Source organism: Lycium barbarum, chromosome 6 (genome assembly GCF_019175385.1).
Source record: "Lycium barbarum isolate Lr01 chromosome 6, ASM1917538v2, whole genome shotgun sequence".
NCBI lineage: Eukaryota > Viridiplantae > Streptophyta > Magnoliopsida > Solanales > Solanaceae > Lycium > Lycium barbarum.
Window position 1 is genome coordinate 68,921,390 of NC_083342.1, and position 72,089 is coordinate 68,993,478.

Sequence of the window (72,089 nt, forward strand, 5' to 3'; positions counted from 1 at the left end):
TGTTGTTGAATTGATAGAAATGCCAGTTATAAGAGCGACATTGATACGGTAAAGAGAAATGCTAGAGTAAATTTAGGAGATTGGCAGCACTAAAGCATGACATAGAAGAGAAAGGGTAACTCCAATAGAGTGTGATACAGAAGTATTGATTGGATGGATAAGTACAAGTAAAATACGACAAGTTTATTGGCAAAATAGAGTAACAACTTGACTGAGGAAGGGGTACGACGAATGTAAATCCATTGGTAAAACAACTTATATGGTAGAGTGTAAGAGGGCTGATTAGAAAGAGTAACGGGTTGAGTGTGCTTACTTCGTAAGGTTTATTTTATTTTATGATCAGGCTTGCGAACGAGGTAAAGAAGTATCACTCTATAGCGTTTATTATGATCAAGAAATAATGATAGCGTGGCAAGAACTGTAATACAAAGTATAGCGAGGAAATGACTAAAGACGTGACATGTTCTATATGAATAAAGACGTGACATGTTCTATATGAATAAAGAGTGAATGCAAGTGTGAAACCAACAAGCGAGCCATGGGGCAGTAAATGAGAAAGCTTATAAGACCTTGTTAGGGGAAAGTCCAGCATAGGGGTTCCTCAATGACAGAAATGCTAGCAAGCGAAAGGGGAAAAATCAATTTGAAAAAGAAATCAGAGAAAAGTGATATGGCAAAGTAGTAGTAGTCGTGATTGGTAGAGTCAAGGGTACGAGTGATATCTTTAGCTGGATGTAAAAGACCAAGACTACAGAAAGATGAATAACGAAATAGGACGATTGTTAGAAAAGGATCAACACAATAAGGATGAGAGGGGATGATCAGAATGAACAGGATAAGTTTTGATACGAAGAATGGATTGTACAAAGGTAGTATATTCTAAAGGACAAAGCGGTGCTAAGTTGAGAATAAGGTTCCTCATGCGAAGAATCAAGGATTGATTATAAAACGGGAGAAAACAAGATAAATTAAGGAGGAAGGTATATAAAGGAATAAGAATGAGAATAGAGAGAAAAGGAAATGTATGAAATACGCGTGCTTAAGAAGTAGTTGTGTTATGGTTAAAGGAAGATGCATCTCCTACAAATATCCTATACTAAGTTTGATCGAGTAGAGCATATTAAGTAATAAGTTGAAAGGAAAAGATGATCATGAGTTATGAGTTTGCCGTACGACGACAAAACGATAGAGTAAAGCTACCATCAACGACAAATACAATGCGATTATGATTGGTTTTGAAATCAATGTTGAGTGCAACACAAGAGTAAAAGAGCATAAGGCATAAAGGGTATTAGTCGCGCATGAGCACCAAAGATGACGTTACAAGTGAACTTTGAGCACCAAAGAAGAGGGCAAGTGACATTATATGGAAGGTGTGGGTAACTATACCTACTACTCTTGTGGGCATCCCTATGGGGCAAAAAGTTGTGAATTGGAGCGGATTTACACATTGACTTATAACTATCAAATGAGTTAAGTAAAATACATTCTTGTTCGGATTGCTATGCCGGTTGTATTACTTGATTACAAAACTGCAAGATGAGCATGTTAAGACCTCCCACATGAATTATCGTAGTTATAAATGATGGGAAACAGCATAAATGAGATGTAGTATAGTAAGGGATATATGAATTCAAGATTTGAAGTTGAGGCAACAGATTTGAGAATGGTACAAGTAAAACCCTTAAAGGGGGGAAGCGAGTAAAGAGAATATGAGTGTAGAGATTGAAATGATGGACTCTAAGATGCGACAGATATAGACTATAAAACAAAGAATGAGAGTTATGCAGAAATAAGTCTAATGCCTGGTAAATAAACGAATACGAATTGAGCAGGCATCCGAGGTGTTATATCCCGTGTCTTCGCACACTTGGAAAATTCGAAATAATCTTGACTTTTAAGAAGTAAGGCCATAATTGATTCTAATTAACACATGAGTTGTTTATGAAAGAATATTAATGTGGAAGTGTCGAGGAAGGCCAAGGGCAAAAATTAGAATTTCGGAAATTAGTTTCGGGAATTACAAAATAAATTTATAGCCAATTGGGCTCACAAAAATGGAAAGAAAAATGAGGCCCAAGAAGTTGAGGGTGGCCGGCCATGGACTTGGTCTTGGCCCAAGTCCATATAGTTGATCATGTGACTAAGCATGTGATCAACTAATATAAAGAGAGCCAATGTTCATGAAAATTCAAGAAGCAAAAAGAAAAATTGAAGAACACCCCAAAAGGAGGCTCTCGGCCGAAACCCTTAGGAAAGAAAAAAAATAAAAATTCTAAGTCCTTCAATCTTCTTCTTAAAAATCTTGTTCTTCTTGTATTGGTAGCAAGTTCAAGACGCTCTCCGACGTGATATAATTGGTTTAGCGAGAGGGCGACGTTTGCGGCAAGATTGAAGTTTGAAGAAGAGGTAAGAAATCTACTCTTTTATGTTATGAAGTCTTGTTTGTGTTGTAGTATGTGGGAATGAGTTGATTGTATGGAAAAATGGAAGATTTCAAAGTGGGTTTGGAATATAGTGTATAGCCGTGTGAGGGTATATATGTTGTGTACCTATAATGTGTTGAATTATGTTATATTCTAGTTGTGGTTGTGGTGAAATGCATGTTGGAAATGAAAATTGAATGAATTTGATAGAAGTTGGTAGTGGGGTGTTTGGCCGTGTGGTATGGAGTGTGTGGAATGGAAATGGATTAAGTTTGTTTAGTGTGTTAGTTGTGTTATTGTGATTTTTGCAATGTAATGAAAGTAAAATGAAGTTATTTGGTTGTTAATTATGATGATCATTGACGAATTTGGGAGTTGGAAACATGTTATGATTATGTATGCCAAAGATTAGAAGTTTTGAGTGAATTATGACTTTGGCGGAAAGTTTGTATATTGTGTATATCGTGTGTATAACTTTAGGAAACGATATGAAATGCTTCTAAACTATGTTGTGGTGATCTAGATTGATAATGAATGTGAAATCATTGAGATTAGTTTGAAAGTTAAGGTTAAAGTGAAGGTTATGTCATTTTGTTAAAATGATGGCTAGTCGAATTATATTGTGTTCCTAATGTTTGTTGTTGATGTTGATGTTGTTGTTTGGGTTGTTGTTGATGATTTTGAGCCGAGTTGAATTCTCGGGGATGCTATATGTATAGGGGAACTGCTGCCGAAATTTCGGTAGACAAATATGAGTTGAATCGAATTCGTAGCATCTATAACTTACAATTGGTAAATGTGACCATTTGCAGATTTTCGACGAAACGGAGAGTGAGCTTAGATAGGCTTAAAAAGCTCAAAAGGTATGTGAAGCTACCCCGATCCTTCTTTTGGCATGCCTAAGTGTATTAGAATCGGATTCGGGCCTCGAAAGACTTTCTGCCCATCGGAATCCGCAATTGAAAATCTCGCTTTTTCCTTCAGTAAGATTGAGCTCTTTTGGTTTGTATTCTTGATAATCATGCAAACTTTCCCTAAACTACTTGGAAAGCAATAGAACGTCCATAGAACCTCTGTAGGTGACCCCGTAAGCTTAACATATGTAATTTGAGCCCACCGCCTTGCTTGTTCCGAGGTGGGCCCTCTATTCCCGGTTTTACCCTTATTGTACTTAAGTCTTAATTTCGAGCGGTTTTTGAAAGAAATGTTTAGACTACCATTTTAACTACCTAACAAACATTGTTTCAAATATTCCATTAAGTCTGATAACCTGTCTTGACACTCGGAACGATTTCAGAAAGGTTGTACTTTTGTAATTATTATGATCCCGCTCGACTTCATTGGATCGGTTTGTCTTTGATATGCCTCATCGAGTCTACGGAAACCTTTATGATATTTTAATTGCATTAGTCTCTCACTACTCCATTCGTGGATGCCCCAATGTTTCCCACACTGAGCCCGGGCCAGGATATGTTGTCAAGCGTGATCCTTTGCATTGTTCGCCGTGCCTCGATGTGAGGGGGCAGGTATACGCGTACATGGGTTTGTGGAGTATGTTGTGCCATGTACGCTTGTTCTGATATGATTTGTTATGGCCATCTGATATGACATATTATGTTACGGGGTTATGCCCCTATTCTGATTCTTCTGTGTTGTGGCACCAGCGTCGGGAGGGTGACCACGTTCTGTTTGCCGAGTCCCTTGGCAGGGGCCGGATTTGATATGACATATGTTTCTATACACACTCTGCATGTTTTAAAAATACGTATCTGATACTTTGGATTTTCTGTTTACTTTCTGTATGTTCTGTACCAGTTATGATTTTGTCTCTGTAATTCAGGCTTTACATATTCAGTACATATTTCGTACTGACCCCCTTTCCTCGGGGACTGCGTTTTCATGCCGCGCAAGTACCGACGACAGGTTTGCCGATCCGTCTGTCTACGATATCTTTTCTGCCATTTGGAGCGCTCTTTTCTTCAGAGCCCATCTTTTGGTACAGTCTGTCATCACTGTATATGTATATTCTCGTTCATGGGTACGGCGGGGCCCTGTCCCGTCATATGATTCTGTCGGTCTGTTTAGAGGTCTGTGGACATGTTTGTGGGTTGGGGTTTTTCTGTACAGATGTGTGCTTATGTTGTGTTTGGAAGATCCCATTCGCCGCGGCGGCCAGTCCGCATATATTTAGATGTTGCTTTGTTGGCCCTGTGTGGCCTTTGTTGGTATTTTCTGCGTGCAGGGTATATGGGATAGTCCGTAAAACAAAGGAAACTCTGCCGAAATTTTTCTGGAAATTATCTAAATTGGAAATAAAGCCTTGTCGGCTTCCGCCATATACTAGAATGCGTTTGAGTGCCCAGATCGGGCACTAGTCACGGCCTACGGGGTTGGGTCGTGACAAAAGTGCTATCAGAGCGGTTCGTCCTCGGAATGTCTACAGACCGTGTCTAGTAGAGTCTTGTTTATCGATGTGTTGTGCACCACACCTATAAACAGGAGGCTACAGGGCATTTAGGATATTACCCTTCTTTCTGTCTTAGATCGTGCGATAGAGCTGTGTTATCAGGATGATTCCTCCCTAACGAATTGTTACATTTGCAGTTATGCCTCCAAAAAAGGCGACAGCGGCCCAAAAGGCCAAGGCAGCAGCTGTGGGAGAGACTAGCCGGGCCCAGATGGTTACCAGGGCCCATGCACATATTGCTCCTGATATTTTGCCCCCGGCAGAGGGCTCTTCCACACCGCCACATGTAGAGGAGATTGGAGCAGCAGCAGCTGCAGGTCGAGGGGCGGCTCCACCGCCAGCTCTCGAGATTCCAGTACCTGAGCCTCCAGCTCCACGGCCAGGGACTGAGGATCAGACTATGAGAGAGGCAGTCCAGCTATTGACCAGACTTGTGGCGGGACAGGTTCAGGGGCACGGATTGGGAGGTGACCGAGCATATAGGCGTGACAGTTCGAGAGCTCGTGAGTTCTTGACTTGTGGCCCTCCAGAGTTCTTCGGGACAAAGCCCGAGGAGGATCCTGAGGATTTTATCAGGAAGATGCGGCGCACCTTACATTTGATTAATGCTTCCGCGACAGAGTCAATCACATTGGCTTCGTACCGGTTGTATGATGTAGCGGCAAATTGGTACGAGTCATGGGAGTTATCCAGAGGCGACGGCGCTCCCCCAGCAGTTTGGGATGATTTTTCTAAGGCTTTTCTTAGCCATTTTCTGCCACCGGAGTTACGGCGGGCCAAGGCTGACAGATTCTTATTGCTGAGACAGAGGGGCCGCAGTGTTCGAGAGTACAGTATGGAGTTCGACTCATTGGCCCGATATGCACCTGTTGTGGTAGCTACTATGGCTGACAGGATGCACAGATATATTATGAAAGGTCCATTTCACGGTTCCTTATACGGACCGTATAAATTTATACGGCTCGTATAATGGACCGTATAATGTCCCGGACGTATCAGATTTTGAGTTATTAAAAAGGGGACCAAGTTCATTATTTCATTTCCACCTTTCACCCCTTCTCTCTAAAACATCTCTCTATATTTGTTTCACACAAATTCAAGAGATATTAGTGATCATCTACATCAAGCTAAGTGAATCAAGTGTAAGGAACCCATTAAAGTTCATCCAAAGTAAGAAATCCAAGTGAAGGTGAAACTAGGGTTTTTCTCAAGTGAAGTGTTTGCACCCAAGGTTCATTCCTACACCATCTAAGGTAATTTTTATGACATTTCCTTGTTGTTTAAGATATTTTAAAGTTGAAACACTTGGATTATATGAGAAAGAGGAAATGGGTCATGAATGTGTGAATAGTGTCACTTTTGAGTAAATGTTTGGATTGAGTTATGACTCTTGATACATTATGATTTTAATCATGTTATAAATGACGTTGAGAACGTGGAATAGACTTTGTATATGAATGAACGAAATTGTGTGATATGACCATGAATATGGATGAATTGGGGTGAAATGAGAAGTAAGGATAATGTAGGTGAATAAAGGCTACTGTGATGATATTGTGAATAATATTATTAATGTTTGGGAGTTGATATACGCTATGGAGAAATGTCATATAAATACGGGAGACGCTGTCCGATTCTCTCTAGTTTTAGTCATGCATGCTAGCTATCGACTTCTAATGATAGTATGACTTTAATGAAGGTAGAAACGCGAGCGTTGAAGGAGAACGTGCAAGTGGTAAATAGTTGAACGGAAAGGTATGTAAGGCTAACCCCTCTTTCATAAGGCATGGTTCTTTGGCCAAACATCTAAATCTTCTATAAGTCTATGATGTCTTTCAAATGATTCGATCTTCCGAGCTAGTAAGCTCACGATTCTTGATATGCTACGATTGTACTAAGTTTCTCATATGCCGAGTAAACCTATAAAGATAGATGTAATGAATGACGATAATAGCGATAAGGATATTGATGACGACTATAATGGTAATAGCGATGACGCCAACGATGATGATGATGATGATGATAGTGACGTTAATAATAAAGATGCTTATTAGCTATTATGTATATGTATCTATGTATGACTATGATGGAACCCCGAGCTTATAAGGCCGGGTAGAGTATGTACATAATTATGTAACGCGCGCACACCTCTGCAGAGGGTACGGGTAACCCTGAAGCCTTGGTAAGGCCAGGTAGATATAACCCTGAAGCCTTGGTAAGGCCAGGTATGTGCAACCTTGAGCCTTGGCTGGCCAAGTATGTATGAAAGACCGATGCTTCATGGTCGGGTATGCTATGCAAATGTTATGTATATGATATGATTATGTGTATGATATAGATATGAGTATGAATACGAATATGATATGAATATGAATAAGATTATGTATATGAATACGGCGATGAACGCAATGTAAATGAGTATGGATATGAGAACGGATACGGATACGGATGTATGTATACGATTACGCACTAGAAATGGAAAGTCCCTATGAAAGGCAAGTAAGTGCTTATGACGATGATATTACTATCTCCCATCCTATGCTATTTCTTATGTTGTATATTATGCTTCTATGTCGATATTGATCATGCTTTACATACTCGGTACATTCTTCGTACTGACGTCCTTTTATTTGTGGACGTTGCGTCATGCCCTCAGGTGCACAGGGAGATAGACTTGATCCATAGCTACATTCTCTGGGACTACATAGCGGAGCTCTATTTCATTCGGAGCTAAAGCTTTTGGGTACTTATTCTTTTGTGTACATAATTATGGGCACAGCGGGGTCCTGTCTCGCCTATATGATATGTTATACTCTCCTTAGAGGCTCGTAGACATGTGTATATGGTTAGATGTGTTTGTCCTTGTCGGCCTATATTTTGTATATCATTTTGTTTAGCCTTGTCGGCTTATATACGTTGATATAGCATGGATGCCTATGATGATATAAAGATGTTGTTGTCCAACGGGACTAGCATTATGGACGAATAGAAATATATGTTTTATTATGTGGCTCACCTAGATGTAAGTGTAAGTGTAAGCCAAGGGGTGCCCGGGTGGGCTAGCACCGGGTGCCCGTCGCGGCCCCCAGTCGGGTCGTGACACGTTGTTAACGATATTGCTATTTATAAGTGACAATGAAGAAAGAGACCTAAAGTTTTCTATAGTAGAACATAAGATATGATAATCAAGGGAAAGATAAGGGAAGGAAGAGAGCATGACGAGATAAGTTACTACAGATAGACCAAAGAGTTTTGGTATGTATGATAACCGAGCCTAGCCATGGTCGGGTACGTGAAACACCGAACCTTCGTGGTCGAATATGCTATGAAAATGATATGTATATGAAAATGGACATGAATATGGACACGAATATGTATATGACCATGGATACGATATGTAAAAGAGTACGATTATGAATACGGAGACGAATGTGGATACTTGTATATGTATAGATATGTATGTACACGAATCACGCAAGAACAATTATGTAACTTGCAAGTATTTATGCGTCGCCAATGAAACCAAGTGGGTACTTGAAAAGAGGAGTAAGAGGTAAGAAAGAATATTGTGATCATGATACTCCGGGTCAGTTGAAGGAAAATATATGGCGAAATTTTTATAGAATCCCGGATAGTTTAACATTCGAGGATGAATGTTCCCAAGGGGGGAAGAATGTTACACCTCGAAAAAATTTCCGTTCATGCACAGTGAATAGACTGAGAAAGGGCGCGACGTATACGATGTTTTGATAAGTAAGAAATAACATTTGACGATTCTAAATGAGATTTCAAAGACATTCGAAGTAAGAGAAGAAAGTTTCCAAGATGAGGCAAGACATACGAGATGTATCGGAAAGGATTTATGAGTAAGGAGTTAATGACAATTCAATGATGCTTTGGAGAAGAGTTATATCGTCCCTTAGATTGTTAATGAAGTGATAAACAAGTGTCAAGAAGGTTCCATAAGGATTGGAGATCAAACGAGTCGACGAAAATGATTTTCGGAAAAGCTGGGATTGTACCGTCCATTATACGGACCGTAAAAAAGATACGGACCGTAGGTATGGCCGTATATTTAGCCAAAATGGGCAGTGTTCACTGGAACCATTATACGGTCACACATACGGACCGTATAAATTGTACGGACCGTATGTATGTCCATATAAATGGGTCGGGACAGAATTGTATGTATTTAATAAGGGACCAAGTTCATTTCATTTCATTTTCCCTTCACACCCCTTCTCTCTAAAAAATCTCTTTACACTTCTCCAACAAGAATTCAAGGGGTGTTTGTGATCAATTACATCAAACCAAGGAAATCAAGTGTAAGAAATTCATTAAGGTTCATCCAAGACAAGGAATCCAAGTGAAGGTGAAACTAGGGTTTTGCTCAAGTGAAGTGTTTGCACTCAAGGTTCATTCCTACACTATCTAAGGTAAGTTTTATGGTATTTACATGTTGTTTAAGGTATTTGGAAGTTGAAACACTTGGATTGTAGAAGGACATAGGAAATGGGTCATAAACATGAGAATAATGAGATTTTTAGTAGTAGTTTGGAATGAGTTATGAATTTTGATATGTTGTGATTATAAGTATGTTATAAATGATATTGAGGACACGAGATAGGTATTATATGCAAGAAAACGCACTAGTATACTATGAACATGATTATGGATGAATTGAAGTGGAATTGTGAAACGAGGGTAATGTAGATGAATGAAGATTGTTGGTTACGATATTGTGAACGTTATTATGAATGTTTGGGAGTTGATATACAATATGGAAAAGGTTGTATAAACAAAGGAAATACTGCCCAATTTTCCCTAGCTTTAGTAAGCACGTTCATGTAATCGATTAGCTAATGTGAATGCGAATTCTCTTGAAGGTAGAAACGTGAGCATTAAAGGAGAACAACCAAGCGATGGAAATTGTTAAACGAAAGAGGTATGTAAGGTAGTCCTTTCTTTCTAAGGCATGAATCTTATGGTATGAATCCTCCTATCTCTCTATGATTTTCCTACACATTGGGAACTACGAATCTACGAGTATAAAGAACTTCATATGAGATAAAGAAAAGAGATACGTTACGAACATGACGATACCGATGATGAATCTAAGTCTAGAAGTCATAAAGCTCATGATATGATATTCCTAAGAAGCTGATGATCCTTATATGATTCCTATGATAGTATTTTCCTTACCTCTCCATGACTTTCCTACCTTCCGGAAAACTAAGAGCCTATGTTTATGAATAGCCATATGGGATAAGATAAGAGGTATGTTACGAATACGATAATGATGATGATGAGTCTAAGTCTAAAGATTCTAAGGCCTATAATATTATGGTTCTACAAGGCTAATGATCCATATTACAATCCATTGATGTTGTTCATTGACTACACTCACCTTATATGCTAATTCCTTCAAGGTGAGGCATAATGCTTATGAATGCTCCATAATGGAATCGGGGGCTCTCGACCTTATGTCACCCCGATATTGTTATAGGTTGCCTATAAGCTCTAATACGTGTCCTATGACCAATGTTCCGAAAAGTTACGAGTCTATGTTCATAAGGGGTTCCATATAAGATTAAGGAAAGAGATAAGTCATAGATGAGATGATAGTAATGATGAGCCTAAGTTAGAGATTATAAATTTTATTATGCGACATTATTACGAAGTTCATGCTACGAATACGATGTGATTCTCATAGATTGTCTTTAAATCCAAATGTATGCTCCGTGAAAGGTTATGAGACATATGTGATGATAATGATGACAATGTTGATAGTGATGATGATAATGATGACGATGTTGATAGTGATGAAGATAATGATGACGACGTTGATAGTGATGATGATAATGATGACGATGATAATAGTGATGACGCTAAAGATATTTATGGGCTTTTATGTATATATATATGTGCTTATGTATGACTATTATGAAACCCCTAGCTTATAAGACCGGGTAGAATATGTATATATTTATGTAACGCGCACACACCTCTGCAGTTGGGTACGGATAACACTGAGCCTTGGTAGGGCCAGGTAGACATAACATTGAGCCTTGGTAGGGCCAGGTAGACATAACATTGAGCCTTGGTAGGGCCAGGTAGACATAACACTGAGCCTTGGTAGGGCCAGGTTGACATAACCTTGAAGCCTTGGTTGGCCAGGTAGTATATGATATAAATACGTATATGCTATGATTATATATATATGATGTATGTATGAAAAGCCCGGAAAATATGTAGGTGAGATTGTCGGGCCACTACGTGGCGAATGCAGATAACGTTAATGTGTATGAGCGGATGTGGTGTTATGATATATATATATATATATGTGTGTGTGTGTGTGTGTGTGTGTTACACTCCATAATAATCCGTGCTACTTGAAGTAAAACAAGAAAAAAAATGAGTTATGAAGGTTCAAGGAAAGTTAGTCGAGTTAGTAAGAATATCCTTATATATATGGTTGCCTTAAGTATCCCGAGGTGACATGGTAACCTAAAGGATTTGAAATCATGTTATTAGTATGTATATGAGTGTGTATATGTATGTATAAGAGGTTACATGAGGTTGGAAGAGGATTAGAAGTTAAACGAAATGAATCGGAACAACTTCAGTAAACATTTCGGACCCGATTTTAGCCTATATTGTAGGAGGCATATCTCCTAGCATATGAGGAGTTTTAAGGTGTTTCAAAATCCTAAAATTAAGTTCATCGAGTCTAGTTTCCAACGCAACAAACCGCTCATCAAAATGATATCGGGATAAGGAGATATGGACGATGCAATTTGGGCTGGTAGGGCAGCAAGTTTGGACCCGACCCAAACACTCATATTTCGGCCCATGAGGCCCATTAAACTTAATATATAAGCCACCACTTTTCCCTATATCACTTCACACGACTTAAACAGATCCAAGAACCCTTATTTTCTCTCCCAAACCCCCTTTCTAATTGAGCCATCATATAAGCTAAATCCTAGACCCTTGACATGATATTAGTTAAAGAGAAGTTGTAGCCTAAGTTTTCCTTGTGTTGTAAGCAAGAAGCTGGAAAGAGGAACAAGATTCTTGAAGATTCTGATTGTTAAAGGTAATTTCAACCTCTTACTCATGTTATTAATTTGGATTAAAGGTTTAATATGGTGTATACATGGAGGAAACGTTGATATACAAGCGATATATGGACTTAGATGTTATCGTAAGTTAGGGACTGTTGTTGTTGAAGTTGAAGTGGGCTGTGTGCTATAAACTTAGGTGAAATGATGCTTAATATTCTTGTACATGTATTGGAAATGGATTGAATGTGTTGTAGTATGGATAAATGAATGAAAATCATGAAGTTGTTGTAGTTGTGTTGAAGCCGTGTGAGGGGGCTGTTTTAGAGGAATTTGTGGACTGTTTTGTGTCACATTTTGATTGTTGTTGTTATGGACATTGTGGTGTATTGTGTGCATGTTGAATATGTGAATTGAGGTGTTAAAGAAATGAATTATGTTGAAGCATATAAGCAGTCCAAAACAGTGGACTGTTTTAGTGCTAGAGGTGAATTTGTATGTGTTGAGTGTTGATTCTTGTTGTGAACGTTTAGTGAAAGTGAAGTGCAATGATTCAGGTCGAAATTGGAATGAATTGTGGGCTGTTATAAGAATGTAAATGATGCTAAAACAGTTCCAAGGATCATGAAAGTAATGTCATTAAACATGTTGTTGTCGTTGTAAGGTTTTAGTGTCGACAATGTAGCTATTTGCGTACGAATTTGGTGATATATTTATCTTGTGACTGCTGGTCGTATTTTACTGAAATTATATGAAATGAAGACATGAAATAATGTGTAAGAATCATATGTGGTTTGCTTGGTATGTTCGTAAACGTTTGCAAGAATTCCGGGCACCTTTATGTTGTTGGTTAGGGACTGTTTTGGGCGTGTTGATTGGTTAGGGATTGTTTTGGGCGTGTTGTTGTTAGGAACTGTTTTGGACATGCTGTCTTCTATAAATTGGAAATACTAATGATAGTTAAGAATCTATATTGTATTTACGTTGTTTGGGTTGTTGTAAAGTTGTTACACGAAAACGTTAAGGCTACGGATTATTAGGAGTAACTTGAGAGTGTAGTAGCCGTATGTGAATCGTTATGGAATGTTGTGAATGTGGGATATTTGGAATGTTATGTGGGCTGTCCGGGTTGGTATTGAACATATGATTATTGATGTTGGATTGGTTGTATGTAGTTGGTTTGAATGCGAACGAAACGTGGTCTAAATGTTTGAAAGAGATTGTTAACGTTAAGATACATATTGAATTCCCTTGTAGACTAATTGTAGCTCTTGATATCTTGATATAGGATAAGTGTATTTGGGCAGCAAGTACAAGTTAGAATACAACTAAACGCTAAAGGTATGTAAAGCTTATTCCTTCTTTTCTTGGCATGTCCTAGACGTAAGTATGAAATGATATGAACCTTGGGGTAAATTCTATTCTCTAGTTCCATGCATGACTTATGATTCTATATTTCCTTAATGCTATTGTCACGAGCCTACTACATGATTGACTAATGAATGATGTATAGAAGTTCCTACTCTTAAAAGAATGGCATGAATAGAAGTATACTTGATTTTCAAAAGCTACATCATGAAAATTGATACATGTACATGAAAGCTGAAACGTTCCTTGCTATGGCTTATAATGAGAGTTGAAAAGAATTGAATATGATTATTATCCCAATACTTTAGAGCTGGTTAGTTGCTTATCTATTGAGTCTCAAAAGATGCATTTCATATATGTGGTTGCTTATTATTCTGCTCGTGCTTATCGCTATATCCTTCACTGAGTCCCGGGCCAGGACACGTTCTCGTGCGCACATCTACTATATTATTACCGAGTCCCTCATTAAAGGGCCGGGACACGTATATGTTTATGTTTATGATGCTATGACTATATTCACCGAGTCCCTCACTAGAGGGCCAGGACACGTTATATATATATGATGATATGATGATGTGATGATATGATGATATGGAGATGGTGGCCAGGAGGGCATATATATTCCTTATTACCGAGTCCCTTACGAAAGGGCCGGGACACGTCTATGTGCATGTTTATGATACTATGATTTTAATTACCGAGCCCCTCACTAGAGGGCCGGGACACGTATACATGTTATATACAGAATGATTATGCAACTTTGATTACAAAACACTATATTGACATTGATATGAGAATGATACAGATGAAATATGTTCAAAGGCAAGTCTTTATGAAATTCTGTTAGTTGCATTGAGTCCTATACATCTTATCTCAGTATGAGTCTATCACTATGTTTCATGCTTTACATGCTCAGTACATATTCCGTACTGACCCCCTTTCTTTGGGGGGCTGCGTTCATGCCCGCAGGTACAGACGTTCATTTCGGAGATCCGCCAGCTTAGGACACTTATTCAGCTATTTTGACTGCTCCTTTGTTCCGGAGCCTAGCTTGTGGTATAACTCCCTTATGTTGAATTCATATGAGTTTATTTGGGTATGGCGGGGCCCTGTCCCGCCATATGATACGGTCGTTACTCTTAGAGGTCTGTGGACATTTGTGTGGGTCTGTTTATGGTTGTTGACGCGTTTTATGATTATGACATATGTTTGGGGCGTACCCATTCGTAATGGCAGCCTTGTCGGCTTGCATATATATGTATGTTTGGTATGTTGCATATCGTGGCAGCCTTGTCGGCTTGCGTAGGAATATATATATGTTGTTGTTTAAAAAATTTAATTATTCAGGAGACAGGTGCCTACGACATACAAAATTTTGACAGCCTTAAAAATAACACCCTACTTGTTTATACAAATAAGTTCGTGACATGCTAGTGATAAATGATTACAGTTAACAGGCAATATGAGTGTCCAAATCGGGCACTAGTCACGGCCTACGGGGTTGGGTCGTGACAGTGTGTGTGTGTGTGATACGACGATGTATGAGCTATGATGATACATGTACCGTGATAGTATATGATATAGGCATGAAAGATATCCTCCCTTAAAGGTTAAGTAGGTTATGTCTTTATCTTAAGTCTTATGATTCTCTATTATGCTTATTTCATTCATGCCTTACATACTCAGTACAATATTCGTACTGACGTCCGTTTTCTTTGGTCGCTGTGTTCATGCCCACAGGTAAGCAGGGAGGAGACCCAGATTTGTAGAAGCCGATAAGCAGAGTTTCGAAAGCACTCCATTATTCCGGAAGTGCCATTGATTTACTATTTTATGTACATATCTGTTTTGGGCACGACGGGGTCCTGTCCCGTCCATATGTCTAGCACTCTAGTAGAGGCTCGTAGATACGCAGTGTGGGTTATATGGTTTCACGAGGTTGCTATTAGGCATATATATATATATATATATATATATATATATATATATATGATTTTGATAGTCGAAAGGCCAATGTATATGAAAGTATTTATGTTTCCATATGAAAAATGATGTTCTTATGGTTTGAGTATAAATGTGATAAAAGAGCATTAAATGAGTATGATGAGTAATAGAACGAGCGGTGCTCGGTGGTTAGTCCCGGGTACCCGTCGCGGCCCATAGTCGGGTCGTGACAGCAATGCAATAATAGTATGAATGTGATGCCATGCTATGCAAATGAGATGTACACATGTACTCCGGACGGAAATATCGACGTCTCGGCAGCACAACCCAGTGTGACTTGCGAAGTCTGAGTGCCACCCGTCCTGGATCTTTTCCAAACAAATAGACGGGACCCTGGCTAATTGCTCACAGAGGGAGTCTCACCGGCACCACTCTGGGGGACCCGCGGAGCCCATGCACTACAATCGATTCCGGAATAACATCGGAATCGGCTATGCAACAACGATGCCTGAATATAACCATCGGACATCGGCCTCCTCACAATCACTCAAAAGAGTTGTCAAATATCAGTTTCATATAAACAACGATTCCTGAAATGGATCTTCGGACATCGGCCTTTTTCACAATCACTCAAGTAAAAGAGTTTATCAAATATCAGTTTCGCTTAATCAATGATACCGGATCATCACTGGATATTGGCCATGCATGATAATATGAGAGAATGCGTGCAATGAATATTTCAATCATCAACAAGCAAGCTCAATATCACAAGTACCTCAAAGGGGTACGCTAACAATGTATCACATCACAATACCAACAGTGGTATGCCAACAGATATCAATAACTCAAGTACCAACAGTGGGTACGCCAATATATATATCAATAACTCAAGTGCCAACAGTGGTACACCAATAATGTATCATAGTACAAATACCAACAACGAGTATGTCAATCCTATCCAAATCAGGACAACAAGCGACATTCGCTATCTACTAACTACACATGGCATCAAGCCAACACAATTAAACAATCAAATACTTATAATGGGGTGGCTAGTCCCAACACATATCAGGGCCCAACCTAAGCCAATATCTATCCCAACTTTACACCCGAAGGTTCATATGCTATCTCCGACATCATAATCTAAATATGTGATTCACTATACTAAGTCTCACCAAAAGTAAACCATAACCTACATGGACTGCCGAACTGCAACACCAACAAGTCACTCTATCGCCTTGCCTTTTCTCTGAAGCTAAGAACCAAAGTAGTCTAAGCACAATCTAATTCTAAATTAGAAATCATGAATAATGATACTAATATTGCTACGATATCAATTAGGTCCATTTTAACCCTAGAAACTGGGGAAACGGTCCCACAAGGGCGAAACAGAAAATTCACGGGTAAAATACCAAATTGAATCCTAGGTAATCATAACCCCATCATTAATTGTTGATTTAGCTCAAGAATTATCCCCTAGTCTTATTTCTAGTAAAAACTCCCAAATTGGGTATGAACCCTAATTCTCCAAATCCGAAATTCAACCTTAAAAGTGAAAGATATATGATTGCTAAGCTTAGATTCATCACATTTTAACATTAACATCATCAATTTATCAAGTATACTCTTAGAGAAAAATCTCCCAAAACCCTCCTTCAAATTCCATTTCTAAGGGATTGAAAAGGGAAGGGGAAAGTCTAAGATGATTGTGATTAAAGAGAAGTAAAGGATTAGACAAGGTTTTACCTCCAAGATTTCCTTCAATTTGTCTCCAAGAATAGCTTTCCCAAGCCCCAATATCGAGATATGAAATAATGAGGGTCTAACACTCATTAAATGAACAGTCACTACCCGTCACCGCTGTAGCGGTAACTGGACCGCTTCAGCGGTCAAGCCAAAATGGCTGGGACCGCTTCAGCGGCAGGGCTACCGCCCCAGTGGTGCCACTGCTGCGGTGCTAGTGCCGCCAAAGCGGACACCAGACACCAGAACTTGGCCTAAGCTTTTCGTTTCGATCTAATTTTTCAACTAACTCCCGAGGTCATCTGCTCACATACCAGATACCTAGTGTTATATCCCGTGTTTTTTCATATTCGGAAAATTTGAAATAATTTTGACTTGTAACGAATGAGGCCATATGTGGACCTTATTTGGTATGAATGTGTCGGCTATGACAACATTGGTGTGGAAATACGGGAGGAGGCCAAGGGCAAAATTGGAATTTCGAAAATGAGTTTCGGGAATTACAAAACAAGCTTCATGATTAATTGGGCTAAAAAAAATAAGAGAAAAATTAGGCCCAATTCCAAAGGGTTGGCCGGCCAAGTGGCTTGGCCCAAACCCATTTAATTAATCATGTGATTAATTATATATGAGGGATAAGTCTTCAAGAAGCTTCAAGAAATAAGAGCAAAAAAAAAAAAAAAGAGTTGAGAGCAAAAAGGGCCAAGGGTTTCGGCCAAGAGGAAAATAGAAGAAAATTTTTTTAGTTCATCAATCTTTGATTCAAAAATACAAATCTTCTTGTATCTCTACTAAGTTCAAGATTCTCTACAAAGTGGTATAATTATTTTGGCAAGAAAGTGACTTTGGTGGCAAGGAGAAGTTTGGAGGAAAAGGTAAGAATTTATTCCTTTTTATCATATTATGATGGTTTGTTTATGTCGTAGTATGTTGAAATGAGTAGGAACTATGAAAATATGGAAGTTTGCAAAGTGGGTGTGTATGTGTTTATGTGGCCGTGTATGTGCAATGTTGTATAGATAATATGAGTTGAATTTTATGTTGTAATCTAGTTGTGGCTATGGTGGAATTTATACTGGAAGTGAAAGTTGAATGAATTTGGTTGAAATGAGATGTATGTCGTTATGGGGAATTTATGTGATTTTTATATGATTTTCGTATGATTGTGAAAATAAGAATTTAAATGTGAACTTTGGTAATTGTTGACGAATTTGGAAGAAAACAATGTAAGTTGGTAGTATTGTTGCATTCGTTGAAGTTTCAGATGGAATATGGAATTGGTGGAAATACTTGAATTCGTGAATGATGTTTGGAATGTTATTGGAATATGTTTGAATAACCTTGAGTTAGTGAATGAACATGAGAATAATGATATTAGCTTGATATGGTGAAGTTGGAATGGAAAGTGTCGTTTTATGTAAAAAGAGGACTATTTGTGATATAATGCGTCTTATGATAATTGTTGATGTTGTTGGATTGTTGGGTTGTTGTTGTGGATATATTGGGCCGAGCTAAGTCTCGGGGATGCTATATGTATAGGGGAAATGCTGCCAAAATTTCGGTAGATAAACATGACTTTAAGTTGAACTCTTAGAAGCTATAACTCACAATTGGTAAATATGACCATTTGTAGATTTTGGGCGAAACGGGAATCGAATTTGAACGAGTGTAAGGCGCAACTAAGGTATGTAAAGCTACCCCTTTTCTTCTCTTGGCATGTCCTAGGTGTACTAGATTCGGATTTGAGCCTCGTAGGTTATTCTGCTCATAGAAAAGCGAGTCTGAATTTTGGTACTATTCATTCAGCACAATTGAATTATAGTCCTTAAGTTTTGTTGGAAAACTGTTCAAACATCCATAACCCATACAGACGTGATCGGCTCGCTTTGAAACCTTCATGGATGACTCCATAGAGTCCAATGTTTGTAATTTATATCCGCCACCTCGACTTGACCCGAGGTGGGCCCACAAGTTCCGAAACTTCCTTCGTTTTTCTTACTTGAGCTATTCTTGTATGATATAAAAGTAAGTATTCTGATATTCTGGATAAGCTACTTACCTTCTGTATTTTTCCTGATATACGATTCTTATGTGATGCATGATTCTGGCATGTGTGATTTATGTTTGGAAAGTAATAAAGTTGGCATTTATATTATTGTGCGCACTATGTGATATTGACCGCCGGATTCTTGACCGCGGTGTGTGCGACATTGACCGCTGGATTCTTGACCGCGGGATGCCGCATTTGTGATGTTGACCGCTGGATTCTTGACCGCGGTGTGTGCGACATTGACCGCTGGATTCTTGACCGCGGCATGCCGCATTTGTGATATTGACCGCTGGACTCCTGACCGCGGTATCTGCGACATTGATCGCTGGACCCCTGACCGCGGTATGTCGGGTTTGGGATGCTAACCGCTGGACACTTGGTCGCGGTATGTGTGATAGTGACCGCTGGACTTTTGGCCGCGGTAATTGTGTGTTTGATTTTCTGTGTGTATGAGATGGAAACGTTTTTCAAAAGAAAGCAAAGTATTTTGGCATTTTGATTGCCGTATTTGTCTTTCGGAACCTTTTATGTATGATTTGTACGTCAGATGCAACACTTTGGTATTCTGGCTATTGTGCTCACCTTCTGTACATTTTACTTCGGTTATGTCTTCGTTTTCTATACTTCATGCTTTGCATACTCAGTACATCTTTCGTACTGACCCCCTTTCTTCGGGGGCTGCGTTTCATGCCCGCAGGTACAGATTCACGTTTTGGTGACCCACTGGCGTAGGATTTCCCTTTTGCGGTTCGGAGTGCTCCCTTTGTTCCGGAGCCGACGTTTTGGGTACATACTCTTCCGATGTATATGTTTATGTTTATTCAGGGTACGGCGGGGCCCTGTCCCGCCATCTGATTCTGTTGTTCCGTGTTAGAGGTCTGTAGACATAGACGTGGGTAATGTACAGTTTTGTTTGGGCGCGTTGTGTGAATTGTGTTTGGGCGGCCCATCCGCCGTGGCAGCCCTATCGGCCGCGTGTATGTATGCTTTGGTAAGTTATGTATAGTATGATAGCCTTGCCGGCTTCTGTGCAGTATATATGATTGTAGGCACCAGTGTGGAGCCACGTCTGATATTTATTTGTGTACGAGTCGTCTGTATGCTGGATCTGGTAAATGAGCGCGTAGGGGTGCCCAGTTCGGGCACTAGTCACGACCTACGGGGATGGGTCGTGACACCTAGTCCCACATAAAAACGCGCTACGAACACGCTTGTGGCCTCGGAATTCCCAACGGAGGTCTCGTTGACCGAGTCAACCACCGATGCCTTAATTCCCATTTCCCATCCAATGTCCCGAAGTGTATCCGAATACATTGGGAACCAAACACACACACAAGTTCTAAACGACTACCCGGACCTCTTGGAATTGACGGAAGTCCAAAAAGGTTTGTTTGCCCAAAAGTCAACTTCGGGTCAACCACTTTTACTTTTAAGCCTATATTTTCACCAAAGTTATCCGAATCCAGTCTAGACACCTCGGGAAGCGTGTCAACGGTCCCCTCCGGTCAAAAGGAGCTAATTAGTGTTTAGGAGCGGACGAAAGTGCCAAAAGAACTATAACGACCAAACGAGTCGTTACAGTTGTATGTTTTGATCGGATTCTATACATCGAAAGTTGTATGTTTTGACCGGATTATACATTTTGTAAAAACCTCACTACGGTAATATTTATATTTTTGTATGTATAATGTATAACATAGTTTTGCATAACTACATCAAAACCCCTTGCATTTGTTCCGGGTTCCCCCAAACACATCCCCCCACCCCGCGGGGTCCGAGGTACATATATTTAGCCAAATCCCACAAGACAACACATCGTATATTGTTGAATTGCAGAATGTTAAACAGATGGACTCGTCATGTTTGGATTCAAATTAATAACACAACGTTGCCTTTTCTTAGGGTTTAGAGTTGATTAACAAGTGTGATTTTTTCTTTAATCTTGACCTATTAATTGGTAATTTTTTTTCTTTTTTCTTTTCTGGATTGATTTATTCACAATATTAATTGCACCAAGAATCAGTTTTGTTACTATTTTAATGAATTTCTAGTACTTTAAAGATTCAATTTCGAAATCTCCTCAATTCTTGAAGTTTAATGTGCTCCATAGCTGAACTTGTGTTAGGTTTTTGAACTGTAACTTGGTTGATTACTATCTGCATATGTACCATATGTGTGTCAGCGCAATAAAAATGAGCCTTTTTATTTGATGTAGGTCTTCTTCCACTTTGGTTAATGTGGTTTCTTTTATTATTTTTTATTTTTATGTTTTCATCTTTTTGTTCCTGGAACTTCATATGGTGGTTTTATTAAGCAAGGCTTACTGTGTGTTTGGAGCATCTTTTTGAACTGCACACAGTAAGGGGTTTGTCATCCTTATTCTATAATTATGTTTTCATGTTTGATTTAATGCATCTAAATTTTGTCTTCTGGCAAATTCTGCACTGTTGTTTTCTACCATTGTTTAGTTCAATGGTTGTATAATATGACAGTTATATTATCTTTGGCATGTTCTTACGCATGTTTCTTTAATGATGTTTACCAGGGTTGTTTCTGAATTTGGCCATCCTGCCATGGCTAATAATTCTCATTTCACTGCCATGCAGGTATAGTGTTTTCCCCTTTTATTAAAGTTAGAAAATTTCCTTCTATTAAAAAATTCTTATGCTTTCACTGGTATTTATACATCCAATACTTTGGTATCTCGTGAAATTTGGGTATGTAGAAACTAAGGTATATTCTTTTTGTACACATATACTGGGTGTTTCTCCACTACATCAATGAAATCCATTACTTTATCGAAAAAGGCTTCTTTGAAGGCATAGTAGTTATCTGAATGGAGATTTAATGATTATGCAATCAGTATCATTCATATCTGTGCTGTCATAATAACAAAAATTACAGGCTTTTACTGATTTGTTTAAAATCTATTAGGAGAGAAACTGTTCAAAGGCTTAATCATGTACAATAATTTTGTCTGAATCTTACACCTGTTCTATCGGTAGAGTCTTCTATCATGCTTATATATGCCTAGACAATATACAGAATAGGAAGTGAGTGTTATTCCCAGAGAACTTGTTTATATCTTACATGTGTTTACAGTTGAAATTGAGATAGGAAGAAATTTGAGCTGAAAAAACAAATTCATTGCTCTGGTATAATGGGAATCCATTATTAACTTGGATGTTGTTGCTATGATAGCCCTTAAGAGAACAAAGAGGTGACGTGGTTTGTCAGTCTCCTCTGTTTGCTTTGGTGGTGGATATTTAGAGTGAGAATGATCTGAAAGTGACGTGTGAGTAGGTAAAAGAACCGGCTGAGATAATCTTATTACGTGCCCTTTCGTGTTTAGTCTTTTGCTGTCGACATTCTTTTTCCGGGATAGTATTGTTTGCTAAAGTGAGCTCTGTCTCTCTCATTCTTCAGTTATATTCTGAATTTAGGGACAGTTAATAGTTACATTTGCTCTTAATAGTGGCTTTGCGAGCATAGAAAAGTCGAGGATAGCTTCCATGGAGGACTTATGTAGGTTGATCTGTCTTGTTTCTGCTTTCTTCTTGATGGGGTCACCTTTAGGGGGCACCTCTGATTTGATACATTTAAGATCCAAGTTCTGGAGTGGAACTCTCAGAGGCTTTCTGATTGAAAATTACTCCATCTTTTTCCTGTTATTGCTTTGGCTTGTTGCTTTACTCTTCCTGAGTTTGATAGTCAAAATATATCCTGGTCTTTATCCTTGTTAAGAGTAAGTGGGTGATGCATGTTCCTCTTAAAATTGCTAGACAAAATATTACTTGGTTGGGAGTCTTGTTGACCTCTCTAAGGAGAGGAGGAGGAGGTGAGTGGATTATCTAAAATCGTTTCCTTGGAGAGGATAGTTATGGCACTCATCTTCTGAGCTTAACAACTTTGGTAAAACTTATGAGAATGAAGACAATTAGAGCTCAAGGTCTAGTGACAGTGGTTCCTGTTCCAATCCTTGGATGTTTCTCCTTAAGTTACTATTTTTCCCTTTTTAAATTAAATAATGTGATCTCCCATTTTGCATCACTTGCCCATTGGTTTGTTTTCATTTTTTCTTCCATCTGATGATGCTTTCCTGTTCCATTCATTTTTAGTGCAGAAGTAGATACATCTTCTAAGTTTAGATGAGAGCGAGGTGGAATGGTGGATGATTCAATGTATTCTTAGTAGCCGTTTCTCCATAGATTTTGTTTCAAAATTTTGAAAAAATGTTTGGAAATTATTTCAAATAGTTTTTGTTTATCAAACTGACCCGTTATTTCGACTTCAAGCTTGAAATTGAATCTGAAGTTTGGAAAGCAGGTTTTAGGAGTTTCTCAATTTTTTAAAAGTTTTCACTTACAAAACTTCAATTATGTTTTCATTTGCGAACACATCTTCAACTTCCAAATACATTTTTTTTTTCAATTTAATTTCATTACATATATATATATATATTTTTTTTTTTTTTTTCAAATATCAACCAATTCATGTCCAAATGCCTACTCAGAGTGTTGCTTTTTTACTTTTTTTTCCCTAACCAATTGTCAGTGTTAGTTTGTTTTGGAAGGTTTGGCATAAGTGAAAAGATTCAGTACTCTGCAATTACCTGGGAAGGACAAGTAGAGTCCTTAAGGGCTGATTTAGACTCTGTGGCCCGAAAAAAGTTTAAGGAACTAGTTGGTGGCTTGGATAGGTGTTCACTAGATAGTGGGTGGGGTGGAATGAGAATACATCATAGGCTAACAAAAAGTAATCCCACCTTTGTAGAATAAAAACTCCAACTCAATAAACTACTAGCGAGTTGCATATTAACTAACTTAGCTGAAGTCTCACTAATATATTTTGTGGTTTTGTCTAGGTTGACAATTTTTTTGCGTTAAGAGATGTGTTTCTTGTCACCCGAAAAGAAAAGACACTTAAGCCGTTGTACCCAAGCCATTAGGTAAAGATGCTGATCATTTCGTCCATTCTCACTAGCGCTGTGATATGCCATCTATTTGATCTCTCTTTATTCTCATTTCAAGCTTTAGATTGATTAGAGGAATGACTGTGGTTGAGCCACACCACATATTTGTACATAGTATTTTTAAACCATCTTGTTATTAATGAAAGATTATCTGATTTATCAAAGAAGAAAAGGTTTTCATGTTACTATGTGGTTTGGTTCCCAAATGCTGGTCTTGTCCTTCGTATTAATTTTGGGGGTTGTGCATGGATGCAAGTTTTTGTCATTGTTGCATTGATTAGAAAATCAACTAAATATGATTGAAAAGTAGCTATATTTCTGATTTCATCTGTTCCTCCTTGCATGGATATTGGTTGAGAAGCCTCCTATACCGCCTCTGAGTGGTCCTCCTCAGGGTGCTATTCCATCCATGTCGCTGCAGGTAAAGTTGTGGAGGCTGAGCGGAGGGATAAATGGCTTTTGAATTGTAGAATCGCTATAATAACTATTTTCCCCACATTTTAGCAGTTCCAGCCGATGCTTCCACCCCAGCAGGCACAACCATATGTTTCCGGGTCATCTCAACAATTTCAGCCACTTGGACATGCAAATGTTGCGATGCCTCCTCAACCTTCACAAATTCCTCAACCTATGCAACAGGTTGCTGGTAGACCTGTAGTAGGAGGGCATAGTATGCCTCAGGGACCACCTATTCCCCATGATTTTCAGCGAAACCCTCCGATATCAAATAACCACATGCCTGGTTTTGGTGGCCCAAGTTTGCCTCTACCTTCTTCATATAATGTAAGACCTTGAGAAGAGCTCTTGTGGTTATTGTTATATCAGTTTTTGATGTTCCATTCATAATATTGATGAAATTCATCATTTGTGCTATCGTCTTCATCTTGTGGGTAACAGCAGGTAAATGCAGATTCTTCCAGATCCCAGTATCAGACACAGATACATGATCATAGGTTTCCATCAGGGGGGCAACCCTGGATGCCAACAAGTAATCATAATGTGAATTCTGCGACAACTATACAGAAGACTGGAGAATTAGCAGCTCCCTTGGCTGTTCTAGTGAGAATTCAATATGTTTTATTATACCCATTTTGCTGAGCTCTGTTATAGATTTGTAAGCTGAAGTGACAGGCTCTATTTTATTTGGGTTTCAGGAAGCAAATCAGGGGGGTGACTCTGTTGAGACTACCCCGTCAGATTGGATTGAGCATACTTCTCGAAATGGGAAAAAGTATGTGATTTCCCTTTTGACTTGTCAGCAAGTAACATAAGGTTAATGGGTGTTTTGACTGAGAGAGTCAACATTTGAATTTTATGATAGTGCAATTTTTTGAAAGCAAATGATTAAGATTCCAGTGAACACAAAAGATGTAAAATTCTGATATACAAGAAAAGGAGCTCTGCATAGCTTTTCATCCAAATCCAACATTTTATACCACTTTTAGTGCTCCAGACAAAAAAAGAAGAAGAAGAAGAGCATGGCGAATTTGGCTTTTAGGAATCCTTGCTTTTGGATTCTACTCACATAGATTACCCATAAGAATAAGACCTTCAATTCCCTAGAACACGTATAATTGAGAGTCATTAGACCTTTGGCTAATAGGTTAGTTGTTCCTAGAGGAATTCAATATGGGCAGCTAGACATAGAGCGAGGTGTATAAGTGCCCAGGAGAAATATCTATCCCTCTAATAGAAGTTGAGGATGAGAGTTTAGAGCTGTCATCCTGCTTTTTAGATCGCCTTGCCAAGCGCTATCCTCCAAATATTAAATGTGCTACTTAGCTCAGATGTATGCACGTCAGGCAAGTTGACAACAAGCATGCACTTCTTTTCCCCTTTAAGACTTCAATTTCTCGCCAAATTGTCCACATTATTGCTGGAAATATTTCTAGCAATAATCTTTTTTACCTTGATAAAAAAAAATCATTGCTGGAAATATCACTTTCCAAGCTCTGTCTCTAAATCTTCTTGTAATTTTGCCGTGACTCCAAAAAGGGTTCTTTGCATTGCCTAGCATACCCCAACTGAGGTCTCTCATGTTTAGCATCGTATTCCATGGCCTTGCTGTATTGTAAGTTTGTAACTTTGACGTTTAATTAGTAGAATTTGGTAGAATGTGTACAACAATTGTCTTATGCATGAATGCTTCTATAGGGGCACTCTTTACTATGTTTTCTTAAAGGTAAAATAGTTTTATTAATGATAATATCTCCGGAAAGATATGATTCTCCATAAGATACACCTAATCTCTATACAAATTGGATTCTTGTAGGTGCACCAAAAAGAAATTAGAAATAAGAGGTTATTTTTCAAATGTAAGAAATCACTTTCTATACCTTGAAAAGCTCTCATATTTCTGCCCCTTCAAAGGAACGACATAAGAGCTAGTGGAGAAACATCCCATGCCCTTTGTCTTCTCTTCCTTCATCAAAAGCGCAGCTCAGTAGTGCCTCCTTCACTGTGCTTGACATCCTCCATTGTAAGCTGAACAATTTCAAAGTTCCCACTCCCCACCACAAATAAGATGCTATTTGCTACCTGACAATGCACAAGGATATGATCTGTCTTTCACGAATTGTTATACATAAAAAAACAATGGACGTATGTAATCCTCTTTCTATTTTCCCCTGTGAAGATCACTACTCTGACTGTCAACCAAGCCAAAAACATACCTTTCTTGGTGTTCCATCAATCCAAACGGATAGGTATGTGGATGTTCATTATTTTCTAACCAAAAGCTTATGGTAATATGACTTAACTGGGAACCTCCCGTTGCTTCCAACCCCATCTCTACGAGTCCTGTTCGACAAGAGATGTGTTGACCTTGTAGAACATCTCAACTAGGCTTTGAAGGTGTTCCTCCTACACTTTGAGCCCCAATGAATCCTCCTCATGCATCCTTACATGTTCTGTCATTTCTTTTCGTAGATGTTTGGAAATATGAGCCTCAATGTACTCTTTTCACACCATTTGTGTCCAAAAAATTGTCCCTAGTTCCATCCCTAACCTAAATGTATGTGTCTGCTGAACTCAAGGTGTTTTAGATCCCCTCAATCCCCTTCCGTCATTCCATGTTTTTCTGCTATCACTCCCCTTCATTGAGCATGTTCCTCAATGTGAAATCTCTATATCCATTTTCACAGTAGCGCCTTATTTGAAACATGTAGGTCTATCTGTGAGGTCTCTTGGTGTCGTAACTAGAGGTGACAAATGGGGGGTTGGGTCAAAATTGGGGCGAGTTAAAACGGGTCAAAATAGTTATTGGGTCAAGACCCAAGCCATCCAAAATTTGGTTGGGTCAAAATGGGTTGGGTCAAGATGGATCAAAGAACTGGTCTTAACCCAGCCCGCCCAACTTAACCCAACCCAATATCCACGCCTTTAGGTTTCTAATGAAGTTTTAAATGCTTTCAGATTGAGAAAAGGAAAAGTTTCTTATATGATTCTCCATCGGAAAAATTTACCTTATTCCTAGAACGGAATATAGACATTGGTACAACAGGAGGCTCGAGAGACCGCGAGCGTATTCATTAAACAGATCCCTTGTCTAGTTCATATGCAACTATGGACTTTAGCTTCTTTTCCTTGTCCACATTTTACACACCTTGAATAAACAACTGCATGGTAACAACTTGGAACATGTCATAATCTGTAATCAAATCACATATACAAATTGACAGTATAAATTATTTGTGTCTTCAGTCCCTAAAAATAATAATTTGCGTCTTCAGTATAAATTTAATCAGTTATAGAACATATCACTCATTGTATTTAATCCGTTATTGAAACCAATTTAACTTAGTAGTGTCAAAAGAATTAAAACCAAGCTTGGGAAAAATTGAATTTCAAACGAACAAATCTTTTTCTAATATTCTTTACTTGCTTGGGTTGGGTACATGTTGACCCGGCGGGTTTCACTACTTTGGCCCGTTTTTGATTCTATTGTTTGATGGGTCATTTTGGATTCAACCCTTTGGGTCAACACAATGGGTCATGACCCAACCTGTAGAAACACCGAATGGGTTGGGCGGGTTAGGGTTGATTTTGCCACCCCTAGTCGTAACTGTCTCCTATCTAATTAAGTGAAGCTTCCTAGCTCTCCTTGTTGACTCCCATAAGTTTCTTCGGTTCTCTAATTTACAAGTGATGCTAACCGGTGATTGTGGCGGTGACATGAAGCATGTAGGAACGGTAGACAAAGTACTCTTTACTCTTCCTCCCTTCCAACAAATAACCCTTCCGCCAGCCAGCTGATTTCTTTTCGATTTATTCAATCATCAGATGTCACCTTGTGTGGTCCTTGTTAGATGCACGTAAGGCACACCAAGGTATATATTGGGTAGAGCTCCAAACCGATATCGTCCACTGCACCGCCCACTCTGATGATCTCATACTTTGTGGGGTTAATCTTCAGACGGCATAAGGAACATGTCTCAAGCTTTCCAATAGGTTAATGTCTGCATCACAAATTCTAGTGTCTTGTCTACAAACAAATGGTGTGTCAGTTGGTCCCTCAAGTATCCACCTACTAGTTCGTTGTGCATCATTCTGCTTCCATTATCATTGGAGATCATAGGCCCCTCCATTTCAGTCCTCTCCACTGCCAAAGACACCGCATGGGTTGCCATTCACCGGAACCAAATTCTACCTGACCGTTGATCAACAGAACTTGATACACCAGCAACTTCATTTTGACCCCATTTCTCTACCATCATGCATCTTTTACATATGTCTTCATGCTAGTAGGTATTGCTAATTTCAGTATCTTTTGATGATCACTAGGCCAATCATGGTTGCTAGTGTTATTATATTTATTATATTTCCTATGGCTTTATTACTTCAACCTATTAATTTCTTATAATTTTTGAATTGATTTTTAGATACTATTATAATAGAAGGACAAGAATCTCTAGCTGGGAGAAGCCTCTAGAGCTGATGACAGAAATGGAGGTGAGGTCACTTGTCATCTAGCCTTTAGTTTTTTGCTTTTTGCAGATAATTATGGTTAGTTTTATCCAGTTTCTTGTACATATCGATAAAAAAAGCTGCACCCATTTCTTTTTGTATGGAGCTTCGTAGAACCACTTTTTCTTCCACGAACATCTGTGATTTCTGTTTGAGGTTTGGTTAGAGAGCAGATCTCTTTGATCTTACTATACTATGTAGTCTTCATTTGGGATTGCATTTGCCTTTTATTTCCAACATAGTTCTAAAAGATACTATATTTTCCACTATTGTTCTAAAAAATGTGTTAAAGTATATGCATGGCATGATTATATTTGGGCAGTCTTTCGCGGGCAACTTTTTTTCTTTCTGATTAGTATAATGTTAGTCACTCTATAGTGAGATGGAGAGAGGAGACTTGATGTAAGACTAAGGTTCGCACTTCTCATTCTGGTTTGCAGAAGAATAGTTTGGTTGGCCCAAGGGTGTGGCCTAGTGGTCAATGAAGTGGATTGAGAACCATGAGATATCAGGTTTATTCTGGCGGAGACAAAAACACTAGGTGATTTCTTACCATCTGTCCAAGCTTTGGTGGACAGAGTTACCCAATATCTGTGCTGGTTGGAGGTAGCAGGTATCCGGTGGAACTAGTCGAGGTGAGCGCAAGCTGGCCTAAACACCACGGTTATCAAAAAAAAAAAAGTTTGGCTGGTTGGGTGATGTTGGGACTTCGATTATTTAAGAGAGGGATAAATATCAAGGGACAAACAAATGAGGTATAAGGAAGTCTTGAGTTTTTTCTGAAGATGGTAACTTTGTATACCCACCTAATGCTGGCAACCCAAAAAGTGATCGGAACAGGCCTTACGTGCCGGTGCATGCGTCAGACGCGCCACCGGCTTCGGAGTTCTAGGGAGCGTGTGAGGGCGCGGGGATGGGGTTTTGCCGAAATTGCTTTCTGGGGTTTGGTCGCTGGAGCTTTCTGAATCTCATGGTATTAATTATCAGGAGCCATTTGGCCATGAGAACTATTCACTTTTCTGGAATTTTTTTTTCCACTTTATTTGAAAATCAACGTTTGGCCGTGAAAATTCCAAATACAACTTGGAAAACACCTAAAAACCTGTCTTCACTTTTTTCCTTCTCACTTTTTGATTCTTATTTCTTTCTTTCAAATTTAATCCTAAATTTTTGATTTTATAAAAATGATCCCGTTGCAATTTGATCATGTGTGCCACCGGTTTGGGTTTTGGGTCGGGTAGGGTCGAATCTTTTCAATTGAGTCTTTATCTATTAGATAAATTAACAGAAAGAGTAATAAATATAGGCTGAAATGACTAGAACACCCCTAAACTTGGCACGAATTGCAATTTCAGTCCCTGAACTATTGTCACACTTAAAAACACCCCTGATCTTGGCTAACTGAATGTTAATTCATCCCAGTGGCGGAGCCAGGATTTTCGCCTAGGGGGTTTAAATATATAAAGAAGTAAATACACGAAAAAGCCAAGGGGGTTCAACATCTACTATATATACATAAAAAAATAATTTTAACCTTGTAAATACAGTGTAATTTTTCGGCCGAGGGGGTTTGGAACCCCCTAGAGACTACTTAGCTTTGCCACTGATTCACCCCCCGCGTTGCCACATGGCACAGCAAGTGTGCACAAACTCTTTGAGGCGCATGGGAGGCTCCACATCAGTTTTTTTTTTTTTAACAAAAAGAAAATCAATTTTGGAAAATTCATTAAAAAGTATATTTTTTTAAAATCAGAAAAAACTAATTTAAAAAATAAATAAATCTGGACTGGATTTTTTATTAAAAAATCTGAAACTTTTTAAATCTTGAAAACTGCTTTTTTTTTTTTTTTTTAGTGAAACCGTTATTTTAAAAAAAAAATCTGGAAAATTGTTTTTTTTTTTTTTAATTTAAAAACCTGGGATTTTTTAAAATCTGGAAAACGAAATAAACCCATTTTTCTAAAAAGGAACCTGGAAAATTGAATTTTTGATTAAAATCCTAGACTTTTTTAAAATCTGGAATACTGATTTTTTTTAAGAATAAAGTGGAAAACTGATAATTTTTTCTAGCTTTAAAAAATAATCTAATTTTCCGGGATTATTTTTTTAAAAAAAAAATGGGTTTTCCACATTTTAAAAAAAATTAGTTTTTCCATATTTGTATAAAACTCCAGTTTTAATCCGCTGTTTTCCAGTTCTTTTTTAAAGAAATGTCTTAAAAGAATCATGAAAATCTGGATTTTTGAGGACACTTTTAAAAAAAATATCAAGTTTTCATTTTTTTTTTAAATCCATTTTTCACAGATATTTTAATTAAAACTCTAGTTTTTCAGTTTTTTTTTTTTAAAAAAAAATCAAATTTTCCAGATTTAAAATAAATATTCCATTGTTCCAGATTTTTTATTAAAAAAAATCAGTTTTACCATTTTTTTAATAAAAAAGAATCAGTTTTACATTTAAAAAAAACAATTTATCTATGTGGAGGACACATTGGAGAAAATGCCAAGTGGACGGCGAGTGCATTCCACTTGCCGTGGCATGTCTACGCAGGGGTGAATTAAAATCCATTTAGTCAAGAACAGGGGTGTTTTTAAGTGTGGCAATAGTTCAGGGACTGAAGTTGCAATTCGTGCCAAGTTTAGGGGTGTTTTAGTCACTTCAGCCAAAAATATATTAATCATGACATTTGAATTAGTGAAGCAATTTTTTTGTAATTAAGAAAAATATATGGGATCCAATTTATGACTTTATGTGATTATCCATTATGAGATATTACTCTTTTAGAGCTATTTGGTTGTATGTTTCAGGTAAACTAATCAAGTTGGATGGTTTTGCTAGTTTTTAGAAATTGGGGGGGTATAAATCGTATTTCTTATTTTTTTGGGAAAGTACATCCAGACAACCAAATATTCTTTGCAAAAAGTATAACCAAACACAACTCCATCTTCAACTCCAACTTCAAAAATTCCAAATAAAGTGAAAAATATTTAGTTTCTATGGCCAAACGCCTACTTAGTTTTCGGAAAACACTGGTAGAAAGTGGCATTGACGCGGACAGCCACTTAGGTCACTGGAAAATTGCACAGTGAGATGAAAATTTTCTTTCCTGAAAGAAGCTAGTATTTTGCACTATATTTTTTCACCAAGGAGCTGATACCATGTGAGAAAGCACGGGAAAATATCATTACGATGTGTTTCTACGTTATTACACTGAGTCCCATTTATAGTTATATTCTACACGGTAAATAATACTCCCACCGTCCCAAAAAGATTGTCTCCCTTTCCTTATTAGTTTGTCCCAAAAAGATTGGCACATTTCTATGTTTAGAAACAATTTAACTTTATGAGATGATTTACAACCACACAAGTTTTGAACCACACATTTCAAAAGTCTTCCTTTATTTCTTAAACTTTGTGCCAAGTCAAACTAAGACAATCTTTTTGGGACGGAGGGAGTAATCCTTTGCCATGTGGGACATTGTATACATTAATATTCTAAAATTTCCATCCAGGATTGTACTACTGGAAGTTAGTAATTTCTACTCAGAGATACTGTTTATGTTTAGTTTTTTAACTTGATTTGTTTTCATGCTGTTTTCATTGGGGACAGAGGGCAGATGCATCAACTGACTGGAGAGAATTTACAAGTCCTGAGGGAAGAAAGTGTGTAACTTATATATTTTCATGTCCTCTTTTCAATTGTTCTTTTACAGTAGGTTTTTTGTGTGTTATTAATGCATAATACTCATTGCTTTTATTATTTTCTACAGGTATTACTACAACAAGGTTACTAGAAAGTCAAAATGGAAAATGCCTGATGAAGTCAAGGTGATGTTAGATTTTAAATCCGATATGGGATTCCTTGCTTTAAAGTTTAAATAGCATGATAAGAAGGGACAATATTCTGTTTTCTTGGATACTCTATTTCTCATAAAATCTAATTATTTATACATTCACAGTTGGCTCGTGAGAGTATGAAAGTGGAGGTAGTCAAGGGATTGGGAAAAGAAAAGGACACTATTTCACACGCCTCTGATTTTGGATCCATTTCTGGTGTTAAAACATCATCCCCGGGTGCAGATGGTTCATTAGTCTTGGCACAAAGAGCTATGTCAAGCTCAGTAGCTGTGGCACCAGTTGCTAACTTACTAACTATTGTGGCTTCAGAATCATCAAATTTACCTGGTAAGGTTTCTTCTCCGACGATTGACGCAGTCGAAATGCAGAATTCTTCAGAACCTGCTTCGCCAGCTGTTGCTAATTCAGAGAAAATTGGAATAGCAATAACCTTGGGAAATTCTGTCGCAACGCCAGTGTATGCTTTCAGATTTATATGTTTTAAATTGTATGCTTTCAGATTTATATGTTTTAAATTTTCCTATGGCTTGTGTTGCTATCACATTTGGAATTCAATTTTTGTTGCAGTTCTGAGACTACTTCAGCTCAGGATGCAGTAGTGTATGGCGGTGGAGTTTCTCCGGACAATACGGAGGTACTTTGCCTTTTTGAAATGCGATTAGTTAATTACTAGTGTTTAAAACACCAAGAAAGCTTTTATTAGCTGTTGTGCTGGATGTTAATCCAACAATTCTGTAGTGCAGTTGTTAGTCAACCGCTAACAGGTGAAGATTATGCTTCGATGACGTTTTCTCTTTTCTACTTTGTGGTTGATGTTGTGCCTGAAATGCAGGAAGTTAAGAAAGATGCTGCACTATCTGAAATAGGAAATGCTACTCTTTCAGAAGAGAAAACAGTCGAGCTGGGACCATTAATTTATGAGAGCAAAGCGGTATATTTGATTATTGCTTTTTGTCCCTTTTGGATGTTCTCAAAATTTCTCTTACAGTCTTACTCCTATTTTAAGTATCTGATTTTATTGCCTCGGTTTATTGCTTATTTTGCTTGTTATGATATCCTTTTGCACATTGTTTTCAACTCTTGGCTGCTAAATTTAGGAGGCAAAGAGTGCATTCAAGACTCTTCTGGAATCTGCAAATATTGGGTCTGACTGCACGTGGGATCAGGTTTATTACTTGCTTGATTTTTCATACTGAATAATTGAGGAAGATTATTTGACATGAATTGTATTTGTCAGGCCATGAGAGCAATAATCAATGACCCAAGATATGGTGCTCTAAAATCCCTTGGTGAGCGGAAGCAAGCTTTTAATGAGGTATCTGTCGGAGTTGTAGTTGATGGAAAACTTTCACTTTTCAGTTTGCTATTTTGGCTACATAACAAATATCTGGAATGGGTTAATTGCTGCTTCAATGTTTCAGCATACTGTATTCCAAACAGAATAAGGTCTATAGCTATTATATAAATTCTGTGTTCTATTCCAGTATCTGAGCCAAAAGAAAAAACTGGAAGCTGAAGAGAGACGTGTTAAACAGAAAAAAGCTCGTGAAGATTTCAGGATAATGTTAGAAGTAAGTGAAATTTTCTTTTGTGAGTGTCTTCCATTTGGTCTATCTTAATGTGTAAGAGACTTTAGTATTTTTCACTCGTCAAAAGAAAAGTTGATATTTTTCACAACAATCTCTGTTATTTCCAATCTTACAGGATTGCAAGGAGCTGTCGCCATCCTCAAGATGGAGGTTTGTCTTTCATGTGTAATGATGCTAATTTGTCTGCTGCTTGTTTTCTGATCTTGGTCACTGTTTGTATAATTTTTTGTACCTTGAAGTTGCTCCATTATTTGTGTAAGTTCCATTTGATCCACTATCTGCTATTGATTATTCAGTAAGGCAATCTCCATATTCGAACATGATGAACGTTTTAAAGCTGTTGAGCGAGCTAAAGACCGTGAGGACCTTTTTGAAGATTATGTGGAGGAACTTGAGAAAAAGGTGAAGCCCCTTTCAGTGAACTTTCTCGTATGCTTGTATATGTTGGACTCGCACATTGGTTAAGTGTGCGGGCTGTAGTTTCCTTATATGGTCTTTGGATAGCCTTTCGCTTTCAGTTTGAGATAGATGCAATGTCCATCTTCTTAAACATGGCATTAGAGGCAGATCTATCCTGATGTTAGACTATTAGATATTGTTATCTGACTCTCCAGACGTCCAGTCTTGGTATGCGATTAATGTATTAGAATCCCACATCGGTAAGGTGTATGAGCTGTAGTTTCCTCATATGATCTTGGACAATCTTCACCACCTGACCTAGCTTTCAAAGTTGAGTTAGGCCCATGGTCCACTTCATTAACAATATTCATTCTATTCCCTCTGCAGGATGTGTTTTTGTTTGTTCCTTTTTTTTTGTTTAAAGAGGAGAAAGAAGTGCTGTAATCAAGTTAAAATCTAGTGTTCTTTGAATATATTTCATTTAAATGAGTTCACCATTGAATTCCCGTTTAAACAGACTTTATTGGTATTTCTACACACAGTTTGTTGTCTTCACTCTTTCGTCTTTCATGTATTGCATGTGTTTTTATTTGAAACCTGAAACTATGATGTTTCTTCCTCTCCTCCCTCCGCCCCAAAAATAGAACAAGATTTTTTGTACATTCATGCAAGTGTAGTTAAAGTCTCTTTGTAGATATGGTCTGCTTTAAAGAGAGATTTTATCTTATTACTTTGTACTGGATTTTTATTAGGAGCGTGCAAGGGCATTGGAGGAGCAGAAGCGCAATAGAGTGGAGTATTTAGAATTCTTAAAATCCTGTGACTTTATTAAGGTATTTGTTCCAGTGGAATTAACATCAGTTCCTATATTATACTTTTTCTATTTCCAGGAGATAGAACTTTCATTGTTGCTGACTTCTTTTGTTCAGGCCAGTAGCCAGTGGCGGAAAGTTCAGGACCGCTTAGAAGCTGATGAAAGATGCTCTCGCCTTGAGAAAATTGATCGCTTGGAGATTTTCCAGGTAGTTCTCATTTTTCTAATACATAAATAACTTTATTTCAAACATCTCATTTATACGCCCCATCTTTGAAGTGATGTTGCAACCTTTTCTGTGTTAGGAATATTTACGTGATTTAGAGAGGGAAGAGGAGGAGCAAAGGAAACTGCGGATGGTATATTGTTAATTAGACTCGGGTTGCAATTAAATTTATCTTTGTAGACTTTGTTTTATCGCTTTCTCACTGGACATACACCATGGATTCAAATAGGAAGAATTGAGGAAAGCAGAACGTAAAAATCGTGATGAGTTCCGAAAACTGATGGAAGAGCATGTTGCTGCGGGAATACTTAATGCAAAAACTCACTGGCGTGATTATTGCATCAAAGTTAGTTATTCTTTCTTATTCTCAGTGAGAGTGATGACCTTCATGAATTTCCTTTTTGGTCTTTTTGAATTTTGCATCCAAAAATTTCCTTCTTTATTTTGTGCTTGCAGATCAAAGATTTAGCTGCATATCTGGCTGTCTCATCAAATGCTTCAGGGTCAACAGCAAAAGACTTATTTGCAGACGTTTTTGATGAGCTGGAGAAACAGGTGAAATAGGTTGCTAATAGGAGTATTGAATTGTGTAAATTACATTATAATACTGAGCCTTTTGAGTGTATAGCATTTCTGCCAATGTAGTACGAATTGCATGGCTGGCACAATATGAGTACTATAACCACTCTGCCTGTATGAAAAACTGTAGAATATACACTACAATCCTTTTTCATGTAGGACACTGTATATAGTCCTATTCTAACATTCCTCCTCAAGGTGGTGCATATACGTCATAGGTACCGAGCTTGTTACAGGTGTAACTAAGACGAGGACCAGTGAGGGACTTAGTGAAAATATCTGCAAGCTGATCATTTGACTTAACAATTTTGTAACAATACCTTGGTGAAAATATCTGAAAGCTGATCACTTGACTTCACAATTTTGTAACAAGACCTTCTGAGAGTATCTTTTGTCTTTTGTCTGATAAAATGACACTCGATGTTGCTTAGTCCTCTCATGTACGGATTTTGATTCAATACGAGGGCCGCTTGACTTGATTATCACACACAAGTTCCTCTAACTGATTTTTCCAAATTTTAATTTTCTAAGCAATTGTTTGATCCAAACTAGCTCACAAGTTGCTACAACCATTGCTCGATATTCTGCTTCTACACTAGATCGTGCAACCACATTATGTTTCTTACTTTTCCAAGACACCAAGTTACCTCCTACTGAAACACAATATCCAAATATAGAATGTCTACCAGAAGGTGATCCTGCCCAATCAGCGTCTGTATATCCAATGGTTTGCTCATGGCCTCGATCTTCGACAGATGCTGATTGTCGATCTTCAATCAGCTTCTGTACATTTTGTTATTTCGCAACGCAAGTATGTCTTAGACATTCTTGAGGAGGCAGGAATGTCAAGGAGTGTACGGACAAAATGTCTGATGAATAATTCCTTGGTGAGGCATAAATTGCTGAAACTGGAAGGGGAGCCCTGGCGTAATTGGTAAAGTTGCTGCCATGTGACCAAGAGGTCACGGGTTCGAGCCGTGGAAACAGCCTCTTGCAGAAATGCAAGGTAAGGCTGCGTACAATAGACCTTTGTGGTCCGGCCCTTCCCCGGACCCCGCGCATAGCGGGAGCTTAGTGCACCGGGCTGCCCTTTTTATCACTAATAAGCGTACGAATAAAGACAATTGATTTTGTATTTCAGCACAAAAACTCTGGAATATAGAAAACAACTCAGAACGATCTTTCATTAAGAAAATCCAAGTACATCTTGAATATCATCAATGAAACTAACAAAATAACAAAATTCGAAGGTTGAACCGTCTCTTCTAGGACTCCTAATATTAGAATGGACTGAGGAACAAAATAGACTCTCCACGATTCTCAACACTACGTGGAGAGGTAGTGCGAGTGTGTTTCCCAAGTTGACTGTTAGCAGTCCTTGGTGGTCTTCCAATAGTTTACAGTAGTAATTATTTACAGCAGTAGTAATTTACAATAGTAGTTATTTGTAGTAATTATTTCTTCGTAGTAGTTATCTGTAGTTTCTTTTATAGTAGTTATCTGCAGTTTCTTATTCTAGTAATGTTAGGGAAACATGTCCTAGTTATTAGGGGTAGTTATCTTATCAGTATTGTATTTAAACTCTTATGTTTATTTAATGAAGTTAGGCAGAAAATTATTCTAGTTTTTGAGTATTTAAAACTCCAGAGATCGCAGGTTCTCTCTTAACGAACCAACATCATAGGTCGGAAAAAGAAATCATCTTCTCTTAATTCTCTTTACGTTAACTCTGATTCTGTCTTACATCGTCCCTTAACTCGATCCATAACCGAGGACCGTAACAACTTGCTATCAGAGACGGGAGTTATGGGAGATCAAATTCAACATCAACTGGCACAATTGGTAAACTTGTTCTAGGAAGAACGTGTAGCCAATTTAGCCAGACAGGAAGCCAAGCCATAAATGCTCGTTTGGATGCACTCACAAAGGATTTAGCAAATTCAAAGGCCGATTCTGAATCAATTGAAAATACCAGTCAGAACCGAGGTTGGAAGGGTAAAGCTGCAGCGGCAGGGGGGTCAGGATCAGAAACAGGAGGAAATTCTATCATTCCTAGATATACAAAGTTGGATTTCCCACGTTTTAATGGCCAAGACGACCCTTTGGGATGGTTGAACAGGTGTGAACACTTCTTTCGACACCAACAAATTTCTAAAGCAAAAAAGGTTGGACTTGCCTCTTTTCATTTGCAAGGGAATGCACAACTTTGGTTTCTTCAACTAGAGACAGATATGCCTCATCCGTCTTGGGATGAATTCAAACGTCATTGTAACCTTCGTTTTGGGCCACCAATCAGAAGTCAGAAGTTGGGCAAATTGGCTAAGTTACGCCAGATCGCATCTGTGGCAGATTACCAAGAAAAGTTTTGAGTAGTTGGTTTTGCGGGCTGGTACACTCACACAGTCGCAAAAAATTGAACTTTATATCAACGGTCTTGTTGATTATATAGCAATTGAGGTTGAGTTGCATAATCCTCCAGATTTGGCTACGGCGATGAGTTTATCCAGGCTTTATGAACGCAAGGAACAACCCCTTTGTTCGCAAATGTTAGATGCCAGTAGATCAAAGACAACAGATTTCTCACCTCAACAACCCACCAGACTTGTGAAGAAATTGACCCAAATCTGAGATGCGTGAAAGACGACTCAAGGGACTCTGTTGCAACTGTGACGAATTGTTCACTCGAGGATATCAGTGCAAGAAATTATTCTGGATTGATTTCATTGACGATGAGGAAGAATTTGCTGGAAAAGAGGGAGATACTAGTACTTTCTACACTTAGCGCTTGAGGACAAGCACAATTTAAAGGAGGGGAGTAATGTTAGCGGTCCTTGGTGGTCTTCCAATAGTTTACAGTGGTAATTATTTACAGCAGTAGTAATTTACAGTAGTAATTATTTTCAGCAGTAGTAATTTACAATAGTAGTTATTTGTAGTAATTATTTCTTTGTAGTAGTTATCTACAGTTTCTTATTCTAGTAATGTTAGGGAAACATTTCCTAGTTATTAGTGGTAGTTATCTTATCAGTATTGTATTTAAACTCAATGTTTATTCAATGAAGTTAGGCAGAAAATTATTCTAGTTTTTGAGTACTTAAAACTCTAAGAGATCGTAGGTTCTCTCTTAGCGAACCAGCATCATAGGTCGGAAAAAGAAATCATCTTCTCTTAATTCTCTCTACGTTAACTCTGATTCTGTCTTACATCGTCCTTTAACTCGATCCATAACCAGGGACCGTAACATTGACACGACTCACAATCAAATTTGGACAGACTAGACAAACTAGGCACCATTTTTTGTAGCTTGAACCAACACGGATGTCCCAATCTTTTTGTGAATTAAGTCTGGAGGATCTGTAGCTAGACCTGCTATGGAGGAATTAGGAGTAGAGGCAAGGTAGTAGAGGCCTTGTGATTCATATCCTGCGCCAATCGTCTGTCCGGTACTCCGGTCCTGCATAACAAAAGAATCATCAAGAAATATTATGACACAACTTAGGGCACGAGTCAAACGACTGACCGATGCAAGATTAAAAGGACAACCAGGGACATAAAGGAATCGAATTTAGAGTGACAAAGGATATGGAGTTAGCTTGTCCAACTCCTTTTGCTTTTGTTTGGATCCCATTAGCTAAAGTAATAGCGAGAAGAGATTGTGAATAATCAATATTCGACAAAAGTGATTTATAACCAGAAATATGATCAGAAGTGCAGAAATATAATTAGAAGCGCCGGAATCTACAACCCACAATCCAAGGGTATTAGACTGTGCGGTTGAGGCTTCTTGTGGAGATGTCTGCTTATGTGTTCGATATTGAAGATACTCATTGTATTCCTTTTCAGATAAATAAACCCGTTGAGTACTTGTAGTGTCAGTCTGAGCAACATGAGCATTCTCGGGAGGTCGACCATGCAGAGAATTAACATACTTCACGAATGTGTCCAAGACTATTACAATAACTACACGAAATCTGCATACTTCACGAGTATGTCCAAGCCTATTACAATAACTACACTTAGGTTGAGATCTTCCAAACCGACCTCTTCCTCGTTGATTCTTTATAGATTGTGATGTTCGATTTTCTGATCTCCTCATTAAGTGTTCTGAAGAGATCATAGAACTTGAATTTTCAACTCCCATACTCTTGGAATTAGCAAAACCGTGAAACATAATTGGATTGATGAGAGGCCACTCTTCAGATGCATGAAACAAACCCCAAGAGCAAAGAATCAGCTCCTGAACAGTTGAAAAATATCCGAAAAAGCTGCTGAAACAGTACTGTACTGCCGTAAAATAATGTTCCGGTAGCTTTTTTCCAGCAAAATCACTGTGGATGGGGTTGGAATACGCAGGCGACCTCTGTAGATGAAGAATATGTCTCGAAACACGCAGGAAAAATCAGATTTCTCCTGAAAATGGCAATCTGACACGCCAGAACCCTAATCCGGTGACTGAAATCTGAAAGAGAGCGGATGGTTTGGCTTGGAATGTCTGCGCAGCCTGATAGAAAAAGAAATTTGTAGAAAAACTCATCGGGAAATGGCTCACGCGCCCGGCGCGTGGAGTAGATCTCGACGGAGTTCTACCTGTGCTCGGCGCGTGGGAGCGCGTGAGATGGAATTTTCCGGAGGTTTTGTGGGTTTTCATCGCGAGATGATGCTTAACGCGATAGTGTTACCGGATTTTGCACAGCAACTGTGGAGACCAGAATCTGGTGGTCTGACAGTGCCAGAGGATAATCATCAGTTACCAGAAAGATGCACGGTGATGATATTTTAGGATGGCTCTGATACCATGTGAGAAATTATGAGAGAAATATTATTGAATGATGTATCTATATTATCAAATTGAGCCCTATTTATAGACACTACATCCCAATTCTTTTTCATGTAGGATACTGTATACAAATCCTATTCCTATTTTTATTCTAATAGTAAGGTGTTCTCCTTAATTGTGCGTGGCTTGTGTTTCCGGTAATGGAATAAAAGAGCTGGCCATTAACTCTTCAGTAAAAGGGTCGGGCCTGGGCTCTGAATAATTAACCCCCTGTGGTAATATTACTGAAATACTTTGGGCCAAAATATCTAGGCCCAATGTAGTAGCATTAGTTGTTTTGACCTCTATTCTGATATGGGGCCATGCACCCCTCTCTGACGTGATGCAACATGTGTTAACTCCAAAAAATTAACTTTTGGGGCACTCTAGAGCAATCCATGTGCCCCCATCACATCTCCTTTACAACCCACATGTCTTCTTTACTTTCTTTAACTCCGTGCCAAGTCAAACAAATTGAAATGGAGGGAGTAGCATTTATCTCTTTTCTCGATGAAAGAGGGAGTCTATGCTGGTATCCAAGCATAGATACAGATCCTGTTCCCACTCTCCTTCAACGATTGAATTTGGTAATGTTTTCTTGAATTAGGCTCTTGCAGTGGGATGGTGAGAGTTCAACATAAAATCAGATGCTGGCATCCTCTTTCTCTCTCTCTCTCTCTTTTTTTTTTTTTTTTTTTTTTTTGTCTTTATCTTTAAAGTTTGTATTACTGTTTGTGTGCAGAAGTGATTCTTATCAAGTGTATATATAAAAGAGCTATTAACAGCGATAAACTCCATTTTTTTTTTGGCTATTATCCAAAGAGTAGGGCTTGATTTTTCCTTCAATTTAACCTGGTCTATGCAGTCACGTTTGTGTGTCAACTGCCTTGTGATGTTGTAGATGACTTACTTTGAACAACGGGACAAATGTTGGTATTCATGAAATAAATTATGTCCCCATCACCCTGCTTGTAATTTATAGACTTCATGGTAACTCAAATGCATGGACAAGGCTCCATTTAGTATCCTATTTTTGTTACTGATATAGCATCGTGAATTTTTGTTACTTGTTTGTTGCTGCAGTATCTTGATGACAAGTCACGAATTAGAGATGCAGTGAGGATGACCGAGGTAATCAATACTCTTCATTTTTAACCTCTGCTGTGCTTTGGCTAGTACCTAATATTTTTGCTGAGCTGTCTCTGCTTTCAGATTGGATTGACATCAACCTGGACGCTTGAAGATTTTAAAGTTGCAATTGCAAAGTACATTAGCTCTCCACCAATATCAGATACCAACTTAAAGGTCTAATTATGGCTAAGTACTGTATACTGTTTCACATCAATCCTCGTTAGAATTGAATGTTATGTGAAATTAAAGAACACCATTCACTAAATGGATTTGTATATATTTGTCCCCCTTTTTTTGTCTTTGGGACAGGTGCTGTGTAAGTTGAGTGGATTGAGTGGTAAAGCATAAGTAGTACTTCCATGTTATGTTTCACTGGAAGTTGGTCAGTTTGTGAAAGCTAAATTGACAACTCCTAGGTGACTAGTCAGCTGTGGTTAGTGGCATTTTCCTTTAGTATCAACCATAACCTATACCACATAAAATTTTGGATCTTCTTGTAATGGAGTCAAGACGACTTGTGTGTCGGTTAGCAAGAAAACATGAAACCTTCTAGCAAAAAGACGAGGACCACATTGATCATATATTTGGTGTTAGCTTTTGCTTTCATTCTTCAGTTTTGGTACCATTTCCCTAGTTACATTATTTCTTTTCTGGACGGCGATGCTTAATATTTACACCTACAGCACATATTTTAAGTTGCTTAATTCAATGCAATTTGCCTTGTAGTTTTCTGTTTAAGGTTAGTGGGTAAGCTCTATGATATTTGTTAAACAGCATAACTGGATGATATCATTTTTCTATTTTCGGAAGGAGGATATTATCTCATTCTTCAAATATCATTTGGCTTTTGGATGTTATTTGTGTTCATGGTGTATAATCTATCTACGTGGAAAATAGGAATTGCAAGGTATCCTGTTGAAGAATTATGGTTAGACAGTTGGTAGATTCTCCTGTAGGCTTTTAGTATACTTTCAATATCTCAAAACCTTTTTTAGGCATTTTGCCAAAGATTATTATGTGAGGAGTTGCTCCAAAAATAGGGTAATAGAACTTTTACATAACATCCCCCTTGCCCTCCAAACGGAGGAACAAGAGGACATACATGGATTATGCTGAACATGTATGTTGAATCTTCTACCATGCTTCCTTTCTAAACTTTATCCTTTATGCTTTTGGACGCTCCGGGTCATTGAGTATTGAATGTGCGTATTTCAACTGCACAGTTTGTCTTTGAAGAGTTACTAGAAAGGGCCAGGGAGAGAGAAGAAAAAGAAGCTAAAAGGCATAAACGTCTAGTAGATGAGTTCTATGAACTTCTTCATGCATCAAAGGTATAGTAAACAGTTTACAATCTCCCAAATTGCAATAGACGGGATCCCATAATGTTTTCCTTTAAACCATAATCTTTTTTTTTTTTTTTTTGTTGCTGTGGTTGCAGGAAATTACTGCATCGTCGAAATGGGAGGACTGCAAATCCCTCTTCGGAGATAGGCAAGGAGCTACGTTTGCTTTTATTAATCTAGAATTAGTAATCATGACTGCAAGGATCATATATTTGGAGACTCTGATAATTGATACTATTTTCAAGGACTAACTCCAATATTCTCAACTCAGTTATTCACATACTTCTAGAAAGTACCTTAGAATAATAGATGTGATGAATAATTTGTTGCTTTATATTGCTCCACATTTAAGTAGGCTATGTCTTTTTTTTTATAGAATAACGTGAGTCATACAACAGGTTTCGTGGTGTAGTTGGTTATCACGTCAGTCTCACACACTGAAGGTTACCTTATTATAAAAAAATTACCATTTCGCTAAGTCACTCTTAATGTTAACTTATCACTCAAGAAAGGGTTGATATCAATTATTAGTTGTTCCAACAGTGTTTAATAGCTCTAGCACTTGCCAGCTTTTTAATTTCTGATATTTGTTGATTGTTTCAAGCTTCCGATGAAGTATGCTACTAAATCTCTACTTTTAATTTGTCTAGCCTCTTTTTCTATAGATGAAATGCTATTGATATTTACTTTTTTACCCATAATCTCACAATTCTCATTATGCGTAACATTGAATGTGGATTACTTTGCTGTTATTGTTTTTACAGAATAATGGGTGATGAGAGCTTGCTGCTGGAAATATTTGACAAGTTTGTTAATGAACTAAAAGAAAAGGCAAAAGAGAAGGAGTGGAAGCGTCAAGAGGATAAGGTACTTGAATTACTACAAACCCTTATTCTCCTGCTACTTTTGAGTGGGGGTAGTAGATGTGGTGTGGGTGTGCTTTTGGCTGATATGGTTTGTCTTCTATTTTCTTTATTAAAGCTTTGACTCACCCTTGTGGAACTATAAGATTCTACGGAACTCTCTTTCAAGACAAACTTAGGGTCGCTGAAACTACTTTTAAGGGGCTGCAATCTATAACTGGTTGGGCATTGATATTCTAGCCACTTCATGTGAATTCACTTTTCCTTCTAGGCTGGACAGTGGAAATAACGTTTTCTAGTGAAGAGCACCTTGTATCTTATGAGTATAAAATAATGTAACTTCCATTTTTGCTCGGCTGTATTGAGTCTATAAGCAGTTCTGATTTACAAATGCAATATTTGGGTAGGATTTTTGTGCTTACTACAGTTACAAAAGGGAAACATAATATAGCTAAAAATTTATTCATTTCTTTCTGTGCGGCTAGAAGCACTTTGTGCAATTACCAGGGCTTTCAAAAAGAAAGAATTCCAGCAATTGATTGGTATTCTGGCAATACATTTCAGGCAACTGTTTACTATGCTTTTTTTTCCCTTCAAAATAAGCAAACTCAAGTTGCTTCACTTTCTTGAATTTGAGGGGCATCTTGAAAATTGAGAGTATCATTAAGAAAATAAATTCAATAAGGGTCTGTTTGCAAACTACAATCTAAATACTAGGGTAGTAATCACAAAGTCGAGTAATTACAATGACTTGTTTGTTTTTCACAAAAGAATCACAGTGTAATTCCCAGTGTCATGTTTGGTTGCAGTTTGCACAAGTGTAATAACATAGCTTGATCTTCGTAATTATAAAAAAATATATAGTTTTTTTTTTTTTTTTCAGATGAACATGTAAAGAAGTTGTAATGTGACAAATATATGTGTATTTAAGAAAAAGAAAGAATTTGAAAAGTCAGCGGGTAATTACACCATGTAATTACCACCAACGTCCCCCCCACCCCCCAAGTGAATCGGAGTGTAATTTCTTCCTTTCAATTACTTCCAATTCCATGATGAACAGACATGCCAAACTGTGTAATTACACCTAAATCCAGTTACAAGTTAGGCCTTCCAAATCTGCACAAGAGTTATTCTCTCTTAATTTTTCTTTTCACAACCTATATGAGTATAAAATAATGAAGCTTTCATGTTTCCTTGGTTGTATTGAGTGTGTAAGACAACTTTGATTTACAAATACAAGATTTTCAAATATGTTTGGGCTTGCTATAGTTATTAAAAGGAAAGTTAATATAGCTAATGGTGTGAGGCGGTAGTGTTAAATATGAGGTAAGATGTTTGGGTTGCAATAGTTACTAAAAGGAAAATTAATATAGCTGATGGTGTGAGTCAATAATGGTAAATATGAGGTATCAACATTTACTATAAGTTATACTATCCCAATTAAGTTAATATGATGGTTAAGACCTTTGGGTTTGGCGCTATCTGTCACACTCGGTTCCTTTCTTGAATCTTGAGAAGGTTGCAAATTCCCATCATTCCCGAAAGAGGCATTTGTTGGCTAGCGTGGAAAGCCACTGTTCTTAACTAATAGCTAAAATAGAAAAAAAAAAAATCTCTATTCAGTTGCAGTTCACTGGCTCTGAATTGTGTCTCTGCAGGCAAGAAAAGAGAAGGAAAGGAAAGATAGAGAAAAGAAGAAGGAAAAGCATAGGAGGGATAAAGACAGAGGGGAAAAAAGCAGGAAAGAGAGAGAAAGAACCAAGAAAGATGGTACAGACAGCGACAAGGCTGAGACATACAGTTTCGAGGAGATCAAAAGGTCAGGAAGTGACAGAGATAAGAAACACCGCAAGCGGCATACAAGTTCCTTTGATGACGATGAAAATGAGAAAGATCATTCAAGAAGTTCTCACAGACATGACAGTGATCATAAGAAATCAAAACAGGTCTGATATCATCATTGAAAATATCTAAAGATTAGACACACACATTGTTCCTTTTGGTAACTCTGAATCTTTCTAATATATAGAGCTTTGATATAATAGATGGACCAGCACGTCTGGAGTTCGGAAGCTAATTCGGAGGGCCAGCATAAGAAACAAAAGCGAGATCATCGGACTGATTCTCATAGGGATGGTGACTATGAGGATCACAAAGATTGTGAATTTGGTGAGGATGGAGAAGTTCAGTAGATTTTTCTTCGAAATGATTTCTCAAACGTGCCTTTCATTGTGTACATATGATATAGCGCGATTACTATCCCCTTCCGCAACCTCCCCAAAGAAAAATAAAGAAATAGAAAAAAAGTACTTGATAATGTGTTATTTGGCAATTAGTTGCAGCAAAGTCAATTCAGTCTTCTTTTCTTTAGTTTAGATATGTTATAAGTGGTGGCATTATTTTGCTTGGGGATATAATTTGGAAGGTACTGACTCATACATGGACTAAACTTTTATTATTTGACTAGTTAAAAAATTATATGTAGTGAAGCAACACAAGTTAGCTGTGTGCCATGGACATTGACAAATAACTGAATCCTTAGGAAGCTGTTAGACCTCTTAACATTAGTTTTAGTGTCTTATAATTTTGTTTTACTTTTCCTTTGTTGAAAGTTAAGGCCTCACATATACAATGGCTGAGCAAGAAATGAAGTCCATCTGACTTGGGGGTGTGATTCTTGTATGGTCCGACACTTGCAGTTTCTACCCTTCTAGGGTCTAGCTTACACCTTAGGTAATTGCCATATTAAAGTCAGAGGAGTTCTTCAGGTCCTTATACATTTGGCTCGTATTGGCACTTCACAGATGTCTTATTCTGTAATATGACTGATATTGGAGAGGTGGGACCATTATCTACTGAATGGCTGCCATGGTAGTGAAATACTGCAAATAAGATTTCTGAAATGCATCCGAGGTTATGTTCTTTTCTCAGAAATATGTTTACATCATGCTCCTTAATGATTGATCTCTTTCAACCGTCAGCTCAAGGCCGTTAAACCAAGCTTTTTGGGGCCCCATTAGCAAATGGCTGCTCTCTGTTGGTAATTTGAATAATCTTTGCTGGACCCTTATGGAAGCATGTTATCATCTGAGTATTAACAAAAGGACACTGATATAGTAATTTAATATCAAGCTGAATCTACATTTGGTTCACTTCACTAACATGGCATGCAGGATGGCTTCCCCTATCTGAGTTCCAATATGACTACTTTGCAGATCTAAGCGTCTAGTTTGCTTTATAGCCTGTTTGGCCAAGCTTATTTTTCTTCAAAAGTGTTTTTTTTTTTTTTTTTTAAATTTTAATAAGTGCTTATTTTAAAAAAAAGTGAGGTGTTTGGCCAAATTTTTGGGAGAAAATAAGTACTTTTGGAGAGTAGCAGAAGCAGTTTTCCAGAAATTAAAAAAGGTAGCTTTTGCCCAAAAACACTTTTTTGAAAAACACTTTTTAAAAGCTTGACCAAACACTAATTGCTGTTCAAAAGTATTTTTTAAATTAATTGGCCAAACAGAAATTGCATTTCGCCAAAAGTATTTTTTTGAAAAGCACTTTTCAAAAAAATTACTTTTCAAAATAAGTTGATTTTAGAAGCTTGTCCAAACAAGGTATTAGTCTTATTTGAGTGTCTATTATATCAGTGGTCCTAAGATTGGATTTTATCAAGGTTTGTTTTGAGTGTGTGAGATCCAAACATTTCTCTCATGCTGTTCTTTCTGGTGCTTCGTATTTCCTCAAACTCTGGAGTAAAAGAGTTGCTTCCGTTGCTTTAAAACTTCCTGAACTTCGCAAGTGTACTTCAAGTGTCCCTAGGCAAGAAGTACCTTTCTGCTTCATGTTGACTGTTTGCAACGGTGGATTCTCTGAAGGTGACAAGACCATGGACATTCTGAAGCCATTTTGACATAATCCTAACTTGGATCTTGATACAGTTGTTTTTATGTTAGAGTACCACTCTATTTGAACTATAAAGGGGAACTAACATTATATGTGACGTTTCATAAAGCAGGGAAGTAGGAAATTGGTTTGTTCCTGAGGATGGTAGTATCAAAGAGAGAACTTAGTGTTGCTCTGTCGGTGAAGCCGCGTTCAATCCAGAAGAAAGTTGTAAGACTGATTCAGGGCTGAGGTGCATAATTTTCTTCCGTGCATCCTCCTCGATGTTTTGTCTTTGCTGCTTGTAGAAATTTAATTAAGTTTATGTACAAGTTTTGGTATTAGCATGTTTATTGCAACCAAGAGATGGGTTGATATTGTCAAACTCTTAAAATATGTAACATGTAGTTCCCTCAGCTTGAGGTATTTAAGCGATATGAAAGGGTCCTGTGCCTCTGTATTTGAGTTCTGATTTTGTTTCTAGAATTATGGTCTTTCAATACTGCCAATTGCCATGCATATTAGAAGCAGACAATTCTTTGGTTGACAAGTTTGTGATGGCAGCATGTTGGTGCCTTTTATGATAGGGATCCATTTCGTTCTCTCAAACTTGTGAAACAAGCTTGTGCAGTGTCGATTTCAGAAGCCTTGAACTATTTTGAAGTTATAATCTTTCGGCATTACAACTCTGTGGTCTTTCTACATCTTCCACAATGTTGAACCCAGACTTAATATTAACCAAAAAAAGGTTTCAAATCCTAAAATCCTTCCTACTAAAACCTTTTACTAAATATAAAAATATGAATTAAGTTAATGGTCATATAAAATGCAGATTATTAATTACCATTTTGCTATACCTTTTTAGATTTTTGTTCTCTTTGAATAACTACAAAACTTCAAAACTAATTTGTATGCTTTCTTCTTAACTGGAGGCTTGAAATTGCTATTACAGTAACTTGTGAAAGTTTCCATCATTTTCGAAGTCATAATTTTTCACTGCAGATAAGTCGAAGTTGAACAAATCTTAGTTACCCGACTAACCGTACAACATAAATCGAAATTGAAATGAAAAATATTGTACCATATTAAAAAAAAATTGTATATTTGAATTACCTTAGTAGAGATCGAATTAATCATGCAAAAGTCTTCCTACTAGGGGGTGCTTGTAACACCCGTACTTTCAGATTGAGGTTGAACCCTTTAATGCGGGTAAGTAGACCCAAAGTTGGAGAATTTGGTTGGGCCTAGGAGTAAAGGTCAAGGTTTTAGTGTAGGAGGCGTGTAAGGAGTAATCTAAGGTCTAAGGGGAGCTCTAGCACCAAGTTGAGTTGAAGCTACTCCACAGACTAAGTTTCCGAATGAGCTTGCACAAGGTCCAACTCCAAACTACCACATGTCCTTGTATATGAAGTGTTGTGTGGTGAACTACCTATCCAATTAAAGGTCTTTGAGTCCAGTTTTCAAATCATCCAACCATTTATCATTTGGACTTTCCTACAAGGAGATATGTTTGTTTTACTGAAAGGTTGCTGAGCAGTCCACTTGGTAGACATGCGGTCCGCATATTGGATAAGCCTTCTGCATAATTGGATGTGCCTTCCGCATTTTAACCCCAAGATTGTCAACCTTTCTGTTTTAATATGCTTTTGCATATGCAACCGCATATTGCAATATGTGGCAAGCATATTGTACCGCAGATCGTGCCCTATCTTTTTATAAATACGCCGGTTTACGTAAATTTCATTCTATTTTCACTTCCACACAACCCTAGGTCAACCTTACTCTCCTCTCCTTATCCTCCCACCTTACTCTCCTCTCCTCATCCTCCCACAACAGGTAAGTCCCTTTTGTATATTTCTAAGTAATTCTAAGTGTTTCTAACATTCGTATATGGATTATTAACGAGATTCCACTCTACAATCATAGGGTTTTCAAGAAAAACCTTCACAAAGGTTCAAGTGAAGATTTTTGGAATTCTTCTTCAAAGTTTCGTTTTTTTGGATATTTTGTAGCGACTAAAGTATGTAAGGAAAATTATCCTCATGTCGGAACGCTTACTCAATCTTCCCCATACCACGAATCGCATGATCAATGCTTGTCCTTCTATATTCTAGTTGTGCCCTAAATTATGAAACATTGAGTGTTGTTAATGTGTTTCACTCCGAATATCATGAACCTATTATGAATTCCTTAGGTTCTCATTATCTTACATCCTTGAATCCAATGTTTCTTGTAAATACTATGATTACATATTCAATTGAAGATATGTTATATCCCGTATTTTCGCATATTCGGAAAAATTCGAAATAACTTTGACTTGTAAGAAATAAGGCCAAATTGATTTTTTTATTTAATATATGTGTTGTTTTATGAAAAATGTTGACGTGGAAATATGGAGGAAGGTCAAGGGCAAAATGGGAAATTCGAGAAACTAGTTTCGGGAATTTTAAAATAAGACCCGCAACAATTTGGGCCTAAATGAAATGAAAAAAAAAAAGGAAAGAAGGGCCCAATAACTATGGGGTGGCCGGCCAACTACATGGCCCAAGCCCATACATAAAGTAAAACCCATGTATATTAAAGGAAGGGGGACCATTTATTCTTCATCTTAGTAGAACTTTCAAGAACACAAAAAACATTAGAGCAAAAGAGAGGGGCATTCGGCCTCTATAAAAAATAAAATAAAAATTGTTGGGCTCAAATCTTTGGCTCAAAATTCATCTCTTGTGAATTCCTACTAAGCCCGGAACCCTCTTCAATGTGGTATAAACTTTGAGGCAAGAAAGTACTTTTTTTACAAAGTGGAGAATTTGGAAAAGGTAAGGATTCTACTCTTTTTAGCTTGGAAGAATTTTATATATATATATATGTTGTAGTATGTGGGAATGAATGTAGAGTATGAAAATTTTGTATCATGGGTATGTGTATGTGTGGCCGAAAATGAGTGTTGATGGAGAGGAATGATCAAATTTTATTTATTATGTTAATTGTGTTGTAATGGCCTTTTTATGCAAATGGAAGAATTCTAGTTTAAGTTGGCATGAAAATTGTTGTCAAGTTGTTATACGAAATTTTGTGATTTTATTGTAGATTTATGTAATTATGGAAATGGAATTGCTAAGGTGTAAATTGTGGTTGTTGTTGATGAAATGGGAAGATGAAAAATGTGTTGTGAATGTTGTGCCGAAGGTTGGAGATTTCGGATGAATTCTAGTCTTGGAGGATTTTTTTTGTATACTTTGTAAAATGGTATGAAATGCGTTTGAATTGCACTTGAATGATCTTGAATTGGTAGTGGATATGTAAGAATCGATATCGGCTTGAAAATTCGCGATTGAATTGAATGTTGATGAATTATGTTGGAAAGGAAGGTTACTAATGTGGAATGCATTTTAAATTGGTTTTTGATGTTATTGGTTTGGTTGTTGGTATTGTTGGTATGGTTGTTGATGAATTTGGCCGAGTTTAATTCTCGGGGATGTTGAATTTACAGGGGAGGTGCTGCCGAAATTTCGGTAGACAAATACTAATTAGAATTAAAAATTCTAAGTACTAGTAGCTAATTTTTGGGTAATTGATGATATTATTGTAGATATTGGAGAGCCCGAGACTTGAGTCGGGATTTGTTTGGCGAGGGATCGAGATTTGGTAGTGAGCGATCGAGGTATGTAAAGCTTACCGTTCTTCCTTTTGGCATGAACTTTATGCAATAAACGAATGACATATATGTATGCTCCCAAGAAATATTATACTCCTAGAGCCACTAGGATGGCCTATGTCCTTGATTTCCATAAACTATTCCATATGACTTGTCACATGCCTATGATGTTTGAAGTATTAATCGATACGTTCCAGATGTGATTTGAAAAATATTTGATATGGTCTAAGTTTGGATATGTATATTTTGGATATGTGCATATGTTTCGAATGCTCCGTTTGAAGTACCCTATAATGTTATTTGAAAGTTCCTCAATATGAATGATACTAAATTTTCAGAAAATAACCTATGATGTGTCTTTCGAAAGTTTTGTAATTTGAAAGTTCGTAACTTTTGTATACTAATTCCGATGGACTCGATGCTTACCTTGAGCCTTCTAATATCAGTATGTATATGTATTTATTCGTCGAGTCTTGGAATTCATTTAAATATGTATATGCATATGGTTTCCGCACTACTCCGCTCGTGCTTACTACTATGATATCGTTCGCCGGATCTCGGGCCGGTTTTGTGATCGTGCGCACTATGTGATATTCGACAGTATGATGTGTTACGGTTCCCGAGACCTCGCCATAGGGCCGGGTACCGCTTATATACGGCGTTATGATGTGATATGGCATATGATATGTTCTGGTGTTTTGATATGTACGATGATACGATATGTTCGGGGATTGTACGGAGATATGAAACCTTCTGGAGTATGATGTGTTGTGGCGGCCACGTTCCTGAGCCTTATGCATGATTTTTATTTGCATGATATGTACATATATTTTCTGCACAGATTTTGATATACTCATTCTGTATCCATAATCTGTACTCCTCGCTTCGGTTATGATTCGGATTTCTGTATTTCATGCTTTGCATACTGAGTACATATTTCGTACTGACCCCTTTCTTCGGGGGCTGCGTTTCATGCCTGCAGGTACGGACGTTCGCTTTGGTGATCCTCCAGTAGAGGATACATATTCTGCCACTCGGATTACTCCTTTGATCCGGAGCTCATACTTTTGGTACATATCTTCTGTTATACATATTCGGTACATATGACTATTTGGGTACGGCGGGGCCCTGTCCCGTCATATGTTTCTGTCATGGTTTGTAGAGGCCTGTAGTCATATTTGTGGGTCATGGGTCATGTTTGTTCGTTTGAGATTATGATCTGCGTCTTAATGCGGTCCCGTTTGCTATTATGGCCAAAACAACCCATCTGTCTGTATATGTGTATATATCTGGCGATATGTATTCCGCCAATCTATCGGATTTGGATATGATGTTTCTGTACGGGCGACCGCTTAAGACGATATTTGCTCCCAGTATTTGCTTAAATTAATGTATGTTAAGTTTGATTAAGTCTTTGATATGTCGATCCGGTATGTAAGTCTGTTTGGGTGTCCAAGTAGGGCACCAGTCACGGCCCACGGGGCTGGGTCGTGACAAGATATTTCTTAAAAAATGTTAAAAATTTGACGAACCTATGTTTTATGCACTTGAGATATGAATCTCATGATGATGAAATATAATCATGGCCATTAAGCCATTCTTATATTCTTAATGTTTTTGGGAGTATGAATTGTTAACCAAGAAAACGCGTAAACACACGAAACTACGTATGCCAATGTAGGATAAGGGTCGTACTGTTGGTTCCGGCTATTCCTTTATGTTATCCCTACGAGGGTTTATTTATGAATTCAATTGCTAGAAATAATAATTTTGCATGTCTCATCATTCTGACAAGATAGTGAGATGTCTTAGCCGATCGACCCGAGATCGTACTTGTTACATCTTGGAAATTTCGTGTCGTTCGCATTATGAGTAGACTAACGCAAGCCTAAAGTGGATATGAGGTCCTTATAAGGTTAAGGAGGGTATTTGTCACGACCCTGGTAGTGGGCTGTGACGGGTACCCGGAACTGGCTACCGAACACCACTCATCATGCCATCTATCATACTCAACCTGGACATATGTCATTTTCAACATAGAACTTGTCATAAGCCAATTTTCAAATCTCCCAAAACACATATATATGCATAAGCCCACAAGGCTACAAAACCTGAAGAAGTCTTATAACATTTACAACCCACCCATAAGTATCTATGAGCCTCTAATTGAAGTCATAAGGACCGGACAGGACCCCGCCATGCCCCAAATATGTACAACAAAAAAAATATATCAATAGGCTGCACCTCCGGAGTAGTGGGGTGCTCCTGTACAACTGCTGAGTATGCTCCTAAGAGTCTACGCTGTCCCCCTGTCTACCTGTGGGCATGAACATAGCGTCCACAAAAGAAAAGGACGTCAGTACGAACAATGTACTGAGTATGTAAGACATATATGATAACATAATGAGGAAATATCGAAAGCATAAGAAGAAAAGATAACTGTAACTGCTTGCTTCTTGAGGTGGAATCACAAATACATACACAAACTGTCTGAATCAATAACATCATTAGCTCGCGTCCGGGCCTCCGGCATCCAGGTTAACCATCTCATGCTGCCCACTAGTGGTGCTGTCATCGTCCATAAGCCGCCCGCCTTAGCGGTGCTGCCCGTGCCATATAGACACGGTGTAATCATCATCCTATACTTAACATGAAACATGCATAAGAGCTCAAGTAAAAGCTGTAACTCTATCGGAGTGACGTAAGGTCGGTAACCTCCGATTATTTTATGGAATAATCATAATCGTCATGTCTCACCTTGAAGGAACTAGCATTATAAGGCGAGACTATCAATAATGAATAACAATCAAGGAAATCATACATCAAGATCATTAGTTTAGTCTCATACTAGCATCCTTTCATAAGCTTTAGAATCTCTAGACATAGAATCATCATTATCATTGTCATGTTCATAACACATCTCTTATCTTTATCTCGTGAGAAGCTCCTTGTAATCATAGACTTATAATTTTCTTTGGAATGTAAGAAAGTCATGGGAAGATAAAGGAAATCATGTTATAGGAATCATGCCTTGGAAAAAAAGGGACTGGCCTTACATACCTTTACGCCTCTTTAACCTTGTCGACTAAACGCTTCCCCCCAGGTTCACTATTCTACATTCAAGAGAATTCGTACTAAGGTTAGGTAACCGGAAGCATACTTTAGGCCTCAACTAGCATAACTAAGAGCTAACGAAAATTGGGCAACATTTCCTTTGTTTCGAAAACTTTCTCCATATAATATAACAACTCCCAAACATCAATAGCAACATTCATAATATCATAATCAATATATTTCTCAAGTTAAATATTGTTCACTTCTCAAATTCACTTTCAACCCATCCATAACTATGAGTACAATACAACACCATGTTCGTTATTCATATAATACTTCCTCAAAGTTTCTAACATCATTCATAACGATATTATACTCATCTCATACTAAGAATCATGATTCAATTTAATTTACTACTCAAAATACCATTTCCTCCATGTTTGTGTTCATATTCTACATGCTTCTCCAATCTAAGTCTTTCAACACCTCAATACCTTTAATGACATGAAATAAGTGTAGAACTCACCTTTGATTATGTAGGAATGGTCTTTGGATGAAGATACTCCACTTGAAAGAAAACCCCAACATCAACACCAAAGGAAACCTTGACTTCCACAAGCTCTAGTGATCTTCTCTACACTTGATTCACCCTTTAGGTGGTTATGGAAGCGTGTGGAGTGGTATGGAACCTTCAAGAACTCTTTGAAAGACTCTAGAGAAGTGGGGAAATACGTGTGGAGAGTTAGAAAAGAGGTTGGGGTCGTTTGGGATTTAAAAAGGTGGCAAAATCACTCCCCAACCCTAATGTGCGATGAGTATGCGGCCTTGCACACTTAGTGTGCGGCTGCACACTCTTGATCCGCCCCAAGATGATGTTCGGTAGTGAACTCACCCAAAATGGGGAGTTGATGACCAGTGTGCGGCTCAGCACACTCAATGTGCGACCGCACACTGCCCCTGCACCTCCCAGTTTCGCGAAATTGCGTTCTTTTCGACTTGTTTGACCTCCAATTCTTATGGAACCTTCTTGGAACTTGTCTAAAACTTCATTAACAATATAAGGGGTTCTATATATCCCCCTCGAAGTAATGCTAAGCAATGCATATCTCAAATGGTACGAAATTTCCCAAAACAAGGCTCAACCTTAACTTTCTCCAATGAACTTACTTCCTTTGCCTCAAATGCCTTTGGAATCTTAATGTATACTCTTAAAATCATTAAATATCCTTCTTAAACTTATAAGGGCTTCATGTTCACCTTAGTATTATGCTAGTATACTCGTAATGCGAGCGACATGAAATTCCAAGGTGTAACGGTATTTGATAACATTAAGGGTGCACCTTAAGGTTTTGGAGTCATATGAATTGGTGGAAGTAAGCTCGTCAAAGGAATTGGAATTTGAGTCATGTTTTGGGAAGATTTCGTATCATTTGAGTTATACATTTTTTTGTAATGCCTTGAGGGGGAGCTACAGGGCCCCTTAAATGGTTAACGAAGTTTTACACAAGTTCCAAGAAGGTTCCATAAGGATTGGAGGTCAAACGAATCGAAAAGAACGCACTTTCGCGAAACTGGGGAAAAAGGAGCAATATGCGGCCGCATACTCAGTATGCTGGGCTGCATATTGGCCGGAAACTCCCCATTTTGGGTGCAAATTCTGCCCAACACCACCCCCATTCTGTGGAGGGAGTATGCGGCCGCACACTCACCGCAACACGGAGCGGTGAGGCGAATTGGACACCTTTTTAAACCCCATTCTTCACATTAACTTTCCTTACTTATTTCCCCACATTAAAAGAAGGTTCTTGAGAGTTCTTGAAGGTTCCATAACACTCCAAACCTTTCCATATCATCAAGATAGAAGATCAACATCAAAACCCAAAGAGAATCCATGAAAGGTGATTGTTCTTTCTTCTCTTCGAAGTTGTAATAAACTTGGTCTTGAAAGGAGTTGGGGAAGGTGAAGTTCTTCTATAATAAGGTATGATTTTCCTATTATTTACATGATTGAGTTGATATAAAGGTTTAGTAACTCTTGGAAAGGAAAAGAATTAAAGTGGAGAAGTTATAAAGTGTTGAGGTGAAGAAGATGACTATGAGATGAACTTGAAAAAGGGATTTTGGATAAATTTGAGATTGAATTGAATGTAACTTCTTGAATATGGTATTGTGAACGTTATTATTATTGTTTGGGAGTTGATTTATAATTTGGTGGAAGTTGATAAAATAGGGGAAATGCTGCCTAAATTTCGTTAGTTCGTTAATTGCACTAGTTTGAACTTAGAAGTGTTTTCAAGACTTAACCTTAGTGTGAATCCTCTTGAATGTAGATTTTGTGGACTTTGGAGGAGAACGCTAGATAGTTAGGAAGACGTAAAGGTATGTAAGGCTAACCCTTCTGTAACACTTCGTAAATTTGGGTTAGGTGTGAATGTGTATAATGGTTTAAATGTGATATTTTAAGTATATGAATCCTTTCAGGATGAATTTGGGTGAAAGATAGTCGTTATAGAATCAAATCAAGTAGTGAAGTTCATAAGAGTTCTTAAAATCACCTAAATTTTGTTGACCTGTCTTTTAGGCCAATTTCGTGAAAATCTGTTGCGAATTTGGGAAAACTTCCTCTAATAGAAGTTGTAGATCTTTGAAATATCTTTCCAACGGTATATAGTGGAGCAAACAGATTTGTGAGTAAAGAGTTATGGCCGTTTTACTAACGTGCGTTTCGCGGGATCATCCTGCAGTTCAATCCTGCGAATCTCAGGATGAACACCAGAAATCACGCCCCTCTGACACGTTGTGCGATAGGGCTGCATTTCACGGGTCAAACGTGTGAATCGCACGATCCGTCACGCGCCTTACTCGACTATAAAAACCCCCAGAACGTGAAATTTTCTTAAAACTTCATTCTACTTCATCTTTGGCCGACTTTTTGAGAAGAAATAACCCTAGGGCTTCCCCAAAACATATAAGGTAAGTACTTGATTGTTACACCTCGAAAAATCTTCCGTTGGTACGCAAGTGAATGAACAAGTGAGGAGTATGAGTATACGATGTTTTCATGGGCGAGCGATGACATTCGATGATTCTAGGTGAGAGTTCAAAGATGTTAGAGATGGGGGAAGAGGATTGCCAAGAGAAGGCAAAGTATTTTGATAAGCATCGGAAAGAGATTACGAGTAACGAGTTAGTAAGGGCTTAATGATGTCTTGGAGAAGAGTGATAACGTCCCGTAGAGTGGTATTGAAGTGTGGAACAAGTGTTAAGAAGGTTCCATAAGGATCAAACGAGACGACGAAACGAACTTCGGGATCACTGGGGATTATACGGCCAAACATACTGGTCGTATAATTTATACGGTCCGTATGTTTGGGACCGTATAATCAACCCAGATTGGAAAAACTCTCTGGACCAATTGTACGACCAAACATACGGCCCGTACAATTTATACGGACCGTATGTTGGTCCGTATAATTGGTCGGGACAGATTTTGCTCAATAAATGTAAGGGACCAAGGTTATTTCATTTCATTTCTACATTACACCCCTTCTCTCTAAAACATCTCTCTACATTTATTATACAAGTTTCAAGGATTATTAGTCATCAACAACATTAATCAAGTGAATCAAGTGTAAGAAAACCCATTAAGGATCATCCAAGTCAAGAAATCCAAATGGAGGAAAACTAGGGTTTTGCTCAAAGTGGAGTATTATCAACTAGAGCTTGTTCCTAAAACATCTAAGGTAATATTCATGATATTTATATGTTGTTTAAGGTATTTGAGAGTTGAAATACTTGGTCATTACAAGAGTATAGCAAAATGGGTCATGAATGATGAATAGTGATGTTTTGAGAAATAGTTTGAATTGAATCATGATTGTTGTTGTGTTGTGATATGAATGTGTTAGAAACGACGTTAAGATCTTGAAATAAACATTGTATATAAGTGGACGAGGTCGGGGGTTATGACCATGAATATGGGTGAATTAGGAGCAAACTGAGAAATCTAGATAATGTGGATAACGTGGATGACTAATGGCTATTGTTATGATATTATGAATGTATTGTTGACGTTTGGGAGTTGAATTACGATATGGAGGAATGTTGTATAAATAAAGGAGATGCTGTCCGATTTTCTCTAGCTATAACCATTTATGCTAGTTGTCGATTCTAACGATAGTATGACCTTGATGAAGGTATAAACGCAAGAGTTGAAAGAGAACGTGCAAGTGCTATATAGTCGAACGAAAAGGTATGTAAGGCTAAACCTTCTTTCATAAGGCATGGTTCTTTGGCCTAAATTCTAAATCTTCTATAAGTCTATGATTTCTTCAAATGATTGACCTTCCGGGCTAATAAGCTCACGATGCTTGATGTGCTACGATAGTACTAAGTTCCTCGTATGACGAGTAGGCCTATAAGATAGATGTAATGATAACAACGAAGATAGTGATAATGATAGTAATAATGATGAGAATAATGTGATGATTAAGATGCCTATGGGCTATTGTATGTATGTGTGCCTATGAAGGGCTATGATAAGACCCCGAGCTTATGATGCCGGGTAGAATGTATGTATATGAATATGTATAGAGTATGTATACGACTAAGTAACGTGCGCGCACTTCTGCAGAAGGTACAAATAACCCTGAAGCCTTGGTAGGGCCAGGTATGTATAACCTTGAGCCTTGGTTGGCCAAGTATGTATGAAACACCGATCCTTCATGGTCGGGTACGCTATATAAAGGCTATAAGTATATATATATATATGAGTACGAATATGCTAAGGATATGTGAATGTTGTGTAAAGGCTATGTATAAGCAATGTATATGAAATATAAACGATATGAATAGGAGTGTGAATACGAATGAACAGGATTTTGTATACGGATACATGATGGAAAGGGAATGTACCTATGGAAAGCAAGTAAGTGCTATGACAATGATATTATTATCTCCCATCTTATGTTACCGTTTATGCTGTCTATTACTCTTTCTTATTGATGTTAATTATGCTTTACATACTCAGTACATTCTTCGTACTGACGTCCTTTTGTTTGTGGACGCTACGTCATGCCCGCAGGTGCACAGGGAGACAGGCTTGATCCATAGCTATATTTTCAGGGACTACATAGCGGAGCTCCATTTTCATTCGGAGCTATAGCTTTTGGGTACTTATTCTTTTGTGTACATAATTATGGGCATAGAGGGTCCTGTCCCGCTCATGTGATATGTTATAACCTTCTTAGAGGCTCGTAGACATGTGTATGTGGTTAGATGTGTTTGGCCTTGTCGGCCTATATTTTTGTATGTCATTTTGTTGGCCTTGTCGGCCCATGTACATTGATGTGGCATAGATGCCTATGATGATATAAGAAATATTTTCGTCCAATTGGGACTAGTATGATTGATGGCTAGAATGCATGATTTGATTTATGGCTCACCTAGACGTTATGTGAAAGTATGTTAAAGGGGTGCCCGGGTGGGGTAGCGCCGGGTGCTCGTCGCTGCCCTAGTCGGATTGTGACATTGATCAATTCCTATCATTACTACATCATTCTAACGTCAATTCACTACTCTTAAACACTAGTTCATCTTTTCAAACTCTAGATTCTTGAAAGATAAAGAAAGAGAAGAAGAAAGGAATGTTGGAGACTTTGAGATTCCTTCAAAAAGGTATGATCCTTGATGTTTTTGATGTTATTGAAAGGTTTTAGACTAGTGTAGGTTTTCCTAGGGGATTATAATCCATGAATGATTCATGAAGCTTTCAATAACACGTTCTAGACATTAAAACCCTAGTTTTTCTATAAAGGAGTATATGAGTAGAATTAGATTAAAGCTCTAATCTTTCTCATCTAAAACCATTGTAGTGTGATTGTTTAACCTTGGGAACTCCGTTTTGCTAGATTTTAGTGGGATTTGAGGTATGTCTCTTTTGAAAACCTTCTTTTGAAGTATGTCTCTTTTAAAATCATTTTTGACTATAAAGGTGATTTGTATATCTTCTCTGAACATACTCTTTTGACTATGAAGGTGATTTGTATGCTTATATTTCAAAATTCATCTTTTCAAGTATGTCTAGATTTTCCCAAAAATCCTTCTTGAAGTATGTTTACTTTTCAAAATCCTTCTTTGAAGTATGTTATATTGCTTGAAACGAGTGGATGACTGTTTGTGACTTGAAATATTCCTTTGGAATATGAACATGATTATAACTCTTGGTTGGTGGAAGTTCTTTGGGAATTAAAGATGATTTATTTTAGACAAGGTCATGCGTGTGTAGAGTCAAGCCCGCATCGAACCTTATATGAACTATACTACTTTGTGAAGCTCGCTTTTGCCATTATTGGATGATTTAACTTGTTTTTCTAAAGGTGGGACCTTAAACTTGTTTTGTTATTGAATGGGTTTCTTGAACTTGAAATTGAATAAGAGATTTAAATAAGATTCTAAATCGGTTATGACTTGAAATGCCCTATGTTGAGATGGTGACTTGAGAAGTGAGATTCGGCTCTAAGCCATGATTGATGATTCAGTAATATGCCATGATCTGTATTTTGTTTGTGTTTGGACCTGTATGGGCAAGCTATGCTAGTGTAGAGGACGATTAGCCTTCGTTGCTTCCTAGCCCGGAGTATCTATGGCTGTGCTAGTCCAGAGGACGATTAGCATCCGTATCTTCTTAGACCAGAGTATCTATGGCTGTGCTAGTCCAGAGGACGATTAGCCTCCGTTTCTTCCTAGCCCGGAGTATCTATGGCTATACTAGTCCAGAGGACGATTAGCCTTCATATCTTTCTAGGCCGGAGTATCTATTGCTGTGCTAGTCCAGAGGACGATTAGCTTCCGTGGTTTCCTAACCCGGAGTATCGATTGATTGATCAGCCTGTGAGTGGCTTGTTTCGTACTTTGATTAGCTTGTGAGTGGCTTGTTTCGTACTTTGATTAGCTTATGAGTGGATTGTTTCATATCTTGTTTCCTGTGAGTGGCTTGTGGGTGATTTGAATTCGTCAATGAAATACTTGGCCTAGTAAATGGTAAGGAGTTAAGTTAATGTGTCTGGCAGTGTTGGATTCTTTGATGACTCTTTAATGTTGATGACTCACTTTATTCCTGGTTTTGAACTGTTATTTCCATTGATATCATTTTATTGATTTTATTCATTATATCTTGTTTTGTTAACTATTGCCCCTTAGACACTCACTGAGTACCCAGTACTCAGGCATACCATTGTTGTTTTTGATGGTATGTTAGGTATCATTGAGGAGCAGGTTCGTGATACGCCTACAACTTAAGAGAATTTGCTGCTTTCGAGACTATTAGGTGAGCCCACATAATTGTTCGTGGGGCACCATTCTATCTTTACTTTTCGTATTTTAGTTTTGGGATGCGTCCCGATGATTTAGACGTTGCTTATTATCTTAGAAGCTCCATAGTACACATTCTTGTGGGTAGTTGTTGAGTTTTCTTAACTCTTGGGTGTTCGTCACGTTTTGATTAAGTTTTATGATATTAAAGACTTCCGCTGATTTAATTCATATATTCATGATTTGTTACATTTATTTTATAAACTGTTGGAGGCGAATATTGAACCTGGCGGGTTCAAGTGTTGTTATTGCATCTTTTAGGTACTTCCGATGTTGTTCATGACGTCGGATGCCGGTTACGTCTAGGGTGGGTTTTGGGGTGTGACACCTTCTTTCTAAAGGCATGATTTCCTCATCATGAATCCATCTATGATGTTCATAATGTTCTATTCCTGGAAATGCTAGAAGTTCATAACTTGCAAGATTCTTAAGATATTATTGATAAAAGCACTCCATAGTGATGATGGTAACGATGATGATGATGATGGTGATTCCATAATGGAAATAGGGGTTTACCGACTTAATGTCACCCCGATAGAGTTTTAATGTTTCCCTTGGATACTCCTGTATGTCATATATGTGTATAGCTATTTTGTGACACCGAGCTCATATGGCCGGGTATGATATCTATTGCGCACACACTACTGCAGTTGGGTACGGACAACACTGAGTCTTATTATGGCCGGGTATGGATGACACCGAACCTACATGGTCGAGTATGATATCATTATATGTATATGTGTATGTATGGAATGTTTTCTTTAGAGAAATGTTAGGTTAGCATGATGAACGTCTCAAGAGGTATAAATGATCCTTCTATCTTATGTTATTCTGCATGCTCTTATCATGTTACTATTCATGCCTTACATACTTAGTACATTATTCGTACTGACGTCCTTTTATTTGTGGGCGCTGTGTTCATGCCCACAGGTAGACAGGGAGATAGACCAGACCTTTAGGCTGCTTCGTCGGTGATTGCATAGCAGTGCTCCTTTTGATCCGGAGCTGCAATAGTTGGTATTATTGTTTTGTGTGCATATATGGGCATGGCGGGGTCCTTTCCCATCTTTATGATATTACATACTCTTCGTAGAGGCTCGTAGACAGATGTATATTGTCACGCCCCAAATTGAGGAGTCATGACGAGTGCCCGACCTTTTATGATCAAGCACTTCTACTTTCGAACTTAAACTCACTGAGCAACTTAGTGGCCCATATATGAATTTTAACTGAACTCTACACGTCCGTGATATCAACATAACAAACGCCACGTCCAAAACTCATAACCATCATTTACATATATGCACAAAAAATAACACTGTAAGCCGACTAGGCCGTTACATATGTCGTATAATGAAATAAGAACTGACAAGGCTATCTAACGTTCTAACTACATACAGATGTCTACAAACCTCTTATGGAATATAAACTGTAGGAAGGAGGGGACAAGGCCTCGTCATACTCATGTGTACATATCAAAATATCATACTAAAATACTGTGGTTCCGGACCAAGTGGAGCGCACTGACTGCAGCTGAGAGAAAATCCTACTGTGCTGGGCTGCTCTCCTGACTAACTGAACCTGAGGGCATGAACGCAGCGTCAACAAAAAGGGATGTCAGTACGAATAATGTACTGAGTATATAAGGCATGAAAATAACATAAGAAGGAACGTGGAACATAACATGAGACCAAGATATCCTGTCATCTGGGAATGTACAATATGTAATGCTTGAATCTCAGAAATCATATGTAAGTAAGCACATACACATACACGTATATATATATATATATAATATAAATGTTAGTGTTGCGGAACGTGCAACCCGATCCATATATGTTAGTGCTGTGGAACGTACAACCCGATCCATAAATATAGTGTTGCGAAACGTGCAGCCCGATCCATATATGTTAGTGCCAAGGAACGTACGGCCCAATCCATAAATATAATATGTTAGTATCGAGGAACGTACGGCCCGATCCATAAATATAATATGTACATATACATAATGTAAACAATATGCATGAAAGCTCATATGAAAGCTACAACTTTATTGGAGTGACGTAAGGTTGGTAACCTCCGATTTATATTATGGAACAATCATTATCGCTATATCTCACCTTGAAGGAACAAATAACATAAGGTGAGATCACAACAATGAGTAGAATCAAGGAAATCATGAAATAAACTCAATAATATCATAATAGCATTAAAATCATAAGCTTTGGAATTTCTAGAATTAGAATCATCATCATCATGTTCATCATAGCAAACATCTCATCTTTAGTATTATAAGAAGCTTTTAAGAATCATGAACTTCTAACTTTTGGATGTAAAAATGTTATGGCAAAATATCCGGAATCATAATATAGGAAGAAAGGGACTAGCCTTAACATACCTTTCGGTCTCCTTAGCCACTCAACGTTTATCCTTCCAAGCTTGTGGATCTACATATAAACCATTCATACTATTGTTAGAGTCAATGGCATACGCTCATCTTAAGCCTTCAATTTAATTCCGTTTAGATTCTACCGAAATTCGGGCAGCATCTCCCCTGTATATATGCCTAGCCCAAAATCACAACCCAACAACCAACAACCAACAACCAACAACAACAATAACAACAACAACAACAACAACAACAATACCAACATCACAACAACATTATCAACACCAATAGGCTTCATAAAACATCCCACACGATGTTTTTCAAGTTTTTCAACTAACCAACTTGTTATACGACTATTTAATAACTTTATCTCCGTAAATAAACTGAAATTAATCTTAATAAGGAGAGATTCATACCTTATTCTCACTAGATCCGCAAGATCTTCAATATTTGCTTTGAATCCAGCTAAAATCCACCGCAAAACGATACTATAATCACAGCTGCGCACTTCTTGAGCCTCGTATATAATCCCGTCACTTGAAATCACTCCAACCCCTCACTTTTATGTTACACACCCACCCATGTATGTTGGCTGAGCTCTTGGGGAAAATTATGCGTGAAAAATGAGGGCTTTGCCCCTTATATAGGGTGTTTAAGTCGGTTTCCACCGACTCAAAATTTACCTTTCGCGTTTGCGGCCTTGGGTCGCATTCGCGATGGGTTAATTCCTTCTTCTCTTAGCGTTTGCAGCCCTTTGGTCTAGTTCGCGAAGGGTTAGTTTCTGCTCTGGTGGCCTAACTTGTAACGTCCATAACTCTCTAATCCGATGTCCTATCAACGAACGGTTTGTTGCGTTGGAAGTTAGACTTCATGAACTTCAATTTAGGCTGTTGATTTGCTCCAAAACTACTCATATACTAAAAGATATTCCTTTGTCAAGTAGGGCCAAAATTACCCCTCATATTTTCTCCAAAATCTAACAGACTTAATTTTCTTGATTCACTTGCCCACCAATCCTTCCGCAGCTTATTATATGAACTTAAACCCTCATAAACATAAGGTAAGTGCATCTAATATCATGTATCCTTGGAGGTAACTCCAATGTCCATGCTTAAAATAGCCAACACCTACGAATTTCAACGTACTGAACTACGGGGTGTAACATTATTCCCCCCTTAAAAAACATTCATCCTAGAATGTTGAAGTAGAGTTTGCTCTGAGGTCGATGTCAATGTTCTTACCTGTATTTGTTGGTATTTACTTACGTGTAGTCTAACTTGCTCATTAAGACTAAACTTATTTGAATTGTGCCACTTATCCTTCTTCTTTTGTGGCAAAAATTTATGCTCGTGCTCAAGGTCGCCCCTTTTTCTTACTAAATCTTCATGCTTAGTCATTCTCGTTATCTCTTCACCTCCATTGTCTACACTGCTATATGCTCTTTTTCCCCGATACATACTTTTATCCAATTTCTGATCCCATCTTCATTTTATTCAGGAATTCTTGTTCTCTCCAATCTCCACGTATCCTTATTACACTTCGGAAATATCCCCGGTCTTTGTTTTGTTGGGGTTGACACACTTTCCCCTTGAGATAATTTCAAAACTGGTCATATTATAGCCTTCTTTGGTTTCTTACAACAGTCGAATCAATTCCTGCGTTATTTTATCTCTCAGCTAGTGCAACACCTAAATCCCTTGCTTAATCCTTTCTTACTTTGATTTGACTTATTGCGTTTGGGCTGGCTATTCGTATCAAGAATATCTTGGATCTTTTTTTAACAGTTCCTTCCTTCAATCACTCTTAAAATTTTCTAATCCTTAGTTCGGTTGATAAATTTTGGGGGGGGGGGGGGGGGGGGTGAATTTAGAGGTTTGTTGAAGATTAACCAAGGTTCCCTGTTATGCGAAATATTCCAATCGTTCCACTCCTTTTCTTTGTCTGTAGCCTCATTCATCCCGTTCCAACAAGGGCCATTATGTTGCTCGTTCCATGAGGTTCTATTGTCACCAGCTTATCCTAATCAAACGTGATATCCTTTGATCATTTCCTTTAGGGTCCTCTTCTTACTTTGGACCTTCACCCGACTTTCATTTAATAAGTCTTTCTCAGAGTCTGACTGTTACACCTCGAAAAATTTCAAGTCATTGTGCGGTAAATAGACTAACGCAGGGTAAGATGTATATGATGTCCTTACAGGTAAGAAGGGGTACTTAATGATTTTAATTAAGATTCCAAAGACATTTGAGACAAGAGAAGAAAGCTCGTTGAGGAAAGTGAAGTATAAGTTATGGTTGGGGAAGATTTTACAACTATCAAGTTAAGGATTGATTGGTATTGCCTTGGAGAGGAGTTATGAGGATATTTATATTGTTAATGGAGTGTTAAACAAGTGTTAAGAAGGTTCCATAAGGATTGGAGATCAAACGAAACGACGAGATTAACTTCGAAAAAATGGAGTTATACGACTACTTATACGGTCCATATAAATTTATACGGTCCGTATAAGGGTCCGTATAACCGTTACAGAAAGGGAAAATTCCTGATGGTGCTATACGGTTACTTATACGGACTGTATAAAGTTATACGAACCGTATAAGTGTCCGTATAACTCGATCGGGATAGTTTTTTCTCCAAGTATAAATATAAGTTCCAAGTTCTAATTTCTCATTTTTTTCTTATTTCCTCCACCTCTCTCAAGAGCCCTAGAATATTCCAACATATTATTAACACAAATTCAAGGGAGATCAAGGATCAAACACCAATAATCAAAGGAAATAAAGTGTATGGGTGCTCATTAGGGTTGCTAGAAGTCATGAATCTCTTTGGAGTTGAAGTAGGGTTTTCTCCAAGTGAAGTATTTTCATCCAAAGCCCATTCCTACGTAATCAAAGGTGCGTTTTATGATAATTTCATGTTATTAAGAATATTGAATGGTTGAAAGACTTGGATTGAGGAAGAAAGTAGAATATGAAGTTCAAATATGGGAATAGAGGTATTCTTGAATAGTAACTTGACTCGAATGATAGTTCTTGACATGTTATGGGTATAGTCTTGTTATGAATGATATTTAGAATGTTAAAGAAGCATTATATGTGAATGAATATGGTGTTGTGTTGTAATTATGGTTATGGATATTTTTGAAGGGAAATTGTGAGAATTGAATAATGCTAAATTCGAAGAGGTTTATTGATTATGAAATTGTGGGTGTTGTTGTTGTTGTTGTTGATGTTTGGGAGTTGTTTATTATATGGAGGAAGTTGTAGAAGCAAAGGAAATGCTGCCCAAATGTTTGGGAGTTGTTTATTATATGGAAGTTCTAACCTTAGTACGAATACGAGAATGTAGAATCGTGAACATTGGAGGGAAGCATTAATCGATAGAGTTAGAGAGACATAAAGGTATGTGAGGCTAGCCCCCTTATTTCAAAGGCATGACTCTTATTTTTGTGATTCCTTTTTATATGCCCATGATCTTCTTACACTCTAAAAGAGGAAGGTTAAAGATTCTCTAAGTTTTCTTATGAGATAGAGACGAGACATGTTCCATGATAATGATGATGATAATGATGCTATGATGAGCTCGATATCCTTATCCTTATGATTTTGTTGATGTTGCTTCTTGATGTTAGTCTCACCTCATGCTACTAGTTCCTTCAAGGTGAGACATGACGATCATGACTATTCCATAATATATTCGGAGGTTATCGACCTTACGTCACTTCGATAGAGTTGTAGCTTTCACTTGTACTATCATGCATGCTTATGTTATTTTTATGTATGATTACACCGTCCCTACATGGCCGGGCAGACACACCACTGCAATGGACAGCTTATACCCCGGACGTGGGAGGCCTGGACGCGGGCTAATGATGATTACACCGTACCTATATGGTCGGGCAACTTATATATGTATGATATGATATTGCTTTTATTATAAAAGTTAGCATGCATGACTCCGCCTTAAGAGGCATTCAGTTACAGGTTTGCTCCTAGCTTTATGTCTTTATTATGCTATTGTACATGCCTTACATACTCAGTACATTGGTCGTACTGACGTCCTTTTCTTTATGGACGCTGTGTTCATGCCCACAGGTAGACAGGGAGACGGTGCAGACCCCTAGGAGCTTTTTCAGTAGATTTACAGGAGCAATCCACTACTCCGGAGTCTCCATTTCTTGGTATATTCTTTCGTGAACATATTGGGGCACGACGGGGTCCTGTCCCGTCCTTATGGTTCTATTATTCCAGTTAGAGGCTCGTAGATGCCTGTATGTGGGTTGTAGGTGCTATGTGACCTCTTCATTGTATTTTGTACATCATTTTTGTATCCTTTCGGGCCTATGCTTATGTATATGTTTTGGGAGGTATTTGGAGGTTGGTTCATGATAAGTTTGCATTGAGAATGATATATGTCCAGGTTGAGTATGATAGTGTCACGCCCCAAAACCCACCCTAGATGTGACCAACATCTGACGTCATGAACAACATCGGAAGAACCTAAACGACACCATAATAACACTTGAACCCGCCACGTTCAACATTCGCCTCCAACAGTTTATAAAATAAACGGAAAAGGCTCAAATATGCCATCGAACTATCAGAAATGGCTCATTTATGCCACTCGTTGAAAGTTTGGCTCAAATATGCCACTGCCGTTACCTTTTTGGCTCATCCATGCCATTATTCACTAACGGTGGTTTTAAAATACCAGATATGCCACGTGGCAAAAATTTATTGGTCCACGTCACTTAAATGAAAACCAGCCAAAATAAATTCTAATTAAACCAACGGAAAAGGCTCAAATATGCCATCGAACTATCAGAAATGACTCATTTATGCCACTCGTTGAAAGTTTGGCTCAAATATGCCACTACCGTTACCTTTTTGACACTCTGCTTATTTATGCCACTGCTCAAATAGCTCAACTGTTTGCACCTTCATCATTGTTGGCCGTGTCCAAATTAAAGCACTATAAAATAATCGTTCAAACAAATAATTGTTGACAAACTTCTACATTTTCCAGTTACGACGAATTTTTAGAGCCACTTTGTGCCTTGTTATTTTCAAATTACGTTATACTGGTTGTTTACTTTTTAAAAAAAATAAAAATAAAAAAATCATATGATTGAATCATTTTTGAATGTCATATAACCGAAGAAGGACATTTTTGAGTCATTTCGAATACATATAAGGACATTTTTGATCGGTGGAAGATAGGGCAAATTTGATCCAATAAATAAAAGGAGGACATTTTGAGTCATTTCTAATGTGTTAAGAACATTTTTTAAACCTTTTTCCCTAGGTAAAAAGTTATTATAGAGTGAAAAATATAACATAAAATTTGAATTCGATAATAAATTGATATTTATAGTGAGTTGTTATATAAAGATGATATTATAGAGAGGCCTGACTATATATATGAAGTACTAAATTTAGGAGTTTAAAATCAAGTAAAATTTTAATTACCTTATATATATCGTTCATAGATATATTTGAGCAATATAACATAATTGTAATCTCGTCAATGTTGATTTGTCAAAAAGCAAATTTGAAGTAATAAGGCTGACGAAATGATTGAAGATAAAATGCATTCTAAGTGGCACTCAAGCGTGTCAGTCTAGTGGTCAATGAAGCATGAGATCTCAGGTTCAAATTTTAGCAAAGTCAAAAATACTAGTTGATTTCTTTCCATCTGGCCGGACACCATGGTTGTAAAAAAAAGTATTCTAACTGAATTTTGTATTATTATTATTATTATTATTATTATTATTATTATTATTATTATTATTATTATTATTATTATTATTTGAGTGTCAAAAAGGTAACGGCAGTGGCATATTTGAGCCAAAATTTCAACGAGTGGCATAAATGAGCCATTTCTGATAGTTCGATGGCATATTTGAGCCTTTTCCGTTGGTTTAATTAGGATTTATTTTGGCTGGTTTTCATTTAAGTGACGTGGACCAATAAATTTTTGCCACGTGGCATATTTGGTATTTTAAAACCACCGTTAGTGAATAATGGCATGGATGAGCCAAAAAGGTAACGGCAGTGACATATTTGAGCCAAACTTTCAACGAGTGGCATAAATGAGCCATTTCTGATAGTTCGATGGCATATTTGAGCCTTTTCCGAGCATGAGCATGACACGTGCTTCCTAAAAAAAAAATATTGATTGACAATTATGTTGTTGCTACATAATTTAAACTCATGTTGATAGTGTTGTATCCCGTATTTTAGTACGTCGGATTATTTGTAAGCTGAGGTGGGGCCCATACGTCGAGATTTTTTTTTGGACATGTGACAAATAATATGAAGCACATATGCGAAGTTAAACACAACTCAAGAAGGACCCTTGAGCCAAATCGAAGTGGAAGTCCTCCAAACAAATATTTTTAAGTTACGTTTTCGGGTGATCTGACTTCGAGGGGCAAAACCGGTATTGTAAGTTTAGAATTCAGAAAAATACCAAGAAATATAAGTTATAGAGAATTGAATTAGATTTCCAACCATAGGTCGTGGGTCCACAGGTGACGTCGGGACAAGGAGATATGGACGTTTTAAGGCAGAAAGGTCAGTGGGCTAGGCCCAATCCGAGCCCAACCGGGTTAGGCCCATGACCCATGTTTATTAAAGTGAAACTTCAGCCCTTTTCTCCTCAATTTTCATACCAAAACACCAGAAAATTCTGGAAAAGAGAAAGAGGAGCCTTGGAGAGAAGAAAAACCAATTTTGACCAAAATCTGAGCCCCGAATCCCGAAGCCCATGCAGGGAAAAGTGCTGTACGCTGCGTTGTCTTCAATATGAGCTAAAAATCAATCAAGAAAAAGAGTATGGACGTGATGGCTGCACACTTGGGGTAAGATGACGATCCCTTTTCATTGTTAACAAGTTTATTTAAAGTTTTAACGGATTAGAACGGAGAAAATAGCGATATAAATTCGTTTGTTGATGTTGTTGAATTATGGTTTGAGTTTGAGGAGAACTTTGGATAATATATATATATTTCTTGTAGGATGTTGTTATTAATGTTATTGGTATTGATTTCAGCTTCTCTACGGAAATAAAATTACTAAATAGTTATACCGCAAATTGGTTGGTTGAGAGATTTAGAAAACAATGTGTGG

General features: G+C 37.8%; 1 protein-coding gene across 20 annotated transcripts; it reads left to right on the forward strand.

The window, feature by feature from the left end:
• Positions 1–20,734: 20,734 nt before the first annotated feature.
• Positions 20,735–48,973, forward strand: LOC132644131 (pre-mRNA-processing protein 40A-like). 20 transcript variants are annotated; one of them, XR_009583823.1, is made up of 30 exons: positions 20,735–20,841; positions 21,608–21,668; positions 24,396–24,455; positions 24,539–24,817; positions 24,932–25,093; positions 25,189–25,265; positions 28,915–28,984; positions 32,610–32,662; positions 32,770–32,827; positions 32,959–33,314; positions 33,425–33,491; positions 33,690–33,788; positions 33,955–34,023; positions 34,095–34,172; positions 34,342–34,428; positions 34,562–34,596; positions 34,743–34,848; positions 35,598–35,678; positions 35,775–35,867; positions 35,965–36,018; positions 36,115–36,231; positions 36,342–36,440; positions 42,364–42,411; positions 42,493–42,585; positions 43,635–43,742; positions 43,850–43,902; positions 44,519–44,621; positions 46,276–46,563; positions 46,647–46,786; positions 48,618–48,973. XR_009583823.1 is itself a non-coding variant. In XM_060360692.1 (30 exons), exons 1-30 carry the CDS (start codon positions 20,750–20,752, stop codon positions 48,626–48,628), a joined length of 3,081 nt encoding a protein of 1,026 aa, XP_060216675.1. In that variant the 5' UTR covers positions 20,735–20,749; the 3' UTR covers positions 48,629–48,973. The 20 variants fall into 20 exon arrangements, 18 of the variants coding, with proteins under 18 accessions (XP_060216675.1, XP_060216676.1, XP_060216679.1 ...); XR_009583822.1 differs by having other exon boundaries at positions 48,621–48,973; XM_060360692.1 differs by having other exon boundaries at positions 46,663–46,786.
• The last annotated feature ends 23,116 nt before the right edge of the window (positions 48,974–72,089 follow it).

Bases quoted from the DNA above. Each gene is read 5' to 3' on its own strand.
- LOC132644131 (XM_060360689.1), top strand. From the start codon at position 20,750: ATGTATAACATAGTTTTGCATAACTACATCAAAACCCCTTGCATTTGT. The intron at 34,024-34,094 runs GTTTATTACTTG...TGTATTTGTCAG, and splicing joins CTGACTGCACGTGGGATCAG to GCCATGAGAGCAATAATCAA. The intron at 42,586-43,634 runs GTCTAATTATGG...TCAACTGCACAG, and splicing joins TATCAGATACCAACTTAAAG to TTTGTCTTTGAAGAGTTACT.